The 72,089-nt window shown below is 44.2% G+C and overlaps 2 protein-coding genes across 2 annotated transcripts in view; both read left to right on the forward strand.

Annotated features, from left to right (window-relative positions):
- Positions 1 to 19,973: 19,973 nt before the first annotated feature.
- On the forward strand, positions 19,974 to 35,727 carry RCN2 (reticulocalbin 2). Its single transcript, XM_080929769.1, has 7 exons — positions 19,974 to 20,293; positions 20,660 to 20,765; positions 23,166 to 23,362; positions 29,898 to 30,011; positions 33,088 to 33,184; positions 34,190 to 34,332; positions 34,776 to 35,727. Exons 1-7 carry the CDS (start codon positions 20,042 to 20,044, stop codon positions 34,926 to 34,928), a joined length of 1,062 nt encoding a protein of 353 aa, XP_080785895.1. The 5' UTR covers positions 19,974 to 20,041; the 3' UTR covers positions 34,929 to 35,727.
- A 32,032-nt stretch (positions 35,728 to 67,759) lies between these two features.
- PSTPIP1 (proline-serine-threonine phosphatase interacting protein 1) overlaps positions 67,760 to 72,089 on the forward strand; it is a 36,436-nt gene continuing 32,106 nt past the window's right edge. The window contains exon 1 of the mRNA XM_080930006.1: positions 67,760 to 67,810. Within this exon, the coding sequence (XP_080786132.1) occupies positions 67,775 to 67,810 (36 nt within the window). The 5' untranslated portion in view covers positions 67,760 to 67,774. The remainder of the gene's footprint in view (positions 67,811 to 72,089) is intronic.

Consider the following 72,089-nt stretch of genomic DNA (forward strand, 5'->3'; position numbering starts at 1 on the left):
TAAAGACTGAGGATCAGCTCAGACCCGGGCCATGCTGAAACAGTGAGAGTGCAGCAAAGAACACTCCTTCATGATGCACCTGACTCACCAGACCAGATGAAGATACAGGGTGTAGCTCGTGGCAAAGTGCCCCACGGACCCTGCACAACTATCCACTGAACATTTGCAGGATGCTGGTGGTATGATTCAATGGTGGAATGGTTACTTGCCAAGAGCAAGGTCCCAGTAAAACCCCACACAAGTGTTTCTTTTGACCCTAGTCCCTACTGACATAAACCTAGTCAGCATACACGGTGTCAACATGTGGATATCCTTCACTGAGGCAGAAGACTGAGCATGCCAACATCAAGACCCCGATCCGGTACCACTTCTCGGGACATTGAGGGCACATTGATTGTGCTTGGTCTCTCCCATAAGTGATAGGGCAGAGGTTTTCCCAAGATGGGATCAATACTTTCTGCTCTTCATCTGAAATGATTCTGTTGCATCGCTGTGACCTAGAGGGTGTCCTGAACCTGTGTGGCACCATCAGTCAAATCATGCAATGTTCATTTCTAAGAACTGTGTTCGAAAGCGAGCCAAACAAGTCCTACCGCACACGATACTATCTGAGACAAATTACCTAGTAGATGGGTGAAATGGTGATGGGGAGCTGTAAATTACCCATCACTAGAAAGACAAGACCAAGTGCTGACATACAAGAAGGAGCTGTTTTGACCTGGTGGCCAACAGATGACAGTGTTTCCTATGCACTACAAACAACATTCAGATCCTGGAAGCTTAAAAATACCAGATCACCCATTAAGGAAAGTTACTTCTGGTTGGCATTGAAGTTTAGCAGTCTGGGGGCAGTGTCAGATGGATCTCTATGAGTTGGGCTAGCCTTGTCACTACAGAGTGAGACCAGCCAGAGATACATAGTGAGATCCTGTCTAAAACCAAATCAGAATCTTAATTTTCTCTTTCCAATATCCTTAGACTCCCCTGGTTTAGAGACCTTTGCCCCAGCTCATTCTAAATTCTTACTTGAAGAAAGAGTCTTGGGTTCAGGTTTTGTGTGGAAGGTGAGCCTGTGAGCAGGACAAGAAGAAAGGGAGTCGGAGATCGAGTAATTAACAAGGGTGTGACCATTGTGGGCAACCGGAGCACAGTCTTACTGAGAACTCTGCACAAAATGTGTAAGAAGCTTTACAACTGTCCTTTTGGAGGCTGAGAAGGCAAGTTTCTTGTCTACCAGTTCCATTTTATAGGACATTAGTGATCTGACATCTTGAATCACAAAAGGTGTGGCTCACAAGACTTAACTGCCCATTGTGACCAATATTAAATATTAAAATATTCTTTAATATTTTCCCCGTGTTTTTTCCTAACTCAAGAAACTACATTTTTCAGAATTCCTTTCCAAATGCCTTCCTGACGGGTTTGGCCAATGGTGGAATACTCCAGAGTATTTCTCTCACTCCCATTTTTCTCCCCCTCCCTCCCCCTCCCTCTGCAACAGCAAGTCTAATAGCACCTATGTTCTCTCCTTGTCTCCATTTCTCACCAACAGCTCCTTTCTTCATGGTTCAAGTTTGCAGCACCACACTAGTTTTCTAGCAAGGCCAGTTTACAACTCGGATAATGGCAGCTTCTCCCACCCACTGTCTCTCCAGTGGAGAAGAGCATCGGCTTCTCACAGGCATTAGTCTGTGCTTTGTCTCCTTGTCTGTCATTTGGCTTTTTAGATCTTCCATTATCTGATATAACCAATGCCCCAAATTTAATTTCCTTCTCTTTAGACCTACAGTGGACTATATTGATGAATATATTGATGAATAGTCTAGTTGATTCCTAACCTAATGTTAATCCCAGGCCTGTCTGGTTCTTTGGGGTGTATATATATGAAACCCCTCATGTGGCAGCCTTGGCAAACCAAGAAGGAAGTGAGCTAGCATTTATTGCTTATTGCCACTAAATATTGATAATATATTATATTATCAATAATGATAATAGCCACTAAAATAGGAGCTGTGTGTGAGTGTGATCCAATCTGCCCTGGTTTTTTTTTTTTTGGGGGGGGGGGGTTGGTTGGTTGGTTTTTTTATTTTTTTATTTTCTTACAACTTTATTTTCAAAAGCAGAGATACACGTACAGATTTTAAAAGGCATTTTGGCATAAAACTATATGAATATATTTTTGTCAGTACTGCCCTGGTTTTTATAATTTATAGTGCTGTACTGCATCACTCAAGAGAGTAGAAATGTGCTTTCTCTGAATTAACATTTTCTACCAAATGCAAACATTTCCACCGATTTCAAAGACTAGGTATAAAAAAGTAAAACATCGCGACATTTTTCATATTGATTCCATACTGAGGGCATTGATGGCATTTTGGATACATTAAATTAAATATACTCTATAAATAAAATTAATTTTACCTGTTTATATTTCTTTTTATGTGTTCACGTTGCCCGCTTACATGTGTGTGTGCATGTGTGTATGTGTGTGCATGTGTGTGTGCATGTGTGTATATGTGTGTGTGCATACTAAAGATTAACGTCAGTTATCTTCAACATGATTTTTTGAGAGAAGCTCTCTTACTGAACCTAAAGCTTGCATATTTGGCTAGACTGGCTGGCCAGCAAGGCCTACGGGTCCTCCCTCTGTCTCTGCCACTCCAGAATGGAGATTACAGGGACAGGTGACCACACCCAGTTTTTACATGTGAGTGATGCTCAGTTTTTTACTTGGGTGCTAGGGATCAAATTCAGTGTCTTACTGACTCAGCCATCTTCAAACCTTTTTAATGTGGCCATGAGAAAAATTAAGATCGCACGTGGAGTTAATATTACAGTTCCATTGTATAGGCTTGTTTTGGAGGCCAAAATGACCTTTAAAGAGGGTAGGAACTGAAAATAGCAAAGACAGAAAGAATGATAGTGGGCTGAATAATGACCTCCAAAAGTATCCAGTTCCCTAGAACTTATGGATGTTAAAATGTAAGATAGTGGAAATTTACGGTTATCCGCATAAGCCTTAACTAAATTGAGCAGAAGGCAAAGGGAGAATGATACAGAAAAGGGATTTTGTTTTTACTCCATCAATGGTGAGGACTGAAGTAAGAAACAATATTACATACATGAAATACTGAAGAATGGTTCTTAGTCACACAAGGCCTATGGGAAATTCTGGAAGGTAGAAACCACAGGGAGACAGAGTCTTCCCTAAAGCCTCCAGAGGGGACTCAGCCTTGCCAAATCGCTAATTCTCACCCAGGGAAATGGATTCAGGCTTCTCAAGTCCAGTACTATAGAAACAAAGATCTGCAAGTAGAAGAATGCAAAGCAATCCATTATTATTACCTTGTACAAAGCTCAAGTCTAAGAGGATCAAGGACCTTCACATAAAACCTGATACACTGAAACTAATAGAAGAGAAAGTGGGGAAAGCCTCAAACACATGGGCACAGGGGAAATTTTCCTGATCACAATAGCAATGGCTTATGCTCTAAGATCAAGAATTGACAAGTGGGACCTCATAAAATTACAAAGCTTCTGTAAGGAAAAGGACACTGTCAATAGAACAAAACGGCAACCAACAGATTGGGAAAAAGATCTTTACCAATCCTACACCCAATAGAGGGCTAATATTCAATATATACAAAGAACTCAAGAAGTTAGACTCCAAAGAATCAAATAACCCTATTTAAAAATGGGGGACAGAGCTAGACAAGTCTTAAGAATATCAAATGGCTGAGAAGCACCTAAAGAAATGCTCAACATCTCTCTAATCATCAGGGAAATGAAAGTCAAAACAATCCTAAGATTCCACCTCACACCAGTCAGAATGGCTAAAATCAAAAACTCAAGAACTGGAGAGATGGCTCAGTAGTTAAGAGCACTGACTGCTCTTCCAGAGGTCCTGAGTTCAAAACCCAGCAACCACATGGTGGCTCACAACTATCTGTAATGAGATCTGATGTCCTCTTCTGCTGTGTCTGAAGACAGATACAGTGTACTTATATATAATAAATAAATAAATCTTAAAAAAATTTAAAAGAAACTCAGGTGACAGCAGATGCTGGCGAGGATGTGGAGAAAGAGGAGTACTCCTCCACTGTTGGTGGGATTGCAAGCTGGTACGACCACTCTGAAAATCGGTCGGACCATTTCTCAGAAAATTGGACATAGTACTACCTGAGGACCCAGCTATACCACTCCTGGACATATACCCAAAAGATGCTCCAACATATAACAGAGACACATGCTTCACTATGTTCATAGCAGCCTTGTTTGTAATAGCCAGAAGCTGGAAAGAACCCAGATGTCCTTCAACAGAGGAATGGATAGAGAAAATGAGGTATACTTATACAATGGAGTACTACTCAGCTACTACAAGCAATGACTTTATGAAATTCTTAGGCAAATGGATGGAACTAGAAGCTATCATCCTGAGTGAGGTAACCCAGTCACAAAAGAACACACATGGTATGCACTCACTGATAAGTGGATATTAGCCCAAAAGCTCAAATTACCCAAGATACAATTCACAGACTACACAAAGCTCAAGAAGTTGGAAGACCAAAGAGGGGATGCTTCGGGCCTTCTTTAAAAGGGGAACAAAATATTCACAGAAGGAAATACAGAGACAAAATTTGGAGCATAGACTGAAGGAAGGGCCATCCAGAGACTGTGGGGATCCATCCTATATACTGTCACCAAGCCCAGACAATAATGTGAATGCAAAGAAGTGCATGCTGACAGGTCCCTGATATAGCTGTCTTCTGACAAGCTCTGCCAGAGCCTGAGAAACACAGAGTCAGATGCTCTCAACCAATCATTGGACTGAGAACAGGGTTCCCAATGGAGGAGTTAGAAAAAATACTGAAGGAGCTGAAGGGGTTTGCAACCCCACAGGAAGAACAATATCAAGCAAACAAATCCCCCCAGAGCCCCCAGAGACTAAACCACCTATCAAAGAATACACATGGAGGGACCCACGGTTCCAGCAACGTAAGAAGCAGAGGATGACCTTATCAGGCATCAATGAGAGGAGAGGCCCCTGGCCCCGTGAAAGTTCAATATTGCAGTGTAGGGAAATGCCAGGGCAGAGAGATGGGAGGGGTGGAGTGGGTGGGGGAACACTCTCCTCAAGATGGGGACCGGGAGAATGGAATAGGGAGATGATTCCAGAGAAGAAACCGGGAAAGGGGATAACATTTGAAATGTAAGTAAAGAAACTATCCAATAAAAATATATAAATAAAAACAAAGATCTGGGAGTGAGGCTTAATAGCTGGAGACTTAAGCCTAGTATGGCCGAGGCTTGGTTTAGCTACATGCTTCAACTCTCTCTCTCTCTCTCTCTCTCTCTCTCTCTCTCTCTCTCTCTCGCTCTTTATGCTGTTTAAGCTACTAACCTTTTAATTTCTTATAGCAGTCAGAGGAAACCAATAAAGGAAATGTGTATCTATATGTATATGCATGTGTTCATGTGTATAAAATATATATTTTTAACTTTGACTCTTTTGTTATAACATTGTGAAGGTTAACTTAGATAGCACAAATAAACTTCAGGCATATACAGTGTATTAGTGTACTAGATTTGAAGACTCTGGATCAATTTCTCTGGGTCAGCGAGGCTGTATTCCCTCTGAAAGCTTTAGAGAAGAATCTGTATATGTGTGTACATATGTATATATATTTGTGTATGAGTATGTATATGTATGTATATGTGTATGTGCATATTGTATTATATGTGTGTATATGTGTGTATATGTGTGTATATGTGTACATATATGTGTGTATTCATAAATACATACATGTATATATGCATATGTATACACCCACACTTTTTTGTGTTTACTTGTGCTTCAGAATGTTATAAAATAGAGTCAGGACAACATAAGATAAGTATATAAACTGGTTCTATTTGGTAGGTATTTTGGAGGTAAGGAAATCAAGATATAGAGAGTTTAAGAGACTTGATCCAAGTGTTGCTTTGAGTAAAAGGCAGAATATGGACTAAGACCTAGGACCATGTGACTACAAGCCTGTTCTGTTTTCATTAAGCTACACAAGTCTCTTCTCGACATGGCTGCAGTTTTCTTCCGTAGGCAGCATAGGTCATAAGAGCCTATATTCCCACCATCTGAACTGCCTGCTTGTATCCTAACAAAGCATCGGAAGCAGATTCCATTTTTTGACGTTGCTCAGTCTGGTTAACTTAATATTATCAGTATGATATAGTATCTACCCATCGTAATGGTCCCTGGAACGTCCACATGATTTGAGTTCCTTTGTACTGGGACAAGATTGCATTTCTCCATCCCATGTGAATAAGCTTCCCTGGCACTAACTCCCAATAAGTAGGGATGATTTCTCTAAATTAACAACTTCATACCACAAGCTAGTGGCCATTCTAATTTGCTTTAGTAAGGACGGGACATGGGACACAGGCTCTGCAATCAGGACCAGCCTTGATTAAATTTGTAGCCGTCCACTACCATCCACTATGATGCACTGACTTTTGATTGTGAGATTTAGTTTGTATACCATAGTATTCATTATTTTTATATTTATTTATCTTATCTTTGTGCAGCTGTGGAAGTCAGACGTCAACTTGTAAGAGTCAATTCTTCTACCAGATGGGTCACAGGGATCAAACCCAGGTCTTCAGACTCGGTGGCAAAGTGTATTTAATTCACTGAGCAATGTATCTTGTTTGTCTTTACTATTTCTTAAAGCGAATTACTTATCTTTAATTCACATGTATAGGTGTCTTGCCTGAATGTATGTATAAGACAAGCTTACCATATACTTGTCTGTGCCCATGGAAGCCAGAAGAGGGCACTGAATCCCCTGAAACTGGAGTTACAGACAGTTGTGAGTCTCTATATGGACACCAGGAATGGAACTCAGTTCTCTGCAAGAACAGCAAGTCCTCCTGAGCCGTCTCTCTACCCCTAGTCCTTACCTCTTTAAAATTAATTTTTAATTTAATTTTCTTATTGTGCTTAATGATGCATAACAGAATTTTAACTATCTTGTATGCACAGTTTGGTGGCACTAAACACATTCTCATTGCTGAGTGGTTCGATACTATTGTCAATTTCTAAAACCTCATTATTCTAAACAGAAACGTGCCGCCAATTAAACAATAACCACCTTTCCCTTCCCTACCCCATTTGTGGTTGTTTGAATATGCTTGGCCCAGGGAGTGGCACTATTTGGAGTTGTTGGCCTTGTTGGAGTGGGTGTGGCATTGTTGGTATGGGTGTGGCCTTGTTGGAGTGGGTGTGGCCTTGTTGGAGGAAGTGTGTCACTGTGAGGGTGGGCAATGAGAGCCTCCTCCTAACTACATGGGAGCCAGTCTTCTGTCACCCTTTAGCTGAAGATGTAGAACTCTCAGCTCCTCCAGCGCCATGCCTACCTGGACACTGCCATGCTCCTGCACTGATAATAATGGACTGAGCCTCTGAACCTGTAAGCCAGCCCCAATTAAATGTTTGTCCTTATAAGAGTTGTCTTGGTCATGGTATCTCTTCACCGTAATGGAAGCCCTAAGACACCATTTTTATTTTACTTTCTATCTCTATGAATTTAGCTTTTCTAAGTATTTCATGTAGGTGAAACCACATAATGTCTTTTTTGTGCCTGGCTTCTATCAGTTAGTATAATGTATTCATGGTTCCTCCATGCTATAGCAAATATCAAAATTTTATTTCCTTTTAAGGATAAATATTATTTTTGTGTATTATGTACCAGTTTGTTTACTCATCCATCTGTTGGTAAACACTTTAGTTGCTTCTACCTCTACCTTTTGGCTACTGTAACTTATGCCTTTATAAACATTGGCAGGAAAGTATTTGATTAGGTCCTTGCTTTCAACTTCTTTAATGTATGTGCCTAGTAGTGGAATTGCCGGGTTATATGGAACCTGTAGGGTTTGAGGAATCTCACACTGGATACACGGCTTGACATTCCCACTAGCAAACAAACAATTCCAACTTAGGTGCCCCTAAATTTTATTCTCTACCTTTTCTTTCTGAATGCAATGCCTTATATTTGTATTTGATGAGGATTAACACACCCAGCAATTCCAGTGACTTTTGCTTACCCCACTGAGAAGCAAAGGGCTTAACAGGGTCTCTGCCACTGGGTCTGGTTCTGGACAAAGGTTCCTTGTTAAACCACTTCCAGGCAACACTAGCCCTGGCTCTCCTCTGTGGACCTGATCCTGTCAGAGTGTTCTCTTTTTCAGTGTTGTTCTTCTTAAGCTAACGCTAGACAGAGCCCCAGGTGGAGCCTAAACTCAATCAAACAGAAACTGAGATGTGACCATCCAGAATCATGACAGGAAGCAGGAAGACACCCTAACCCTCTATCCTAGCACAGCTGAGAATGTCCAATGAGAGGGTAGGAAGGGAGGATGGGAGAGAACGGCTTGCTTTACACAACTTGACAGTACCGTGGGGGTCCGGATCTGTGAGGACCAGAGTTTCCCTGGGTCCAGGCCGTCCCATGAGATGCTGCTGGGCTTATTCTTAACCTGGGTGGGCGTCAGTTCGTCCACCGTCACCTCGCCGTAATCGACCCTCGGGGCGTACTGGGGTGGTTCGTCCACCTCCTGAAGGCACAGCATCCCGGCCCACACTGGCTGTCGGCAGCCATGGCGACAGGAAGATCGAAGACTCACGCGCAAGGAGTCACATGTGCTGTTAACGCAAGGCACTTGCACAGTTGGCCCTGTTCTCTCCATTTTATGAGTCATCCTATCGAGCATGTGCTGATACCTCACCGGACTTTTATTATTTGCAGTGATTTTGAGCATCCATTTGTGCCCGCCGGCCACAATTCTCTGTAATTATACCTATACCAACCCCACATAAGTCTTGATCCACTGAACTTTAGATGGAGCTAAAATTGTAAAACCAGAGTATCATTCTGATGCCCACTCTGTTGCCTTGTAACTTTGGCAGGTGACATTAATTTCTGCTCTCCTTTTGTCACTGTCCCTAAGACTTCTGTTTGCTCTAATTCACTTGATATTTTGTTCTTTGTAGAAATCTCTAATTGAGTCAACTTCTAATTGTTTTAGAACTGTTTAGAACTGTAGACGTTTCTTAATGTATACCTGGGTATTACTCTATCATCGAATGCACGATTTGTGTATTTGGGAAGGTTGTTGGTTTTGTTGTTCTTTGTTTTTTACTCTGTAGGCAAAGTTCTTTAGAACACAAAAGTTTTATATTTTGCTGAAATTCAATTCGTCTCCCACTTTTCTTCGGTTTTCTAGTTTTGATGTCATATATAAGAAATTGCTGCCCAACTCAAGGTCACAAGGGTGTTTTGTCTGTTTTTCCTTTTCAGAGTTGTATACTGTTGGCTACTGCATTTATGCCTTGGATCCACTCTGAATTGATTCGTGGGTATGGTATGAGAGAAATATCCAAGTTCACTGGGGAGTAGACTGATTCTTGTGGGTATCTAGTTTGCCTAGTGCCATCCTTTCCCATTGAATGAGCTTGGTATTGAAAAAAATAAAAAGAGCTGGAGAGATGTTTCAGTATGTGAGAGCATTTGCTGATCCTCTACAGGACCTCAGTTCACTCTCTAGAGCCCACATCAAACAATTCAGTTTTGTTCTTTATTTTTTTATTTTACAACTCTGGGATTTTGCCTGCATATAAGTCTGTACACCATTCACATGCCTGATGCCCATGGAGGCTGTACCAAGGCATCAGATCCTCTAGAACTGGGGTGACAGGCAGTGTGAGCCACCACATGGACGCTGGGAATTGAGCCCAGGTCTTTGGAAAACAGAACGTAGGAAGTAAAGAAAGCCTGAGCGAATGCAGGACTAAGCAAATGTTTGCTATCTGCATGGGCATAGTCATATCAAGAACCCAACATCCTCGTGTTCAGAGGGATGGGACAGCCTCCTTGTGACTGAGCACAGGTGTTGACGCTATGTGCAGGAAAGATCCACCCTAGCTTTCTCCCCCTGGGTGGTTATGACCTAAGAACTGTTCCCCTACAGAGTTGGTTCCTACAGAGATGAGCTAAACCTGCCTCAAAAGGAGAAGGTAGGGGGCACTGAGGAATGACATCTGAGGTTGTATTCTGTGGCCCTACATATGGGCATGTACACATACACACACACACACACACACACACACATCATGGAACACACACAGAATTCCAGTACTCAGAAAGCTGAGGCACTATTAGGAGTTTGAGGCAAACCTGGAGTATACATGCAGACCTGTTCCCACCTCACCCCCACAAAAAGCAAAGATTTGGGGACTATATTCGGCAAGACTTCAAATAAAGGGTTAAAACAAAGGACCCCCATGGGCTCTTATGTTTCAGTGCTTGGTCCTCAGTTGTTGGATGGTTTGGGAAAGACTAGGAGGTGTGGCTTTGGTGGAGGAAGGGTGCCTCTGAGGGAGGGCTTGAAGGTTTTAAAAGCCCATGCCATTCCCAATTAACTCCTTCTGCTTCATGTTTGTGGGTTAAGATGTTGAGTTCCCCATTCAAGGAGAAAGCCATGTGTGGAAAGACTCATGCTGAAACATGGAGGAGTGACATGTGGGAGCTGAGCAGAGGTATGGGGGTGGGGGATGGGAGATGGGGATGGGGGATGGGAGATGGGGGTGGGGGATGGAGATGGGAATGGGGATGGGGGATGGGAACAGCAAGTCTGACCTTTGGTAGAAAATCTTATCGTGATGAAGGCCACATAGACTATTTCATTAGCACTGATTTGTTACACAGTGCTGGATTTGTTACACCGACACTGATAGAACAAAAATGAAGCTAACACAAGCTGGTTAATTAATATCACCAACTGAAAGAGTACTTCAAATTATTTATACATAAGAAAATTTGCAATGAGTATATGCCTGAGAGCTGTAGAGCTGACTCACTTGGTAGATCTGTTCCTAGCTTTTTGAGGAACCTCCACACAGTGTTTTCCATAGTTGCTGCACCAGTCAGCACTCCCCGCAGCAGTGAATAAGTGTTCCTCTTTCCCCACATTCATTCCAGCATTTGTCATTTGTAGTTGTGATCTTAGCCCTTCTGACTGGAGCAAGATGAAATCTCATAGTAGTTTTAATTTGCATGATGGCTAAGGATTGTGGAGCATTAAAAAAAAAAGTTTCTCAACCATTTGTATTTCATTTGAGAACTCTCTGTTTAATTTCGTGCCCCATTTTAAAATTCAGTTGTTTGTTTCTTTGGTGTTGAATTTCCTGAGTTCTTTGGATACTCTAGCTACTAGCCGTCTGCCATGGGTGTAGCTCAGAAGTAGTTGTTACCGTTTTGTGCGCTGTGTTTGCCATTTTTGTATTTACTCAAATAACGGTGGCCTTCGCTATACAGAAGCTTCTTAGTTTCATGAGATCTATGGATTGTTAGTCTTCATGCCTGCCATATCAGGAGATCTAACTAACTCCATCTCCTAGCATAGAGATCCATGCCTAGCCACATTTATTGGTGCTGTGTTCTCAATAGCTGGGGAACAGAAACAACTTAGATGTCTACAAACCGATGAATAGATAATGGAAATGTGGTGTATTTACACAATCAGATGTCATCCAGCTGTTAAGACAAAATTATAAAATTTGAAATAAATAAAAAAAAGTTGAGTTTTCCCCTGTCATCTCAGTGCCAGGCCTGCCTGTCTCCTGTCATGCTCTCTGACACGGTGGTGATCCACCCCATGCTTCTGGAAATATAAACTCCAAATAAACCCACTTTTCTGTGAGTTGCCTTGGTTATGATATCTTTTCATAGCCATAGAAAAGTAACTAAAGCCAAGAGGTGGTGGGACATGACTTTGCTCTCAGTACTCCAGAGGCAGAGGCAGGTGGATCACTGGGAGTTCAAGGCCAGCCTGTTTCACATGTCTAATTCCAGGACAACCATAGCTTCATAATAGAGATACACTGTTTCAAAAGAAGAAGAAGAAGAAGAAGAAGAAGAAGAAGAAGAAGAAGAAGAAGAAGAAGAAGAAGAAGAAGAAGAAGAAAAGAAAGAAAGAAAAGAAAAGTAACTATAACAGTATCCACAATAAATATACAACTTTTACATTTTTGTGTATCAGTTTTAAAGATACAAACATACTTTATAATAAGATCTCACTAGAAGGACATAACATAATGAATCTGGAAGCCACTGATTGCAAAGCTGGGATATATAGAATAAAAGAAGTAGAGAAATAAGCAACCATAGTGGAAGATTGTGTAATACGAGTCCCAGTAACGATAATGACAAGCAAAGAAGACGTCGGTGTAGACACGAGGGAGTCACAGTTCACAATTAGCCAGTGCTTCTAATTTGCATGTGTAAATTTCAGTGAACTTCAGAATACAGATGTCCAGCAGCATGAATTTTCAAAGAAGGCACAGACTGAAGGAATTAATATTGTTAAAATACCCATACTACCCAAAGGGAGCCATGTATCCAATTCAACACCCCACCTCCACCCCCCGCCCAGAATACTGACATTTTTCAAAGATCTAGAAGACAATCCTAAGGTTCACTGGAAAGAACAAAGACTTCAGAAATGTTTTGTTCCAAAACATTCTGGAACAAAAATATCGATGTTGGAGGCAGCATAATACCTGATTTAAATGCATGCTATAGAGACTAAGAGATACCTACAGAGACAGTGTTCTCAATCCTTATCAAATGCTGGTTTCACATTTCAGGATAACAACTGACTTTGAGTCCCTTATGCTCTGGTCAACAACTCCTTCCTCATTGTCCTGTAAGTAACTCCAGTAAAGCTCATTGATTCATTAAAAAAAAAAAAAAAAAAAAAAAAAAAAAAAAAAAAAAAAAAAAACTACTTCTCTACTGCCAAATGATTTTTAACAAAAATGCTGAAAACGTTACTTTGGAGAAATGATAGCTTCTTCAGCACATTCTGGAGACAGTGACAGCATACTCACATATATAAACAACAAAAAGTAAATCTTAACAAAAAATATTGGCCAGTGACCTGAAGACACCTCTCAAAAGAAGAAATATAGATGTCTGACAAATATAAGAAAAAAGGTTCAATACCATCAGCCACTGGGGAAATGCAAATTAAAATTTTGGTGTGCAGTGAGGTTCTGGAGGGCTGGCTCAGCAGTTGGAAGCACTGGCTGCTTTTCCAGAAGACCTGGGTTCAGTTTCTAGTACCCACATGGTGGCTCATGACCATCTCTAACTCAAGTTCCAGGGGATCCAATGCTGCCTTCTGTGGGCACTAGACACATACATGCATATAGGCAAAACATTCATATATAGATAATAAAAATAAGTGAAGATTTTAACGTATTAAAAACTATAATACATGATGAGAATATCTGACCCAAGTTAGAATAGCTATTATTAAATAATTAATTAATTAACAAATAAATACTAGTGAGGATATAGACAATAAATGTAAATTAGTCCAACCACTATGAAAAACAGCATGAATGTTTCTCAAAAAGAAAAGAATCCTAAAAAAATAGAACTACCATATTGTCCAGCTGTATCACTGCTGGGCATTCACACAATGAAGTCAACATGCAAAAAAAAAAATCATCTCTGTGTCCATGTTTATGAAGGCACTATTATGGAAATTAGCCTAGTGCCTGTTAGCAGATGGATGGATAAATGAAATTATGTGTGGGGGGGTGTAGAGTATTATTCATCCATAAAGAAGAATAAAATCTTATCATTTTAGCAAAATGGATGAATTGGAGAATATTGTGCTAAGTGAAATAAGCCAGGCGCTGATAAATTTCATGAATTCTCCCTTACATGTGCAAACTATAAAACGGAAAAATATAGGAGCTGATCTAAAGGTAGAAAAGCAATTGCTCGGTCTGAGAAAGGTGTGGGGGTGGTAGTTGTTATATGAACTTTCCTGGGGAGACATGACCAGACATCTGTACACCCCAGTCAGGGCACCAATGACAGACTCCTTCTGAGTCCAGCTTGGTGATGAAGCTCATTTACTGGGGTCACGTACAGGTAATGAAAATTTCTACCCAGCATGGTGGCAACTCCCAAAAGTCGCATCCCTGGGAGCCTCAGCCCAGTTGACAGGCAGCCCTCCCAGTCTCCTCCAGCAACTGCTGTTATATAACCTCAAGGAGAGACCTTGCAAGTCTTTCAGAGCTTCCTGATCTTAGGAGTCTCCTTGATTCTTGGAAGGTGGGTGACAATTTGGAGGAGATGGTCACACAAAAGTTTTGGGGATAGAAGAACAATGGCTGGACATGATTAATTCACAGTGTGTGAGCATAAGAAGATATAATAGTCTCATTAACTTGTGCAATGAGAAATAAAAGAAGGCTTGAGCAACAGGATTCAGAGGTCCAGCCTCCTTGGTGTGACTCACTTCACTTCCAGTGTCTCCACGTCCCAGTTCTGACGCTGCTCTCCTAGTAAGTGGAGAGCAGGTGAGAGTGAGTTTAGTCAGGACAGGTGGGATAGCTCTCACTTGATGAGTAAACACTGAGTCAAGACCGGAAGTCATATTTTTGGTGCAATCTAACTTGCTCTCTGCAATTCTAAAATAAATGTCAGGTGAACCCAGACTCAAACAACCAAGACCGAAGATCTGGCTCAAGATCAGCCTGGAAAATTTAGCAAGGCCGTCCCAAAATCAAAAACAAAACAAAAAGAGGACTGGAGGTCCAAGCCACTGACAGAATGCTCCCCTGGCATGCAGAGCTGTGAAACAAAACAAAAACAACCAGAGAGTTCCAGTGGAAGCACTATTTGAGTAAGAACTGAAAAGTCACAACAGGGAAGATGGAAGGTGGGGGAGAACGCCTTAGGCAAAAGTTATTTGCTACAAAGACGCCCAAGGATGAAATGTGGATATTTCCCAGCATGAATAGGGCATGAACCCTTCCCAGCCCCCACCCCTGGGTGAGGAGCTATTGACTGATAACGACTGTTGGGGGTTGGGAGTCATTTTGCCTTGTATTGGATTGCTCAGGATTCAGTAACTAACCCTCCACACATGCACAGTCAAGCAGCCCTAATTCAGCTCAATGAGTTATTTAAAAAAAATTTTTTTTTAAAAAAGAAGACATGGAAGGAGGAGGACTAGGACTGCCCTGGGAAAAAGGAGGTCGGTAGGAAGTGGGAAGGACATAAGCTAACGGGGAATGAGTACGATCAAAATACGTAAGGTGCATGTATGAAATCCTCAAAGGATAAGTAAAAACTGTTTTTAAAAGAAATGTGGACATTTACTGAGAATCTGGAGAGTGTGTCTTAGGTCCGTCTGCTCCATGGTCGCCAGCATGAAATACTAACTTCCTGGCATCCAGGTCTCAACCTCTGTGATCTATTTTAGTACGAGGTATATCTGTCTGAAATAACTTCTATGTCCCTCCCCGTCCCAAATTCATGTTGAAACGTAATTTCCTAAGCAACACTGTGTTTAAAAAGGTGGGACCTTTAGGAGGTACTGAATCATGAGGTTTTCCCTGTGAATGCTGTTGTATACCTGTGAGGACTTGGCATGCAGGGCTCTCGGGGATCCTGCCATCTTGGAAGCAGAGTAATCCTCCCCGGATACTAATTCTGCTAGTACCTTAATCTTAGACTGATCTTGTTCCAGAACTACAAGAAATAAATGGAACACACACACACACACACACACACACACACACACACACACGAACATGCACACACAAACATGCACATGCATGCACGCACGCTATACACAGCAAACTCTGGTTAGTTACATATCAAGTGTGACTAGTGATTACTAATGAGGATGAGAGTTCTTGCTTGAGCTACATTGTATCCCTTTGTTTCCTTCGTTCTCCTATTGCCATCTTTAGCCAACCTTTACCCCCTTCTTCATCTGCTATATTTTTCTTGCTAATTTGCTTAACTGAAGCTTCAAGCACCCGTGTTTACAAGCGGTAGGTTAGGACTCTTGAGGCTCAATAAAAGCATAAGGCTTAAGGGAGGAGCCTAGGGAGGGAGCTAGACAGGGAGCTAGGCTCACAATTAAAACTACCATACAATTTATCTTCTTCCAAATACTGTGCCTTCTGAGCTATTTTTGAGTGTGTAGGGTGCATGATTAATAATATCAGGTCTGCTGGGATGTGTGGACACCCTATAGATATATATAGGAAACAAGTTGGGGAAGATACTCTGTCTAATAACTACTGACTTTAGAGCCAAAGATGGACCGGTGAGAGAGACAGAGGACCATAAATGTGAATTGCCGGAAACAGGGGAGGAAGCTATCGTTACATTTGACTATTGGGACAGATCTGTGTTTAATTTGGGGGAAATATTCTTTAGTGCAAAACAGTCGCTTTGAGTTTCTTTGAAGCATTTCTAATGGGTTATTGTGATTTTATGGGTACTTATACCCCTTTAGATACTCCTTAGAAATGAACCTAATTTCTGAGTATCATATACACCTACCACTTAAGTATTTTTCTGTCATCCTCTGTGACTCCACCAGAGCCCTGGAATTCTCACATCTCCTCTCCAAAGACTGACAAAAGACTTAACAACCAAGAAAATTCCCCTAATTGTGTGACCACTCAGTCTAAGTTGCTCGCCCATTCCCTGCACCAGCTCTGTCCCTTTGTTCTTTGTGTGTTTCATCTGTGTAGAGTTGTAAACCTACTGAGTTTGTTGGCTTTTCTGCTTAACTTGTTTATTGTGCCAAATCTCATCCATTCTGGCGGAAAGCCCCCCCCCCCCCCATAAACATAAGAAGTGTACACGCCACATGTCCGGTGCCTGTTGCTTTGTTTTAGAAACCACACTTTCTTGTAAAAGCACAGCGTATTAAACTCAAGAAGTAAGAAATCCACAAATGTATTTTTTCTGAATTGTATAGTTAACTCTAGTACCCATTTCTAAAACAATGTCAATAGATCCAGACTCACTCATTCACAAAAATGTAGAGAACTTCTCTTACTGGTAAAACTTTTTAGAGAAATCACAGTTTCTGACCTCAGGCTTCCCAGAGCTTTTCAGTCACGTTGATGGTCACAATAAACTGCTCAGTGCCATAGCAGAGAAATGTGTTAAACATAAAATAGAAGAGGCCTGAAGAGGCCAACAATTTTGCATCCCAGGAAGTGGAGGGTTTCCTTAGGAAACATGTATAGGGTCTAGAAGACAGAGCTGTTCTAGAAGAAAGAAAGACAAAGGTTGAACCTCCCGTGGTCCAGAAACCTCAGAAAAACTAGTCAATGTGTTCTTCACTAACAGTAGCACCGGCCGCGGTGGGTTGTTAAGTGGAGTTGTATGCAGCAATGCTAGAGAGTGGATGTTGGGTTTGATTCCAAAGTCATCTGTGATATTTCTCTTTTCTACCTTATTTATTTTTGAGACTATAATGTAAATTACATTTCTCCTTTCCCTTCCATCCATTCAAACCCACTCACCTACTCCTCCTGGCTCTCTCTCCATTCCACTTTCCTCTGTGAACTTTCTATGACATCATCCTGCCTGCTAGCAAGGCAAAATACTTTACATGTGTAAGATGCCCTCTGTATAACGTTCAGGAACAGGGACCATCTCTCCATGGTGAGCCAGGCCAGAACTACACATTCCCCATCCTTCTCTATTCTGCTGCTGTCAGAGGAGATGTCTCTGTGTTGCCCAGGCTGTTCTTGAACTTGAAGGTTCCTCAGCCTCAGTTAGCTGAGATTGCGGATGTGTCTCCGGGTGTAGATATTTTGGGAAGAGAGAGACTCGGTGCCGGACAGATTTCACAAGTGTACATACACCTCAAAAAAGAAAAAGAAAATTGACTTGCCAGGAACGGTGGTGAGTCATACCTGCAATCCCACCTCTTGAGAGGCTGAGACAAGAAAGAGACTTGCCATGAGTTTGAAGGCCAGATTGCCTCACCATCTTGAAGAAAAAAGAGAAAGAAATTCACTAAGCTGTATCCGTAATATTTGTGTAGTTTATAGTACATAAATACATCCTAATAAAAAAAGTAAATGAAAGGATACTGAAGACTAATTTCTGTGTTTTCGTGGTTTTTAACAGGCTGCCTACTTAACATATATTTTATCTCTAAAGAGAAGTAATTACATGCAAATGACAAGAAATTAGCTTGACATCTCTTGAACGTACATTTTTAACGTATTTTGTTTCTAAACAAATGTCAAAAACACGGATTTATGGATCTAAGAGGCATAGAGTTGCCTGGGCTTTCTGCAGGAGTCTTTAACGTTTTATTCTGCCTGGATCCTTTTGAAACCCTGATGAAAGCAAAGCCTGAGAGTTTGCACCCAGAAACACACACGCACACCACCATCGTATGGGATCTGCACCTGAATCCTGTTCCGAGCCCCAAAGATCTCAAGATGAGGTCTCCCGGGTTAACTTTAACTTAGTCTCTTTCCTACAGAGGGAGAGGGGAAAAAAAGAAAGAAAAATAGTAAATAAGAAAGAAAGTAGCTAAAAGAAAACAGAACCTAAGTTTTCTAATGTTCATTTATACTGATACCTCACAACCATTTAAAATTCCATTAGCTCCCTGCCCCCACACATCTCCAACTGCAGAGTCCCTGAGTTTAAAAGAACCTCTCCAAAACTTTGTATCCAACCCCTCCTGACTGAATTAATCAGAAATTACCTTTTCTGTAAAAACCTGTCAGAATTTACCTTTTCCTTGAGAACAATCTGTCCAAAAACCAAGTTCCATACTTTAAGTAAAAATATCTTATTTTTCAGACTACCTCAAAACCCAGAACTGAAATATAACATAATATGACCCAAAAAAATGAATGTTTTCTCCCTCCACTGAAGCTGAATCTGAAGTGTTGCTTGTATTTACACCCTGCTCTGGTATTTAAAATGCTGTTCTACACCGGTATTTATCTTTGCTCTAAAAAACCTTTGAATGATTTTCTGGGCAAACATAAGATTCCAGTCTGGCCCAAGAAATTTCTGTAATTCATACCCACACAGTTTTCAGTTTGGAACAGGATTCCCACACCCAATCCAATGGCTATGAGATGTGAAAGACAACCCCTCTTTCAAAACAAACAAATAAAATCATAAAAAGAAAACAAACAAAACCAAGCATTTCTTCTTCTGAAAAGACCTGTAAACAAAACAGTTCAAGTTACAACATACAATGTCTCTGGGCTTACTGTGCACAGGCTGAGGTGAAGAAACGACATAGACCTAAAACGGGCATGGAAAAAACAAACCACGTGTGCACTAATTCATCCATAAAACCACTTGCTGTACAACTATCCCTTGTTTTTCTTCTCCCGTGGATGAAAACATACATTTATCAAACACTTCACAGTATATACCAGTTACTATTTTAAAGGCATTACATTATTTAATTTGCGCTTTGCAACTATTTAAATGTCTCCTGTTTAAAAAAAAATATGTCTATTTTATAAAAGCACAAAGAGGTTATCCAAGGCCCAAATAATTTAACCAGGTCATATAAATTGAACATCAGATGCAAACATCTGGCTGCGATTCCCGATACTGTACTTTCTGCAGTGGGGAGAATTAACTAAGGCACACTGAAGCTTGGGAAATGGACACTGCTGGTCTGTTCCTCTGGCAAAGAATTTTTGGTTTGTTTTGTTTTGTTTTTTTTTTTTAAGATACAATTCTATATTGTTTTACACCAAAATCTCCAGGCTCTCTCATCCACTGATAGAAGCCAGGACGGACGCACGGAATGGTCAAGGAACTTCCTGTTAGGAATGAGACTGAAAGGAAAAAAGCAAAGCGCTGGTGAATTGGGGCTATCTTCCCAAAGGGATGGCGGCAAAGCCGAAGGGGCCCGCAGGGGTCTCGCGGCCCCGGCAGCTGGCATGCCTGCCGATTCTCGTAGGAGGTAACATCAGGGTCCCGCCCCCAGGGCATCACGGACCAATCAGCAACAGGTATACCACTCTGGACCCGCCCCCACCCCACAGCCATATAAAGTAGGGCCTGGCGGGCCTCGGCAACGCAGTAGTCGGTAGACTTCAGACTGGGATTGTCGTTCCCCCCGCGGCCTCCGCCACCGCTGACGCCTCCCCGCCCCCCACATGCAGCGCCGCCCCTCTGTGGCCGTCGGTGAAGCTAGGCTGCCAAGCCCGGGCTCCGCCTGCCTCCCTCCTCGCGGCTTTCCGTGTCCTCGCCGGGCGGGCGCGATGCGGCTGGGCCCAAGGCCCGCGGCGCTGGGGCTGCTGCTGCTGCTGTACGCCGCGGTGGCCGGCGCCAGCAAGGCGGAGGAGCTGCATTACCCGCAGGGCGAGCACCGGGCGGACTACGACCGCGAAGCGCTGCTAGGTGTCCAGGTGAGGATGCCAGGCTGGGTTCCGCATCGCCATGGGCTTTGTCCTGTGACAAAGCGGGACGACCAGGAGAGGCCTTAGCAGGAGCGGCCTGACAATGGGGGCCGGGCGGAGCTCCGCTTGAGCTCTAGGAGACCCTGAGGCCTGTAAAGCTGGTGATACTGTTGCAGTCCCAGAATTAGATTCCTTCTATTCCTGAAACCAGGGACAGGATCACTTAGAGTGCTAGTGGGGGCGTATCGAAGAGAAGTGTGGGTTATCCTGAAACCATCGGAGCCAATGAGGCATGTGGTAACTTATTTCCCTCCACCATTACGCCCCACTGATTGTAATGCTTGATTCTCCTGTGTGTGGTTTCCCTCCCCAAAGGAAGACGTCGATGAGTATGTTAAACTTGGCCACGAAGAGCAGCAAAGACGATTGCAGTCCATCATAAAGAAAATTGACTCGGACTCTGATGGCTTTCTCACAGAAAGTAAGGACCCTCTTGCACGACCCACAATGGAGAAAGCCCTTTGTAGGAAATTAATGTACATTTTAAAATTGTTGTCTGTTGAATTCTAGCATATGGCTAGGGTCCCAACAAGCTAAAAGTACTGTGATATGGAGAATAGGTCTGGAAGGTGGGCTGAGTACAATAAGTGCTTTCTCCAGTGGTATGTAAACATTGCTGGCCTCAAGAGGATCAGTTTGCCAGTCTTACCTTGAGACTTCCTCTTCTTCACTTTTCTCATTGTCCATAGTATGGTTCATTTTAGAGACGTTTGCCCAAACCCTTCTTAGCATGTCACACGATACAGTGCTCCTTCGGTATGTAGAAGTTAAAGAATCTGCCTTTATTAGTTTATTATAACAGTGAGCAAATGGAAGACAGCCTATCGCATGTGAATTATATTGCAACATTTTTGAAAAAATGTTGGTGCTGATGGGGCCTTAGAACCAGCTCTATAGAGATGAAGAAAGTAGTGTACAGGAGGGAAAACCTTATTTTCAAATAAATGGCAAACCCAGGAGTGGAAATTCAGCTCTTAGTCTTAATTCAGTTTTTACTGTTCTTCATTCAAAACAAACAACAGAGGAGGGCTCTTAGGTATGTTCTTAGGAAATAGAACATACAGAGTATAAAAGAATGCTCTAAATAAATCACTGACAATGTCCCCTCCCCGTTTGATTCAAGTGAGTATTGAATCTCTCCTTATTCCATCTTTACTATCAGGCGTTCCTGGTTGATCTTTTGAAGGTTCAGAAATTTGTCGTTGTGACAACAAGCTGCTTTCGGTATCCTTCCTTTAAATGCTGTTCAGCATCCAGATAATGAAGTTACGGAAGAGGGAAGAGCATACAGTGTATGCTGTCAATAAATAATCACACTGGTGCCCTCAGGGTAGTTCCTGTTAAGCCATAATGAAACTTCTAAAGGATGTAGGTCTGTCATTTTTTTACCAACAGAGTTGATCTAGAAGACCTTGGTACTTGTTGGGAACTAGATGTGCTTAAATAGTCTGATCTTCATTTGATAGGCAAAGAACTTGAAAGGTAAACTATCGTTTAGGGCCAAGCCGCAGTGTGAGCCGGCGCTGCTGGTCCCTGTTGCATTCTGTTTTCTACTGCGCTCCTGTATGTCCTGCAAGGTAGAAGAAAGACTCAAGCCACTTAAGGAAACACAAACCTCTTGAGGACCCTTCAGAGAACTTGACTGATTTGAGTTTTGAGGGCCAGGGCTGGGAGTCTAAAGCTGGGCCCAAAGGCCCTGAGGCAAACTTAAACCAAGGAGTGAAGTCCAGCTTGGGCAATAGGGAGAGACCCACAACGTTAAAAACAGTAGAAGTTCTTAAGTGGTAACAAAACAACATCGTCAAAGCTCTGAAGTCAAAAGCAGTGAGCTAGAAAACCGTGGGCCTTTCTGAGCCTCAGTTTTAGTAACTGAAGTAGTGATGACTATGAATTGGTTCAGTGGGTGGTTGCTTAGTGAATCTTAGGGTTTTGGAGTCTGTGTGTGTCTGTACCTCCCTTACAAGCCCGCAGAGAAGACGTCTTTAGCGCTAGTGAATTACCTTTAAACCAAGTGCTGTACACTCGCGCTCTTCCTGCAAATAGTTGTTGTAACTGCCTCACCCCTTTTCAATAATGCAGTGTAATAGTCGCCTGTATGAAGAAGCCATTCATCTGAAAAGGGGTGTTTGAAACTTTTAAACTCGTTCGCCATGCTTTCAGGCAGCAGGTAATGCCGGTAGTTATAGAAGAAAGGCAGAAACTATCATTGCTCTTTGTTAAAATTTCTTCCACATACTATGATGCTTAAAGAAACTATACCAGAATAGCATTTCTCTGCCATCAGGGGCTTGACTACTGTTCACAGTTTAAACCATGCCTACTAACATATCTTGATTAAGGTGGGATGGACCCAGCTGTAATCAGTCCCAACACTTGGAAGGCAGAGGCAAGAGGATTCTGAGTTTGAGGCCAGTCTGGTCTATGTAGTAAGTTCTAGGCCAATCCAGGTACATATAGCAAGACCTCGTCTCATAAATAAATGAATGAATAAATAAATAAATAAAAGCACACACCGTGTGTATAAAATATATATGCACAACTCATAAGTTAAAGAAAAACTTTAACTTTTTATAAATACTATTTTTAAAGCATAGTAAGATAAATAGCCATTCAGATACCTATGCTTCTTAAGAAACATAATTAATTCCAACATCCTTGCATTCCGCAAGCTCTCCCCACCTCCTTATTTTTATCAATACTATTACACCAGTTTCCAGGTTTTTCAAACAGTAAGATTACTTTTTTTTTAAAGCACAGTTAGAAAGCCTCACTCAGATCGGCATTCTTGTGAACATGCTTGTGTTCTTGGAAATTCTCATAGATGAACTAAGTCAGTGGATTCAGATGTCTTTTAAGCATTACGCTATGCAAGAAGCCAAACAGCAGTTTGTCGAATACGATAAGAACAGTGACGGCACCGTGACGTGGGATGAGTACAACATCCAGATGTATGACCGCGTGATTGACTTTGACGAGAACACTGCTCTGGATGACACGGAAGAGGAGTCCTTCAGACAGGTGAGCCCACACTGTTCCTTTTGCACATCCTTCTCTGTCCTGTTCCAGTGAGCACAGGAAGGCCTGTGGTCCTAGACTGTTGCTTGTCATTGGGCAGTCACTGGTTCCACTCCAGCGGGGGTTTCAGTGGCTTCCTTTTAGCCAGCCATAGGACTCTTAACTCTAGACCTAAGTTATCCCTGCATCTGTTTCCCTTTTCATTTCCAGAGTTGTTCCTTAAGTGCATTTTTAATTTAACAATCAGTTTAATATCATATGGGATAATTCCATGCTTTAAAAAATGAAATAAAAATTTAATTGTAGCAAAATAACTATAACATTTTTCATTATTTATTTTGTTGTGTGTATTCCTACTTGGGCACTTGTAGCAGTCAGAGAGCATCCTTGGGTGTCTGTCTTGCACCATCTTTGAGACGGAGTCTCTTGTTCACTGCATAGTCTATGGCTCTTTAGCTTCTCAAGTTGCACTGTGCAGTAAAAAGTGCTCTGATCACAGACGAGCATTTCCTACATGACTGGATGCTGGGGAACTGAACCCAGGTCCTCACATGTGTGAGCAAGCCCTTTACCCACTGAGCCACACCTCTTACATTTACCATTTTGCATTTTTAAAAAATGGTACTGGATATTGAATTCAGGGTTTTGTGCATGGTAGACAGGCACTCCACTATGAGCTATTTCCCAGCCCACTTCAACCATTTGAAAGAGTTTTAAATAGTGCTATGCTGTTCATCTTGTTCAACCAGTTGATCAAACTCTTTATTTGGCAAAACTGAATTCTGTACCCATTGTACCCATTAAACAATAACAATAACTCCCTGTCCCACCATTCCACCATCTATAAATTCACCTATTCCAGGTACTTGGTGTAAGGAAAATCATGTTTGTCTTCTTTATGACTACTTTACTTCACTTAACATAATGTCCTCAAAATTTATCCATATGTTAGCATAAGTCAAAATTCTCTACCCAGAAAGCATATTCTAAAAAGACCAGATACCTGCCAGGCAGTGGTGATACAGGCCTTTAATCCCAGCACTTGGGAAGCAGAAAGAGGCAGGTCTCTGAGTTTGAGGCCAGGCTAGTCTACAGAATGAGTTACACAGCCAGGGTTACTCAGAGAAAGCTTGTGTAGAAAACAACAACAACAAAAGACCAGGTACTGTGGTGGGTAGGTGGGGGGATGTGTCTACCTGCCATGTTTTGTTTGTCTTCTTGGGTTCTTTCTTTTTCATTGTTCTTTGAAATTTTCATACATTTAAACAGTGTGTTTTGACTGTCCACCTATATTTACCTTCTTCCCAACTTCATGTCCTCTTTTTTTTTTTTCTTTTTAATCCTATTATAAGTGTGGTGTACAAGTCTCTCTTTTGGATCTGGCTTTTGATTATCTTGGGTACATTCTCAGAAGTGAGATTGTTGGATCACCTGGTTTTAGTTTTGTGAAGGGACTGCAATATAGTTTTCCATAGTGCTATGTTATTTATCATGACTCACTTCTGAAGATCCAGTGTACAGTCTGTTGAGTGTTGGGTTTTAATTTGTTTAAGCGAATATGCAGTTTAAGCAGAAATAAGAAGAACTTTTGTTGCTGTTGTTTTCAAGACAGGTTTTTTCTGTGTAGTCCTGACTGTCCTAGAACTCACTCTACAGACCAGGCTGGCCTCAAACTCCAAGAACCTGCCTCTGCCTCCCAAAGTGCTGCCACTGCCAAGTGACAAGAGTTGTTTTTATTGAGCTTTCAGAAAGAACTTTTCAAGACTTCTAGTAAGTCTGTTTAACCAAAAGTATATCAATGTAAGTGACTATATGCTTGAGAAATTAATATTCCAAAAGCATTTTAAAGGATTTTTTAATGTAAAAAAGAATTAAAAAAAAAAAACTTGTTGTAAATGATATGCCCCAGAATAAGTTGAGGTGCTTGGAGATACAAGTTGAGCCTTTCTGCTTCATTTGCATATGTGCCTCTTACTTGTATAATGGTTATCATTTCTCACTATATGTGGTACTTATTTTAGAATTTCACTGGCTGAGTAAACCATATAAGCTATTACTATAGCTTATTAGTCTGCTAATGATTTGGGTTTTGTTTGGTTGTTTGAGACAGTCTTACTGTGTAGCTTTTGCTGTCCCAGGACTCCCCATGTAGACCACTCTTCCTCAAACTCACAGAGCTCCACCCCCTCTGCCTTTGAGTGCTAGGATTACAGAGTGTACCAGCACTCTAATAATTACTCTTAAGCTGTACATATGTCACCAGTGTGCAGGTTAAGGTTTCTAGCCTACAAGCCAGTCTGCCTGGCTTTACACCCAACCCTACCACTTAACAGTTGCTAAACCTCCTTGGCCTCAATTGCCTCATCTCTAAGAGTAGTATAATCCCCGCTGAGGATAACAATGATGCGGGGGAACAGTATACACTACCTGTTGGAATGCTGAGTAGTTCATCTCTAGTTGAAAGAATATTGTAAAAGAAGCAGTACTTGTGAGATGGAAGCAAGAATATCTCAGGTTTAAGGCATGACTATCCTAGGCCAGTGAGATGGCTCAGTGGGTAGTGATGCTTGCTGCCAAGACTTAGGACCTGAGTTTACTCTCCAGGACCCACATGGTGGATGAAGAGAACTGAACAGTTTTTCTCTGACCTCCCAACATGCTTTGATGCCCCCAATACATAAGTTGTGTTTAAAAAATCTAATGAAGAGTTGAGAGGTGGCTTAGTTGTTAAGACCACTGGCTGCTCTTTCAGAGTACATGGGTTCAACTCCCAGCACCATATGATGGCTTTCAGCCTTCTATAACTCCAGTCCCAGGGCTATGATGTCCTTTTCTGGCCTCTGTGGACATCAGGCATGTCTGTAGTACACTGACATACATGCAAACAAAAACCCCGTAGACATGGTTTGTTTTTAATTTAATGGGGAAAAGAAGACCCTGTCTCACAAACAGAAGAAACATGTACACTTCTCAGAAGTTTATATTTAATAAAAGTGTTTAGATACTTGTTTACTACGTCCTCTTTAGGGTAGGACTGAATCTGTAAGAAGATACACTTTTTGCTTCTCTTTTCCTAATTTGAATTTTTATTTTCCAGCAGCCTAATAGGACTGTAGGTCAGTCTTCCTCCTGGATGGTGCTCAGGAGAAGACAGTGCTCATGAGATCTGGTGAGCATTCTCCTCAGCACCATTGGAGTCTGGAGCTTTGCTAAAACCATGATATGCTACCATGACCTTCCTGCCAGGAAAGGACAGAGACATTAAATACAATATTTAAAATTACTAGTTAGGGTGTAATTGCCTGCCTGTTTCCTACCTTCATTCCTCTCTAACTTCCTTCTACCACTCCAAAGAATTATTTTTACACTTAAAAAAGTATATGTCCATGCTCACAAGCACCTGCATACTGAACACACACAGAAGGTATATGTGTTTCTGTATTCTGGAGAAGGAATTTTATATAAGAGTGATGTCATTGACATTAAAGTCTTCATTTTGAAGAGATATATTACACATTAATAGAAAATACAAACAGTCCTTTTTAAAGATGTCTTGTTCAAATGCTGTTTTCCTCATCGAGTGCTCAGTACATGTTGCTCTAAGACTGTCTTTTAAGAATGAGTTAGAGGGCTGGAGAAATGACTCAGAAGTTAAGAACATCTACTGCTTTTTCAGAGGACCTGGCGTGGGTTCCCAGCATCCACAAAGCTCTGTAACTCCAGTTCCAAGTTCTCTTGTGGCCTCTGAGGGCTCCAGCCCTAATGTAGTACACATACATTCATGTAAGCCCACACATAAGAATAAATATGTTAATAAATACAAGTTCTTTTAAAAAGCTCATTAAATGAGTCTGAGTATCTAAATGGAAATGCTATAGCCCCAAAGCAAAATTTACCAATAGAAACCCAATTGGCTATTACTTTACTAGGAATATCACTGTCTTTTAGCTGTTCTAGTCAAAGTTTTTAAAGAATTTGATGACTTATAACTTGTATTCGATGACTTATAACAAACTTTGGCATATAATGTAAAGACAAACCCAGAGAAAATGTTCATTATTCCCCAAAATATAAAGCGTCCAGGCGAGATGGTGTATGACTTTAATCCCAGCATTCAGGAAGTAGAGGCAGGCAGATCCCTGGGAGTTCCAGGCAGTCAAGACTACACAGTGAGAACCTGCCTCAACAAATAAACTATAAAGATGTGGAATGAGTTACAAACTGAAAATCAGAGGAGAGTAAATTAGCCATAAAAAGCAGATACTGTGCAAAGTAAAGTTCTCTATATTGAAATCTAGTAGGAAACTAAAATCAGATTGTGCCTCCCTTTTTATTTTTGATGAGTTGCCACATAAAGAATATCAACTTAGGGTGACCACGTCTTTACCTGCGAGATATCGGAAAGGTTTTCCTGAGTAGTATGGAGGCCACAAGCTAGGAGTTTAAGCAGGGTAACTGAAGATTGGGCAGCCACCTGGCAGAGTTCAGAATTCTAACTTTAAGACCTAGAGTTTTATCCTAGAATCACAAATTATATATTTCCTCATGTAACCTGACACTTGTTTACCCCAAAAATTGCAGTTTTGTTCTTTATAAATTTCTGTATAAAAAGAAAGTATTGATATGGCTTTCTTTTATTTTGTCTTAGTACAGTGGTTCTCAACCTTTCTAATGCTGCAACCCTCTAATACAGTTCCTCATGTTATAGTGACCCCTAACCGTAAAATTATTTTGTTGCTACTCTTACGAATTATAGTGTAAATATCTGATATGAGACCCCTGTGAAAGGGTCATTCAGACCCAAAGGGCTCTCTACCACAGGCTGAGAATCACTGCTCTAGTAGACTATAAGAAATTTATAAAAAGAAAATAAGAAGGTCAAAATTGTGAAATTTTCATTATTGTTGTTTATTTAATTTACAATTCAAAAAATCTATATTGACTCATTTAATATGAGACAATTTTTTGATAGACTTAAAGATGTTTTAGTATTTTATTTGTGGGTATGGGTGTTTTGCTCTCATGTATGTCTGTGTACCATGTGCATGCTTGGTGTCCTCAGAGGTCAGAAGAGGGCATCGGACTCCCTGGAACTGGAGTTGAAGAAGGCTGTGAGCTGGCCTTCCAGTGCTGGAAACCAAACTCTGGCTCTCTGGAAGAGCACCCAGTGCTTTTAACCGATGAGCCACCTCTCCAGCCTCAAGAGACATAATCTTAAACTGTAGTCCTGGCTGTCCTCAAACATGTGATCCTCCTGCCTCAGCCTCCCAAATGCTGGGATTGCAAGTATGTGACCATATACCCAGCAGTGTGCACTGTTACTTAATTACAACCAAATGGAAATGGCCATGAACTATGACCCTCCCCCAAGTGTTGGCCTTTTTCTCCTTCCCCTGCTTTCTCCTTCTATGTCTTTCAGCTTTTCTTTCCATAGTAGATTTGGTTGAAGTTAGCTCACTCTGCTAAAACTTTTTTTTTCTCCAAATCGAGGGGTTCTATCATAAGGAAATCTAAGCAGATGGTGTTTTAAACAGTGATTTATCCAAAAAGACTTAGTTGATTCTACACAGGACCTCAAATTCATGTTTATCTAATTCTCCCCATGTTAAACCTGACCATTAAATGTAAATTACTTGATCTAAAATACTTAAAGTTATGAAACATAAATGCAGCCATGAGAATCGGCTTTTTAAACTGTTGTAATTGAGAGACTATGGCTGACTTGTGGAATCTAGATGTTTGAAAACCAAACTCTTTAGGGGAGGAACAGGCCTCTCCACTGGGTGTCAGTAAAATCCCACCTGCTGCAGTTGATGACTGCTGACTAGGCTTTTTTGAGAAAAATTAACAATGGTGGAACATATACAATTAAAAATTGCTAAAACTTATAATGATATTATAAAAGATTTACTCTATGCAAATTCTTTAGAGCAGAAGGCTATTCCCAGAAATATTAAAAATTGAAAGTGTGTGTGTAATCTCAGTTCTGTTAACAGTCTAGTACTTTATTGTTTTAGGGTTGGTTGGTTGGTTGGTTGATTGGTTAGTTTTGAGACAGGATCTGACTTTTTAGCACAGACTGGCCTCAGAGTCCTGATCCTCCTGCTTCAGTACCTGGAGTGCTAGGATTCTTGGTGTGTGCCACCACCCTGGATAACGCTTACAATCTGTTCAGTACACCTCAGGGGTACTATTAGGGTTACATGGTAACAGCTGTCATACAGGCCTCTTAGAGACTTTTGTCCCAATTTCTAAAAGAAAGCAGAGATCAAGCACTTATTCTGCATGCACCCCGAGTAAGTGTCTTGTTAGAACCAAGTCAGGATCTGTCTGACTGGTGCTTCTGCCTCTATGTTGCCTTGAATGGATGTTTGTGATTAGCTCCTCCTACTTTCAGAAGGCTGTTGTAAAGATAAATGAGATAATGTATAAAAATGTATGTTAAACCCTGTGCCATGGGTATTTATCAAAGTGGTTTTTAATGCTGACCTGGTACTGAGATCCTTAAATTTGTTCTTTTATTTTTATTTTTTCAAAGCTTCATCTAAAGGATAAGAAGCGATTTGAAAAAGCTAACCAGGATTCTGGTCCTGGCCTGAGTCTCGAGGAGTTTATTGCGTTTGAGCACCCTGAAGAAGTTGATTATATGACGGTAAGGAACAAGCTTAACACAATTATTGGGTGACTAAAGCCTATGTGTCAAGGGTACAAATGAGTTGTAAAACAACAGAATGTGGAGCTTAACAGATTCAGAATGTTCCAATACTCTCCCCACATAAGACAGAGTCAGAGAGGCTTCTGGTGATGGCCAGATGGTGGGAGGGAGGAAGAAAGGGTGCCGCTTCTCATCTGTACGCACGTGCAGCAGTCTTTCCGTGGCTGCCTCCTCTGGCAGAACCATTAAGGCCTTTCACCCCTTGTAGTTATCAGACAGACCTTGTTCTAGGTTTCGATGCCGTGCCATCCACTCTAGTGTGCTTTACAGCCTCACTTACGAGAAAGAGTAGATTGCATTTTGATTGGTTTTTATAGGGTGGGAGTGGTGTTGAGATACTTTTGCAACGTTACACATAGTAAGTTGTCTCGTCCCCTGAGAACCTAAAGAACTAGTCTGGGAATGCTCTTCAGTAGCCTGCCCCAGGCTGCAGGCCCCAGCACCACAAACAAGTGATGGATCAGTTCTTTGACCTTGATTTGTTGGGTTCTAGTTTAATTATCCTAACACGGTTGAGCCCTGAGTTTTAGCAAGCTTCTTGAGAAGCCTTACTTCCCCTCACATAATAGGAAAACGTTACTGACAGTACATGTGTACCAAGGTCTGCTGTATGGCACAAGCCTCCAGCTGTGTGGTTTATTTCCAGGGTTTTTTATGGAGAGGTGTAGCTTTTTGTTGAGTAGGGAATGACCAGAATCTGCTGTCTTGAATAACAAGCAGGCACATCTTTCTCCACAGCTCAGCACAAGGCTGTGTGCCATTAGTACCACTTTGCTTGTCATTGTGAAGTTTCTAATTTCTCACTTGGCACAAAGGACATGACCTAGTTTAAGACCAGTGCTAGGTGTGATTTAAATGCCAAAGCTAAGCTGGACCAAGCTAATTGAGTTCTAGAAAAGCAGGCAGAGGATACTGGACCTTGACTTTTTAGAGAACAAGGAACAGTTGACTGGAGTTGGGAGAGCAATTAAATAGCAGGCATTATGTAATTGGAGCCTGGCAGGGGGTGGAATACACTTCATCAACACTCTGAAGACCTTGTGATAGCAAGGTCAGGAATGTTGGTTTCTGAGTTTTAAGAGACAGGACCCTGAAGTTTTCCACTTGTGTAGAAGTGACACAGTGGGGTGCAGCAGATGGAGCCCCCTTGGTTGTGCTGTCAGTGCTGTGGTGGAGCTGATGTGTGATTGCAGTATGGAGTCTCAGTAAGAGCAGCTTCACTGACTCCTGCCTTCTTACCTTGCTTGATTTTGTTTAACCCCACATGCTACCTAAGGGTGTGCTGGATATGGGAAAAGGCAGGGATATAGGATCAGTTAAGTGGCTTTTATCATGGATTCAAGTTAGAATTTACTCTAACAGATTTGTTCTGTTATATTTTTGTGGTACTGGGAATTGAACATAGGCTTTTGCATATGCTACTCACCTGGTCCTTATGAACTGTGTCAGCTGGCCTTGAACTCATTTTATAGTGTGGACAGGCCTTGAACTTTCAATGCCCCTGCTTCAGATTCCTAAGCTGCTGTGACTGCAGCCCTGTTCTACTAGGCCTAGCTTTAAAATATTTTCATTCATGTAGTTCTAAAACTTCTTTTAAAGTATGGCAATATTATTAAAAATAAATCTGCTGTTCCCCAAGATATTGCTTGACTTCAAGAATTATCATTTTGATCAGTCATTCTTAACTTTTGTTGGATTAAAAACTCCCTTCTCTTTTAAAAGTATGATTTATAATTTTAAAAAGAATATTGTCTATAAATAAATAAACTGTACCAGTATCCCAGAAGAAATGTGTGTGGACCTACCACCCAAAATATTAGTTTTATGAGATTCTCATATGCTTTCTCTAAAACTAGTCCTTGGATCCCTGAGCTCTTCTATATGCAAAGTTTGTAGAACTGGATTTTTAAAAGAACAATAATATGTGTTTTGACGTTGCTTCATACAATCATAGGTGAAGCCCTTGGATTTGTCTAGACTGGAGATTTGAGTCTATGTTTATTTTCATTACAGTTCAAATTCTAAAGTTTGGAGTGAGAGGCTTAGAGACTAGACAGGGCAGTAACTAAAGTAAAGCAAAGCTCTGGGGGTGAGCCCATCACAGAAGGTACAGGAGACGGACCCAAGGATTTGGACAAGGAGGAGCTGAGACGTGAGATCTGAAGGAAGGATGGAGATTGGTTGCTTGGTGAGAGCTTGATGTGGTGAGGAACAGATGAGACTGGAGAATACTGTAGGTTTGGAAGCAGCAGGGACTGAGTCTGGAAATCAAGAGCAGCTGTTTCCACCCTGCGTGCCAAGAAGTCTAAGGTCATGTTCTTTGGGCGGGGGTGGGATAGTCAGAAGCAGCATTCTTTTTCCTATATACATCTTTAATAAAATTACTTTTCCTCTTCCCTTTTCTCCCTCCCAACAACCCTCCCTCCAGCTCCTTCCATACGCTCCCATCACTCAAATGGAAAGCGTCTTTCTTTGATGAGTTATTGTTATAGATGTATATGTATGCATGAGTGCATTTTTGCTCTGTGTGTGTGTGTGTGTGTGTGTGTGTGTGTGTGTGTGTGTGTGTGTGTGTACGTGCGCGCGCGCGCGCGTGTGTGGTGTCTCAGGGATGACCACTTTGTATTGGATAGCTGGTTAGGGTGCTTATCCCTGAAAAGCAGTCATTAGTTTCCTGTAGTTCTTTGTGTAGCAGGAGACCCCATGAGACTCAGACGGCATTTTTGAGAGGGAAGAGAATGTGCAGAAAGCAGGAGGGAATGCTTAGTGCTGAGGGTGTTTATGGGAGTGAAATAGAATTCTTACAACACAAGAATAAAGATGTGACATTTAAAATCATCAATACTTGGGGTTTATTCTTACTTCTGAGTTGTGGGATTTAAAAATTGTTTCCTGTAAGTATGAGCAACCAGAGTAATTGTTTATAAAAAAAAAAAATTCTGCAATGGGATTGGTCAAGGTGGGATTACAGTGTTTGTGACAAGTATCTTTTCTTTGAATGAACCTGTAATAGGAGTTCGTCATCCAAGAAGCTTTGGAGGAACATGACAAAAATGGTGATGGGTTTGTTAGTTTGGAAGAATTTCTTGGCGATTACAGGCGGGATCCAAGTAAGTTGCCCGAGGGTGATGGAGGAAGAGTGGGTTGGGGTTGAGGCAAGAGCCGATCTTACTCAGAACTGTATGACAAGAGGGGCCAGCTCAGCGACACGGCTTATCTGGCACGAGCTACCTTGCTTGTTCTTATTCCATGGATCGTTTCAAACTTTTCCTTTTCTAGCAAATAGAAATGCCATTGTCAATTCAAAGAGGAAGGAAGATTGTTTTTTAAACAGACTCCTATGCCGTTGTGTGTAGGTCTTGAGAAGGGACATAAAATACTATGTCTACTATGTGTGTGTGTGTTTGTATTTTAATAATAGAGACTGGATGAAGTAAGTTTGACTGTAAAGAGAATCCCTTTCTCTAAGCTGTTGTCCTTTACCACAGTTGTTGCTTACAAATTTTTAAAACTGCAGTTTTAAAGTTGTTTTCCTGGTTTGTTATTACAAATGAAACTTCAGTAAGACATGGCTGTACTGGAGTGAAAACAGTCACATGGTATTGCCCTGGACTGGGCATGTATGTTTTCAAAGCATACTGGAGCCCCCTGGCTTTTAGCCTTAGTACTGCACAAACCAGACCTGGTGGCACATACTGTAATCCTAGCACCTAGTTTGCGGAGGCAGGAGAATCAGAACTTCAAAGTTATCTTCAGCTACATAAGGAGTTTGAGACTAGTCTGAACTCAGACTCTGTGTCAACAAAATTTTAATTAAAAATAGATATTACTACTTAAAATTTGGAAAACTTGATATGTGGTAGCACTTAAAAATTACTAATTAAATATGCAACATTTTAAAAACTGAGTTCTTTTAGCTAAGATTTCACTTTTGGAAATTTTTACCTATCTGTCCTTATTTCAGGACTTTTCTGTTAAGTAGTTCTGTTTCTTGGGATTCCTTTTATAGTAAACTTTAAATTCACTTCCTTTATTTTAGAGATATATGAAACTTGTTAACTAGTTTCATGTGATATTCTTATATATTTGTATTTTGTTTTTGTTTTTTTCTTAAGCTGCAAATGAAGACCCAGAATGGATACTTGTTGAAAAGGACAGATTTGTGAATGATTATGACAAAGATAATGATGGCCGCCTTGATCCCCAAGAGCTGTTGTCGTGGGTAGTACCCAATAACCAGGGCATCGCACAAGAGGAAGTAAGTATCAGCATTCCAACGCATACTGTGTGTAATAGATAGGAAAGGAAGCTGGAACCTGGATCCAAAGAAAGGAGAAATGGAATGATCTAAGATGGATACAGTATTTTATTTTCAGTTAAATGATGAAACACTCTCATATTATCCCTTGGGAAGACACAGTCCATAGGGTGACAGCTGTGTCATACCTTTGGAGGTTCAAATGGATTATACCCTGTGCTACCCTGTATTGACCCTGTGTAGAGATGCAGACCGCAGTACAGATTAAGTAAGAGAACAATGAGAGAAGCAGTAGACAGACTCAGTGGCATGTGTAATCGTTTTAAAAGTTGGGAATTAATGGGCTTTTCGTATACCTAACTGGTTCTGACAAATACACTAATGTGAACAGTTTGCTTACAAAGACTTACTCTGCACACCTTTTGGTTTGGTTTGTTTTAAAGGCTCTACATCTGATTGATGAGATGGATTTGAATAGTGACAAAAAGCTCTCTGAAGAAGAGATTCTGGAAAACCAAGACTTGTTTCTTACCAGCGAAGCCACGGATTATGGCAGACAGCTCCATGATGACTATTTCTATCATGATGAGCTCTAGCTCCTGCGCACCGAGTAGGATGGGCCTTTGTAGTTTGCTACCAGCTTTACTTTTATGATAGAATATGGGTGTTGTATTTTACACTCGTAAGTCTTACCACATCAGATGATCTAAATGTAGATTATAACTTTTTGACCTTTTAGAAGAAAAATAAAACAAGAACTTGTCATTTATTTCAAGACATATTGAAGGAGTAAACATTAATATTGTGCCATATGACCACACAGTCTTTCCTAAGTACTCCATCTATGTAGTGCTGTGCTGTGGAATGTCTGAGCTGTTCCCATACTTGAAGACATGGAGGACTTTAGACATGTCTAGACAATAGTATTTAAGTAGCACGTGATGAAGCTGTCAGTTTCTGTTCCTGTACTTAGTAGGCTTACTTTTGAACTGACAAAGGACAGTGTGTTTAGGTTTAGTGTTTATCTTAAAACCTTTAAAGGAACCTTCAGGACTTAAACCTCACATAGATGTTGAGAAGTTCTACTTAATTTTAAAATGGTTTCTAAAAAGGGTTTTGTTGTATGAAATAGAACTTTATATTTTTGCATATGTATAGATAGTAATTCTATTTAATGTATAACAATAGCATTATGGTGAGTGGAAATTGATATTGTCCAGAACTCTTCACTTTTGGTTGATTAAAAATAAACTGTCCTATCTTTTTATATGTTTGGTTTTTTTTATCTTTTCCAGATAAATCTTAAATTCAGCATGGGTTTTGTTATATTAAACATTATTCATTCCTTTATTAGGTAGTGAATGTTCTCGAGATTGTTAATTATTCTTGCTACATAAGTCTTATTTGCCTTTTTTTAAAATAAAAAAAATGTTATAATTGAATATGCACCTGAGACATTTTCAATTGCTTTTATGTTGAGTGTGATTTTACATTTTGGTGCTAAAAATAATGTTCTGTTTTGTTTGAGATGCTAGGAATCAACCCCGGAGAATCTGACATTCTAGAGAAGTGTTCTGCTACTGAGTTGCAAACCCTCTAGCCCCAGAGATAATCTTAAGCATTATGGAAGTAGAGAGCTGGCCTCACTGAACACTATCCACACCCAGATAATTGGATTTAATCACATTCAGGGGTCAGCATGCCTTTGTTAGAGTAGAGGAAAGTAGGTGAGAAATTAACCTCTTGGGATTTGTAACTACAGATAGTTTTTTCTTTACCTCCCCCACCCCCTGCCCAAGTCTTCTGACAGAGTTGTCTACCTGCTACTGCCCTGCCTTTGCTGATGTCAGATGAGGTGCAAACTGTAAAGTCGGCATTAACGACGGCTGTCTTACCCCAGTTTAAGTATAGCTGTTGTCCTAGTTAGGGTTTTACTGCTGTGAACAGACACCATGACCAAGGTAGATCTTACAAGAACAACATTTAATGGGGGCTGGCTTACAGGTTCAGAGGTTCAGTCCATTATCATCCATGTGGTAGCATCCAGGCAGTCATGGTGCAGGCAGAGCTGAGAGTTCTACATCTTCATCTGAAGGCTACTAGTGGAAGACTGACTTCCAGGCAGTTAGGGTGAAGTTCTTAAGCCCACACCCACAGTGATACACCTCCCAACAGTGCCACTCCCTGGGCTAAGCATATACAAACCATAACAGCTGTCTTACCCTAGTTAGCTAAGGTTTTCACTTTAGCCCACAGCATCACATAGCTCATCCTAAGTACAGATTAGCATGGTGGCGTTTAAGCAAAGGGATCTACTGCTGCAACAAAATAGGATTTTTGTTTGTTTCTAGTTTTAGAGAGAGAACTTATAGGTGGGCCCTGAACTTGTCCTCTTCTTTCCTACACAGTTGCACCGCTCTCTGTCCATGTCTTACCCTGCAGTAGTTATGACAATCCACACTAACTTCTTATCATCCAAATCCCCAGTGTACAGTAAGATGCATTGTCGCTGTTCTAAGTAACACAGCTGTGTGGTGTGTGTACTAGGAATAGCTTCAGTGTCTTAAAGATGGTGCTGCAGTGGGGATAGCTGCACAGGCCTGAAACCCTGTGCTGAGGAGGCTGGGGGTGTAGCTCCATTGGTGGCATGTTTGCCTAGCATACACAAAGCTTTGGGTTTGGTTGCTAGCACTACAAAAGATTGGGGGAGTAGAGGCAAAAGGATCAAAAATTCTGTTTTTATACTCACTACATAGACAGTTTCAGGCCAGACTGGGCTACATGAGACCTATCTTAAAAACAACAAAAAAAGAAGAGGTAGAAGCCGCAACTGGGATTTATAGAACCATAGTTGAGAAAATTTTAAGTCTTACATGTAGCCCTGGCTGGAATTTGCTACATAGACATGCTGTCCTTGAATCGGGTGGTCCTTTGCTGCTGTTTCCTGTTGACATTACAGGTGCAGCTTCATATCCAGCTTCTCACAGCCTTTAGTTTTACTTTTGTGGGTCTTTAAAAAATAATCTGCTTTTGTTCTGTGTTCTACAGAGAGTTTTCTGAGACCAGATTCTAAATGAAGAGAAGGCATCAAAATTTTGTTGGGTGCTAGTTTTTGCTTACTAACACCAGTAGAGAGATGGTCCTGTTCCAAGGAAACACCGAAAGCACGAAGCCCACTCTTGCGCAAACTGCTAGTCTACCTGAACTCCATTTGTTTCATCTACAACAAATGATATCATGCAAATGCTGTATTTTGTGAACATACCAGTAATATAAAACACGATTAAAGTTAATCAGGGATCATCACCTTGATGGTGGTCAGGAGGAAGGCAAAGGAGACTGAGCTGTTACTAACATTTTACTTGATAGTCTCTGGTCTCTGGTCCTTCAGCCATTCTAGTCTATAAACCCAGCAGAACTAAACTACCAAACCTGACAAAGCAAAACAGCAGTCACTGGGCTCTTGAAGGAGGAAGGAAATGGGAATGGATGTGTTCATGTTGCTGTCCTGCTAACTTAAGAACCTGACAGGTGTATGACTTTAAAAAATGTCATGTGCCAAAAAGAAATAGCTTAGAAGCTGAGCTAGAAGTCAGCGTAGGTCATCCATGGTAACAAGGAAGAAACACAAATTCAACGGAGGTTCTGCTGTCCTCGCTGATGCATCTTCCAGGCCCAGTGATTAGCACATAGTAGACAGTTACTGAATCTGTGTACTAACAAAATGTGATAACTGACTTCAGTCTGTCACACTACTTCTTAACTTTTTATTCTTTGTGAACTTCGTGTCATACACCCCAATCCCACAATCATATATAACCTCCGCCCTTTATCTCTCAAAGAAATACAAAATATAAGAATAAAAAAAAAGACTCTTGTTGTGGAGGCTGTACTGTGACCCACAGTGCACCCTTTTGTCCACACTTCTTTGCAAATGCAGTTGCATGGAGTCGTTGGTCTGTTTCAAGGCCTCTGGCTTCTGTTCCGCTATCTGTACTATGGGAACTCAACTTGGATATCCTGTTGTTGCCCTGTGCCATGGAGATCCTGCAGCTTTGGTTCTGCAGAATGGCCCTTTCAGGTGCTTCAGCAGCTCGGAAAAGTAAATGCTGGGGTGGACTCGAAAGGTAGCTGAGTGAGTCAGCCGGCCAGCTTTCCTGTACCAATGCTGGCGCTCTCCAGCACCACCCTGGCTAGCTCACCAAATTCTGCAGCCAACAAAGAGTGGGTCAGCTCCCCTGCACCCCTAGTGAGAGCTCTACACTGCTGCCTAGGCAAGGTGCAGGGCCTGCTCTCCAGGGCGCTGCAGCTGGTGAGGGGACAGAGCCAGCTCTTACTCTCCTGCCTGCTTCAGGCAGCAAGGGTTAAAGGATGCAGGAAGGCATCTCTCCCTGGCCCAAGCCACCCCACAGGACTAGGACTCACACCTCAAGAGCCAGCTTACCCTGTCAGAGTTAAGCTCTACCATACTTCCCAGGTAAAGGGCAGGGTCAGCTCAGCACAGTTCCTCAGTCAGCAGTCCAGATCAGCAATATCTGCATAGCCTTTGGTGGTGTACTGGCTGGTTTTGTGTCAACCTGACACAAGCTGGAGTTATCCCAGAGAAAGGAGCCTCCCTTGAGGAAATATCTCCATGAGATCCAGCTATAAAGCATTTTCTCAACTAGTGATCCAGGGTGGGAGGGCCCAGCCCATTGTGGGTGGTGCCATCCCTGGGCTGGTAGACCTGGGTTCTATAAGAAAGCAAGCTGAGCAAGCCAGGGGAAGCAAGCCAGTAAACAGCATCCCTCCATGGCCTCTGCATCAGCTCCTGCCTCAAGTTCCTGCCCTGTGTGAGTTCCAGTCCTGACTTCCTTTGGTGATGAACAGCAATGTGGAAGTGTAAGCTGAATAGACCCTTTCCTTTCCAACTTGCTTCTTGGTTATGATTGATTGGTTGGTTGATTGATTGATTTTGTGGAGGAATAGAAACCCTAAGACAGGTGGTTGCACAAGCCTGGGACATCAACACAGACCCTAGCTGACATAAGACTACAGACTCAGACATAGCTCCAGCTGCAGCATGGGCCCTGGTGTTCCCATGGCTTCAGGTGGCATCACAGACCTAGGCAAGACATGTCCCTCCTAGGCAGGACAGCCCTCAGATATCCACATGATCTCCAGTGGCAACCAAGACCACAGACATCAATACAGGCACCAGCTGGAGCAGAATCATGGGCCTAGACATGACCCTTGGTGGCAGCCCTGGCCAGGACCTCACTATGGGTTCCTCATATCCACCTGTTTCTCATTGCCGCTGAGTCTACAGTTCCAAACCCCTCAGCTTTGCTCTTCCTTCCATCTCCACCCCATCCTTCCCATCTCTTCATCACACATCCGGTCATCATGGTACCTGCAGCAGGTGCCTGGTGTCTTTCTTCCAGCCTCCCCAGGCCAGCATGGCCAGGGTGAATGCTTAGATGTCTTTCTTTTAGCCACTGAGGGCCAGCCAACCTGGGCCTATTTTTCTAATGTCTGTGTGAAATGTGTAGAAACAGAAAGTAGATTGGCGTTTGTCAAGGGACAGAGAAGGTGTGAAGAGGGTTGCCTAATGAACTTTGCTTTTCTGTTGGGGTTGATGAAAATAAAATTATGTAGTGACTATGGTGCTCAAATCTCTGAAAGTGCCAGCGTGTAAAGAGTGCAGTGAGGAATCCCAGTCACTACTTCTGGACAGCCTTGCACAGAACATATTCTTTAACCTGTATGACACTCCTCGTGGGCAGACATTCATATAGGTGAAAGACCTGCTTATAAACAGCCAAGCCTACTTTAAATGAATGCTTTTTTTTTAGATTTATTTAATATATATATATATATATATATATATATATATATATATATATATATATATATATATATATATGAATATACTGTCGCTGTCTTCAGACACACCAGAAGAGGGCATCAGATCCCATTACAGATGGTTGTGAGCCACCATGTAGCTGTTGAGAATTGAACTCAGAAACTCTGCAAGAGCAGCTAGTGCTCTTAACCACAGAGCCATCTCTCTAGCCCTAAATGAATTCTTTTTATATAGCTCTGATATATGCCACGTTTCCAGCATCTGCCTGCTTTGTAAATCAGAAGAAAGTGATGTTTTATTCAGCCTTTCCCAGCGTTCCTCAGGAAACCAGGTCATAGAAGTCAATGCTGCCCTAAAGTTATACTGAAAAAAAAAAAAAAATGATCCTTCAGTCCTTCATTTGTTTCTCCTTATTACAGTTGGAGCATCACAATGTTGGGACAGGTCCCCCATGGACTTCTGGGTAACAAATGCTACACTATTCACAGAGGCAGGGCTCAGTCACGCATCCTCATTAGGTCAGTTAAACACGTGATAGTAAAAAGGGGAGAAAAAAAATAAGATCTGTTCAACGTGGCCAATTGGGAAGAGGAGCAAAGAGGTCCAGGGATTCCCAAATCCCCCTTGAGGATCTGCAGTGAGGTTAAGAATTAAGCAGAAAGCAAGAAGTATATATAAGTTAGCATCCCTGATCAAGGTGTGGACAACTGACCCCATCATTTCTGCTCCAGTCTTTCCTTCACGGTAGGCCAAGTTGTGGAACTATGTGGAATCTTTCCCAGAGACAAGTTTCTTCGGTTGGCACCAGGCCTCGGGCTGTTTTCTTTTCTCAGCATGAGATTGAGTCCTAGGAAAATTCCCATTACTTGCAGCCTATTATCTCAACAGTCTGCTAGCCAAAGAAAGGGCACAAGCATCTCCAGGATGTCCTCACTTGCCAGCACCATTACAGAAAGACCAAGTCTTGGTTATTTAACAAGTTCCAGGCTGGGCTGCAGAGGGTGATCCTGTGTTGAAAAGGGAAAAGTAACATTTTAGAAAACGCAAAGTGGAAGGCTTGGGAGACCGTTTAACAGGGAAAGTGCTTGCTGTCCATCCCAGAGACTTGAGTTCAGGTCTCCAGCACCTGTATAAAAGCTGGGTGTGGTGGATGTAAACCCCATGCCGCACTGGGGGCAGAAGGTGGGTCCTGGGGACCTGCTGGGCAATGAGCCCAGATGGAACAGCAAGAGAGAACTCTAGAATAAATGAGAACAATAATTAACCTTCAGCCTAAATATAGGCATGCCTGCACTCATGGGTATACATAAATACCACACACACCGTGAGAAATGAAGGGAAGTCATGGGCAAGCTTAGCTGCGGCGGGCTCAAGGAGCCCTTGCTTCCTATTGCTGTCTCCCGTCATCCTCTTTGCTATACCACTTCAGCCCCTTGCTCTGTTCTTACAACAAATCAACCTATGGAACCGAGTTGAGTGGTTCCCCTAGACTGCAAGCTCCCTGAGGTGGGGACTGTATTCATTTCGGTGTGTTCTGATTTCCAGTTTCTCTCGGATGTGTGGATGAAGCTAAACCTTGAGTCCAGTCTCTTGCTGGCGTCTTTCCAGTTTGTGGGGTTAAAGAGTGATTCTCAAACATGGAGCACATGAAAGCAATAAAGTTGTTTTCAAACCACCAGTCAGCCAGCATCATTCCTAGAGATTCTGAGTCAGCTGGTCCAGGGCAGCTCAGCTGCATCCACCATGCAGCCAGGTTGGGAGAGCCTGATATGGATTTCTTAGCCCTGTCACTCACTGTAAAGCGTTTGAACTGAGTACATTTTTGACGGAGCAGGCAGAAAGCGCTATCCTGCGCTCAGTTAGAATGCTTAGCCTCTCAGTGAATGTCAGTGGTCTTCAGCTGTGTATCAGACAAAAAAAGTAACCAGGTGTTCACATGGGTCAAAATCACACTCACGTTTTTGTGTTGATGAGTCAGCCCAGGACCTTGATCCTGCTAGTCTAGGGCCGTGGTCACTGGATTTGTCCCAGCCCTGCGGTATTTGGACCTCTGGCCTCTGAGTTGCTGTAAGTTACTCTGTTGGTTTGGAAAGCCGATGGTTTTGTTTAACACATCTGCTCTCAGAGGAAGCTCCTGGCCAGCCTGGGGAAAGCACTAAGGTTCCCTTCTTCCCTTCCATCCTACCCCCACCCCCACCCCATTCCTGGCCGCCCTTTCCTGAGTCTGTTTTCTTAGCAGAGGGCTGCAGAAGGAATCTTAACTAGTGCATCCTTAAATTTCCTTCTGACTCTAGAATTCTGTCTTCATTGGTTGCCATCAGTAACTGGCTGCAATAAGATTAGGTTTTGTACTTGGCACGATTATTGAAAAAAAATTCTATTTTCCAGTTAATTAAGAAAAAAAAAGTTAATTAAAGTGCTTTGTGGCTGTAACTACTCACTGTATGCCCCACCCCACACCCAGCCCGGAGTTTCCTGGGCACTCTTCCCCATGCCCCAGCCTCCCAGAGGACACACTAGAAGGACGGTTAACATTGTTTTCATTCCTAAATTACATAACCACTCTCAGCACAGAATATGATTTAAACAGACAGGAAGAACCACTTCTTTTGAAAAGTCTTAAAAGTGATGATAATGGACTTAACTATTTAGCTTTGGGAAGAAAATGGCCTGGAGGAGTTGTACAATGTAGCTTGTTAAAAATATGTTAGCATTAGATGGACATAAATGAATTGTTTCAACTTTGTGTGTGGGTGGGGGGGTGATTTTAGTGAAACCATGACAATCCAAAAAACCTATTCCCTCCCTCCCCCCTTCCTTTTGTTTTCCTTCTTTGCTTCCTGCCCTTTCTTTACTGAACTCTTCAAGAATGAAACATTGGCACAGCCCATGGCCCACACTGTGAATTGAGTGCCCTGGAACTGGGTGAACAGCAGCCCTGCCTAACTCCTTGTGGTGGTTTGAATATGCTTGAGCCAGAGAATGGCACTATTAGGAGGTTTGGCCTTGTTGGAGTAGGTGTGTCACTGAGGGCATGGGCTTTAATACCCTAGTCCTAGCTGCCTGGAAGTCAGTCTTCTCTTAGAGGCCTGCAGATGAAGATGTAGCTCTCTCAGCTCCTCCTGCACCATGCCTGCCTGGATTAGGCCATGATGATGCTGGACTGAACCTCTGAACCCGTAAGCCAGCCCCAATTAAATTCTGTCCTTATGAGAGTTGCCTTGGTCATGGTGTCCCCTCATAACAGTAAACCACTGACTAAGACACTCCTGTAAGACTCTCCTAAGGGAGAGTCAGAGAGGCAGTCTCTGTGAACCAAGCATTTGAAGTCCTTGTGCTATGGTTTAGATGTGTGTTCCAGAAATGTCCTCTATTGAAGGACAGGTTCCCCAGCCCATGGCACTAATTGCAAGCTCCTGGGACCTTTTGGAGGTCGGGCCTAGTGGATATAATCTAGTCCTAGAAAGGCTTCTCTTTGAAGAACATGTTGGGACTGGGTATCTCCTTGTTCTCATTTCAAGTCATCCTCCTCTACCTCATGTTTCTGCCATGATGTATTATATGCCATCAGACCCAAAACAACTGGGTCAGTTGATCATGGACTGAAGCTTTCAAAACTGTAAGCCAAAATGGATTTTTTTTAAAAAGTAGATTTGCCTCAGATACTTGTTGAAATGACAGAAACCTTAACTCCCTCTTCCTGTCCATTTTCAATCCAGCCCCTGTTTACTCTGTCCATAGCTAGCCCCTCAAGCACATCTTGACCTCACTCAGGCAGCTGCCTCGCCCCTGCCCTCTACTCTCTACCCACTCTTCACGGCAGGGCTCCTTCTCCATCGCTGGACTTGACATAAAGCCAAATTCCTTGCGTTAGATACAAGACTAGCTCTGATTTCCTTCTTCCCTCCACACAGAACACCATTATGTAGTTCCTTCAAACACAACAGGACATTTCTTTGCACTAGCGGTTCCAACAGCCAGGAGCTCTCTTCCCCAGGGATCCACAGGGAAACTTTTCCTTCCTTCCAAGTAAAGGGCTTCTGTAGCGGCTGGCTTGTATTATGAATGCTAATTATGTTCCGGAAAAACTGCAGGAATGTAGCTTCTGGGAAGTTCTGATTAGTTCTGATTGGTAAATAAAGTTTGCGGCAGCCAATGGCTGGGCATGGGGCTGGGCAGGGCAGACAGAGGTGGAACTTTTAGGATTTTTGGGCTAGAGATAGAGGAGGAGAGGAGAGACTGGGCCTGAGAAGGTGCCTAACAATGAGACATGGCCACCATGTAGAAGCTGGGAGAGTGCGGCCCAAGAAGGCTGCCCAACTGGGTCAGGGCAGCCAAGGTAGAATACAAAATTTAGTAAACTCGGGATTATCAGCGGGTTAGGAAGTGGCTCAGCCATTGAGCTGTTTTAGACATATCAAAAAATGATGGCTGTGTGTCTTTCAGGAATGCAGAACAGTGGGGTGGTAAAGGGAATGCGCCGCTGGGATTTACTTAAAAATTAATACTGTAGTCTCCTGTGTTCAACCTGCTTTCTAATAGAACGCAGGACCACCAGCCCAGGCATCGCTCCACCCACAATGGGCTGGGCCCTCCCCCATTGACCACTAGTTGAGAAAATGCCTTACAGCTGGATCTCACGGAGGCATTTCCTCAACTGAGGCTGCTTCCCCTCTGATGACTCCAGCTTGTGTCAACTTGACACAAACATGCCTCTGCTTCAGCTCCTGCCTCCTGCTCCTGTTAGAGTTCCTGCAGTAACTTCCTTCAGCAGTGGGCTAATGTGGAAGTGTAAGTCAGATAAACCCTTCCCTGCCCTTGCTTTTAGCTATGATGTTTCTTTGCTGCAATAGGACCCTCTACTTTTATCCTAGGAGATGAGTTCAGTACTAACAAAAAGAACTCCTATCTCAGCCAGGTACTGTTCTCAACAGACATTCATTTAATCTATACCTGGGGTAGATATAGTCCCCCATCTAGTCCCTCACTCACTACATGTGGAGTCCCAGCCCCCTCCAGATATGTTCTTACACATCAGAGAATCAAGAGGAGAAGAGATCAAATCCATGATTGTCTAGTTAAAGCGAGCTGTATGTTGGGAGGCACTTGAGATTGGCTAGCTCACTGTCTTAAGTTGGGATTTAAAAGAGCAGCCTCTGCTGGCCTCTTGAAGTCCCTTTCGTAGGAGAGACAAGGTATTCACAGGAGCCAAAGAGTTGGCTGTTATGGGTAGGGATATACATCATGTGAATGGGGTTGCGAGCAGTTTACATCAGATCTAAGAAACAGGAACTTCTTAATTACAAATAGAAACCTTAACTTGCATGGACTTAACAGGAACTTACCTTTAACTGTCTGAACTACAGACAGAATGTACTCTTAACCTGCACAGTATATTGTTCCTGATTCGCTCTCGCGGTACTTACATTATGTGTCCTGCCTTCCACTTTCCTTCAATGGGATGTAAGATGAATACCCAGGAGGCTATGGCTCTCAAGCACCTATGACTGAAACACAGTACGTGTCCCCAAAACAATTTGGAAGAAAGGGTTGCAGCCTGTAAGTCATTCCAATAATCCCCCTCTATCTACGTCCATGTATAGAGAGATTCATTCTATAAATTCTGTTACTCCAGAGAAAAATGACTACTGTATACCCTGGCTCTGTAAGGAAGCTCAATAAACTCATTAGTTCACCAAACTAGACTTGGCTGGAACTGTGCTTTGGTCTGTCCTTGGTGACCTATCTGAGGTGTGTAGACATTTGCTAACCTCTCCACAGGGAAAGTTCATGAAATACTTGGTATGGTACTCTGAATAGGTTTGGACTCATGTGTGTGAATGCCTGGCCCACAGGAAATGACACTATTTGGAGGTGTGGCCTTGCTAGAGGGGTTATTCCCTGTGAGGGTCGACTTTGAGGTCTCCTAGGCTTAAGCTCCACCCATTGTGGAATCCAAGTCTCCTGGCTGCCTGCAGAAGACAGTCTCCTTCTGGTGGTCCTGGATACTGTAAGAAAGAGACTGATCAAGCCGTAAGGAGAGAGCCAGTAAGCAGCACTCCTCCATGGCCTCTGCATCAACTCCTGCCTCAAGGTACTGCCTGAATTCCCACAGTGGTGGCATCTGACCCAAGGGTTTTAAACTAAAAGAGGTCCTTTCTTCCTGTGGTGGTTTGAATATGCTTGGTTCAGGGAGTGGCACTATTTAGAGGTGTGTCCTTGTGGGAGTGGGTGTGGCCTTGTTGAAGGAAGTGTATCACTGTGAGGGTGGGCTTTGAGACCCTCCTAGCTGCCTGAGAGATTCAGTCTTCTGTTTGCCTTTGGTCAAGATGTAGGACTCTCAGTTCTGTCTCCAGCATCATGGCAGTGTGTATGCTTCCCACCAAGATGATAGTGGGCTAAACTTCTGAAACTATAAGCCAGCCCCCAATCAAATGTTTTCTTTTATAAGAGTTGCCTTGGTCATGGTGTCTCTTTACAGCAATAAAACCCTAACTAAGACACTTGAGAAGAATAAGTGCAGTAGAAACAGAGGGTAAGGACATTTGAGTTGCAGAATCATCAGTAAGACTGTTGGGATTCTGTAAACCCCACCCCTCAGTTACCTGGCAATAGCCAGGTATGCTCCACCCCAGTGACCTGACACTATAAAAGGGGCTGCTTGCCCCCTCCTCTCTCTCTTGTCCTCTCATTCTCTTGCTCTTGCTCTCTGGCCCTCTTGCTCTCCCACCCTTACCCCTCCTCTTCCCCTTCCCTTCCCCCTTCTCTCCACGTGCTCACAGCCTCTACTCTATTCCTCTCCTCTCTCTCTCTGCCTCTACTGCCCTCTTAACTCCCCCATGACCTGAATAAACTCTATTCTGTACCATACCATACGTAGTCATGTGGCTGATCCCTCAGGGGAAGGGGTTCTCAATATGCCTTCACCCCCACTCTCTTCATCCTTTTTCTAACATTGGTGCTGAAACCCAGGACGTCATTTTTTAACAACAAAGATGAATAAGACTTTAGTCATTGAGGAAACTTGGTGCTAACTTCTCCAAAGCAGGAGTCGGAAGGTGTTCTCTTCATTATCCAGCACCAGCGAAGCTTTAGGCCATTCGAATCAGACAGAATCATATCCTCACCATTAATTTTTAAATATACTTTAATTTTTATTAACAGGCTCTTTGGCCTTGTTGCTCCATAGAAGAGTGGACTGTTTTTCTCATGAGAGAATATTTAGAATAGAAATTACCTTGCTGGCTAATAAAAAAGATGAAGCACGGAGAGCCAAAATACAACATGAAGGCAAGCTCTGTATGAAGGCAAGCTCTGGAACCCGCTCACCATACCTATTGTCAAACCTCAGTAGTCACGACAGTTAAGCTGCTTCTCTTAAAGGTTATAACATTAAAACATGCAGTTCTCATTAAAGCCCTTCTAAGTTCTGATAGGAGCCCATGATGGTTTGAAGACATTGGCATTTCCAGATTCAGCAAAACCACTTTCTACAACAAAAGGGCAAGCCTTTGATAGGGCTGCAGGGTGAAATATAGTGGATCTAAGAAATGAAGCTGCCTTTTCTACATGCACTGGTTACCAACTGAGGGCTCCGGTTCTTTATGCTAAATTGCTTTTCCCCTGGGTCCAGGAAATTTCACAGTTACTTGTCGGTCTTTGATACTTAGGTGGTGTTAACTGTTTTAAAGCCCTACAGATTCTAACACCCCTTTGCTCTGAGAGCAGTCCAGCTCTCTCCTCTGGTTCCCAACTGGTTTCTCCCCCTTATGAGCCTGTTTCAGGATTGTCAAAACAAGTAGTGGCTGTTGGCTATTGTCTGTTTCAAAGTAATCCAAATTCTGCAGCTCCAGGGAATCAAGTGTCTTAGAATCTCACAGGACCAGAGAGGGGTCGATAGCAGAACACTTGCCTAGCATACAGGGATCTGGGTTCAATCTTAAGCACTAAGTAAAAGAGAAAGAGATGTAATTTACATTTCTAAGTACTAAGGTCTGTGAAGCACATATAGGTATTGTATTTTATTTTTATTATATTGAGGGGTTTTGTTGTTGTTTGAGACAAAGTCTTACTACTTAGACCAGGATGACCTCAAATTCTCAGAGAATCACCTGCCTTCATCTCTGTCTCCTGACTATAAAGAAATGTACCATCATGCCCACAAATTCTCAGAGAATCACCTGCCTTCATCTCTGTCTCCGACTGTAAAGAAATGTACCATCATGCCCAGCCTTATTGATGATGATGATATTGTTGATTCAAGATCTGGCATATGTATGTATATGTAAGTGTGTGTTGTTCTAGTCTCTGATTACTGCCACGTCTGGAAGAATTATCTGTTTTCCTGTTCATTTCTTTAGTGGCCAGAATCAGTTCCAGAGGAAAGGTTTTCTTTGCGCTTTAAAATAAAATGGCATGCCCAATACTCCCCTTCCATATTGGAGACCACCATGGGGGATGCTGTCAGCGGGGCAGTGGGCACTTGTGGGCCTAAGTCCGCCCAGGCAGCAGACCATTCTCCTGGGTACTTGAAACCCTTGTGTTTTTTGACATCTTGCTTTGCTTTGAGACTACAGCCTTTTAGTCCAGTGGTTCTCAGAGTTTAATCAGTCCTAAAATCATTAGCGTCAGGAACACAAGGGAAGGGGTAGACCTGTAGACACTCAAGCCAGCCCCTGGCCTCTTGAACACACCCCTGCCCCCATCCCCCACCTCCTGTCTTGGGCAATCAGGTTGACTGCTGTAAAAGGTCAGAAAACCAGTGTTGTTCATTTGATGGGCCCCACATAGAGTTCTGTCTCTAGCTTTTCTTGGCCAATGCTTTACCTGTGAAGTCTCCTGGTCAGGCGACTGTGGCCCTGTCTGACAGCTCTGATACTCAGAAAGCTACAGAGACCTAGGGAAGAAATCTCATACTTTCTTGGGCCTCTTTGAATCTTCACACCTTTAAAAGTGGGGAGATCTCACAAATGGGGGGAGCACAGAGCTGTAGCAATCCCAACACCCTTAAAAGGAAAAAAATGCTATTTTCAAGGGCAGCACAACAAATTGAGGTGAAGATCATAAAACATTTTTACTTCTGAAGAAAGGAATCTCTTTAGGGAAGGTAATGGCATGTTAAATAACAAAGGAGCAGAGGCAGAACCCCAGGACAGTAATGTGGAGACAGATGAGGTGCAGGGAGGGAAGAAGCTGGTTCTGCCTTTAGTGAGCCACAGCACATGGGAAGAGAATCAGGAATGAAACAAGGCAGAGAAAGAGCAGATCCTTGTTGACTAGAGATGCCCAGCTCTGGGTGGTATCTGAGGGGCCTAACCATGTAACAGAGATAGCCCAGTAAAAGCAATTTCTTTTAAAAACTCTGAAATCACATTGATCATCTATCTATCAACTATTATCTATCAATCACCTGTAGATTGTCCTAAAGCTGTTCCTATTTTAACACTAATTCCACTTCCCCAAGAAGTGCTGCCTAGTCACATATTCAGGACTTCATCAAAACCTTCCCATTTTAGTTAGTAAAATAGAGAGAGCTGGTGATTGGGCAAGGTAAAAGAGGTAGAAAGGTAGAGGGTCAGAGGACGGAGGAGGACCAAGGGGGGTTGGTTCCAATGTGGACCTCGAGAAGGATGAGTTAGATCCAAGTGGACTTAATTGGCATTAAATAGCTATGAACATTTAAGGATTTTATAAGTCTAATTAATATCTCATATAGAAGGGCAGTTTGTATCTTTGTCTATTTCATGTAATCTTATTGTGCAAAGGGTTTGCGAGTTGAGAGTTTGATATATAAACTTTTATGAAAAGTTATCGGACATTAGAGTTGTGTTTGTGTTGAGATTTGGGTAAAGAAACACCCCGGGAAGGGCAGCCAGAGTGAACCACCAAGGAAAGGGAGTCATGCAGACAGAGTGAGACCTAGGTAGTGGCTCAGACCTAGCGACAGAGTCTGTGCACTGGATCCATACTAGAAGCAGGCCCAAGGAGTGAGACCTCAGGGCAGATATAGAGATAAGCATTTTAATTTTTTAATATTTACTGTAACAATCATCTATTGTGTCTGCAAATGTACATGTGAAAGAAGTAAAAAATTCTCTACCCCCACCTGTACTGAACCAATGCCCAGCCACCCACCCTGCCTTGGCCTTAGGGACTTCCTTGAGTAAACAATTCTCAGGAGAATTGTAAATTGTGCTGACTGATAGCCATCTGACCCTCTAGAGAGTTTCAGTTAGGGTCCTGACACACATGCTCACTAACCAATATGTTTAAAGGTCAGTATGCTTAGCCAATGAATTTAAATTATAACCTTGCTGGTTACCCCTAAAAAGTATAAAAACTGTCACAGTCTTTCGGGGTCGCCTCTCCTCTGGATGTAGGCCACCCCAGTGCACTGAATGAATAAACCTCTTGCTTTTGCATCGATCCCCAATCTCTCATCTTATTCATGGGAGCCTCAAATAGATAAAGCTCAATTTGGGTCTTACATATGCACATGTATATAGACCACATATATGCCGTAACATGCATGTGGAAGTCAGAGGACAATTTGCAGGAGCTAATTCTCTTTCATACCAGGTGGGTCTCAGGTATTGAACTTAGTTTATCGGGCTTGGCAGCAAGCCATTTAACATACTGAACCATCTTGCTGGCTCAGGCAATTTTTGCATTAGGCAAGGAACTGTACTAAGGTCAACATTTTTCAGATCTGGAACAATTTCAAAGCAGAACAACTCTTCAAGTGAGATAGTATGCCATGGTATCTCAACTTCAGAAACTGCAGATCCAAGGAGAGGGATCATGGCTCATCCACACGACCTTATCCCCGGGACACTTCTTTAGAATCTCTGAGGTGGCAACCATGGTCCTTTCTAATGCTAGCCCCTCTGACTCTTCATTTCCCTGATGGCTTTTCAAAATTAGGCTCTATTGTCCCCCCTTTTCAGCCTTCCTCGGGTATGGTATCACTAAGATGTTGATGCCTAAGGACATCAGGACATCGTGTGTTCCCTGCTGCAACCCTATGCCTTCCAGGGCCCTGTCCAGGGATGGCATCCAGCCAATGATCAACAGCAAGAGATGGCAAGGGATAAAGTTAAAGCTTTGATGTGCCCAGCTTTGGAGCAGATGGAAGGAAAGGTAAAAAAGTGGGCATACCCAAGGCCTTGCCAACAGGTGGAGTTGGTTTGGCCGTGCCATAAAAAACCCACTTTAAGGTCGTTCTGTGAGCTTCAGAGTCTCAGAACATGAGACATGCCCCAACTCTGAAGAAGGCAACTTTGAGAAGGCTGTGGCCTGTCATTACAGCCGTCCAACCAGGGCCCTCCCTTCCCTGCTCAGAACTTGCAGACTCCCAGCTTTTTAAATCCCCAACAGAAGTAGAGTTTTGGTCATAGAATTCTTAAACTACTTGAGCCTATGGATTTTACAGTATTTCTCTGCCTCATGTTTCTTTCTCCTTTGAGAGGGAAACAAAAAGAAGGAAGCTGTGAAGATCTGATAATTCCCATTTAAAAAGGTCCTGCAATTCATTGCATATTGTATCTCGGTCTGAAACTATTTGGATGTAAATCTTAAGCAACTGCGTCTTTCCACAGAGGAGACTTCATCAGGCCCAAACAGAACACATCCTTGGCTCCGGATCATTCTAAGGATAAAGTCCAATAGCATCCTCCAAGGCCCAGCTTATCTGTCTGCCAAAACGTCAATGGATGGGTTAATCGAACAAACAAAAAGGCAAGCTCATGCAGAAAAAGTACTAAACAGCAAAAAAAAAAAAAAAAGTCTGTCTTTATATATGACAGATTCTTACAAAAGGAAAAGTGTGTCTGAATATTTTTAAAAGGCAGACTTGCAACTGTTTGTATTGAAAACAGACAAGAATAGAAAGATAAACCAGCAAGATGCCACCGAAGTAGAAAGAAGGGGAGGGAGAGAAGGGGTAGAGATGAAAAAGAAGCTGAGGGATGGAGAGATGTTAACGTCTAGGCTCATAACCAAAAATATAAGACAAATTTAGCTGGACTAAGTTTGAATATGTGTAGTTTTGTACATTTGACATTGGAACCAAGTAAATATTTCATATAAATAAAATTTTAAATTTAAGTTAGAAAGTGTTGCTAACACTAGGCTGAAGAGAAGGCTCCGTTAAGAACACTGACTGCTCTTCCAGAGGCTGGAAGTTCAAATCCCAGCACCACATGGTGGCTCACAACTGTCTGTTAGCCCACTTCCAGGGGTCTGGAACCCTCTTCTTGGCTACTCGGGCACTGCACATAGATACATATAGGCAAAACACTCCTAGATATAAAAGTATATCTTTTAATACCACTAAAATACCCTAAATGTATATGAGTCTTTAAAGCTTGTTAATCAAAAATCACATGATGTAGGTGAGACACGTACGTTGGTCTATGAAGTTCATGTCCAGATCGCAGGTAAAAATATGTTATAGATGAACGAAGTACGTTGAGTCTAACCTTAGGTGTGAGGAAGCCACCTATCAATTAACACCAGAGATAATAAATGTCAAATATAAGCTTGTCTCTATGCATGTATTTTTAGCGTACGTCAGTGATTCGTCTCACAGATGCGTATCAGAGAATCGCATCTAGTCTCGTCCCTTCTGCTTCCATGTCTCGTGAGAGCCTCATGTTCTCACTCCCAGGTTGGCGGACTCAGTTGCTTCTCAATCTCCAGCACAGGAACCAGGGCAGGACACCTGAGTCATGAGCCTCATTTAAAAAGGCTGTAGTCTGGAAACGTGTTAGCACAGCAAATGCCAAAACCCCTTCTCTGTGCCTGGAAGAGTCATCATTCTGGAAGTTTGAAGAGCCACGAGGCTTCCCCATCTTCCTGCACTTCTAGCCTGAACTCGATGGGATTTGAGTAGGAAAGTCGGTGTTGATGGACAGCCATTTCCTCTGCTGCTCCGGAAGTCACCCCGGAGTCCAGTTGAGAGCCCTGAGCTCTCCAGAGGATTTGCTTGAAAGTACCACATACTGAGCTTGCCCCCGGGGTGGGTGAGGTGGAGGAGTGAGGGTGGGGCATAGCTTAGGATCCGGGCGCTGAGGGCTGAAAAGGGGCAGGCGGAAGACGTGGACCGGGGCATACTGGCATCATATGGCACCTCTGTGATCTTCTCATCTGTTCGTGCCATTTAAGTGTCTGAACAGGGGCGGCTTCACTAGTGAGCAGAAGCCACCACAGGAAGCTCTAGTGTCTTAAACCAAGCAGAATTGCTACAGAGCCCTGCTTTCTAGGTGCTTGTGCCGATTTCCACCGCTGCATCCTGTTGACCTCAAGGGGTCGCTGTTCTTTTAACTCAAGGCCAGCACTTGAACCAAGGACGGTTCCCCGAAGAACATACAGAGTAAGAGCAGAGAAAAAAAAGAAAGAAAAAAGAAAGAAAACAAACAAAACACACCCACACACTGTCAGGATGTTGGTTCTGCCTTACTCTAACCCTGGACAGACAGTCCCTCCGGTGTTATATTGTAGTCAGTTCCAGTCCTACATAGTACCCATCTTTCTCCTAGACATGGGAATCTGCTCTATTGATGCAGGCCTTACCCAGCGTGGCCTCGAAGAGACGAAACGAAACGCTCTGACACCCTGCCTGACGTTGAGGGCCCATCTCCTTTATGCCTGCTTTCCTAAGAGCAGAGGGACAGGGTGGCCTTAGCCACAGGTAGACACAACCACACAACTGGTGACGAGGGAGAGGGGATTGTTTTGCTTTGTTTTTTGTTTTCGGAGACAGGGTTTCCTGGCTGTCCTGGAACTCACTCTGTAGATCAGGCTGGCGTTGAAAGCAGAGATCCACCTGCCTCTGCCTCCCAAGTGCTGGGGTTAAAAGTATGGGCCACCACCCTGCTTGAAAGAGGCTTTTCTTTACCCTCTGGACCCCTGTCTCCAGGCCTGGCTCTTCCAATCATGCCCGTCCTCTCCTGGTTCCTAAACAACTTCCTCTTTCAGTTGGTCAGCCAGCCTTTCATTCAGCAGCAGATGCTGCGGCCGCTCTCTGATGCTCTGCTTTCTGAAGGGACAGCCTTCTAACTCTCTGTTCCTAAGCCCTGTGTGGGACCTCATTCTTCTCCTCTGCCCCACTGAAGTCTAAACTCACCAAAAGCAAAGGCTGTGTGTGTCTTGCTCCTTTTACAGACCCACGGTGGCCTGCCTCAGGCCAGTGAACATATGTAACAAGCAGACAAACACAGTCTGGAGGGGCAGACTAAGTACAGGCCTGGGAAGGCCGTCCAGCCTAGCCACTTAACTGCCGGGTAGTTGTAGAAAGACTGTGAGTTCCAGGGCCCCAGACTACTTCCTGGGATTAGTTGGGAGGCTGTGCTCAGCAAGCGTGTCATTATGGTGGATTCTTTAGGCGGAGTGTGTCCTGGGGCTGCGGTGGGGAGGGCATAGCCATTGTATTTCTCAGCTCTTCTTGGTTATAATTGCTGATCAAAGCCACTGTGAGGCCTGCCTGTGATCCTCAGATCTCAGACCAATGGTTAAGACAGCATAAGGGGCGGGGATACCATTGGCTACCCATACACTTGAGTCTATGTAATTCTGCATGAGAAAGCCCCAGGCTCTCTGCAGTGTTGAGGGGTGGCAAGTTTTCCCCAGCCCATAGCCATTAACTGAATGTGGCCTCATGTTGGTGCCTTGCAGTCCTTTATCCCCAAGATTTCACACTGCCTTCAGTGGGGACGGGGCTATGAATAACAACATTGCCATGTAATTATTGTCATGGACTCTCTGGGGAAGGGAACAGCTGGGTGCACTGGGCACCGGCAGCCTCGCTTCCCAGAGGGGAGATGAAACATGACCAGGAGAAGGGACTTGTCCAGTGCCATACCTGCTGTCCTCCTCAAAGACAAACGTGTTTTGGAAACTGGTTTGAATTTTAGCTCTGAACCTTGTCTGGCTATAAGAGCTGGAGCAAATCCCAAGCCCGGAGCCTGTGCAGCTGTTGGTACAAGGTCACAGCTGATGCTCTTTGCTGTGAGGGTCAGAGGAAGGGATGTCCAGCAAGGGTCCCTGGCTGAGTCCGCACCATCCAGGCACAGAGTGATGGTACCGCCTCTCACAGACAGCCTGACTGCTCAGAGGCAGGGCACAGCTTTGGCCCGGGAGACAAGGCTGCTAAGGGCTTTAGGAGAAGAAGGACGGTGGGTTGTGAGGAGAACAGGTTAAAACAAAACAAAAAACTGGAAGTGGTAAGTTCCAGCAATCTTCCCGGTGAAGTCCGTTCTGAGCATGTAACTCATCAGGTACTGCTATGCTTACACAAAGCCGTGGTCCAGCCTGTTGCAGAATAAACATGAGTGGTAGTGAGTGCCTATATTCTTAGAACTTGGGAGGCTGAGGCAGGAGGATTGTTGATTCTAATGCTAGCCTGGATGGGGAACACCCTGTCTTTTTATTAAAAAAAAAAAAAAATGCTGGGGCTGGAGAGGTGGCTCAGCAGTTAAGAGCACTGACTGCTCTTCTAGAGGTTCTGAGTTCAAATCCCAGCAACCACATGGTGGCTCACAACCATCTGTAACGGGATCTGACGCCCTCTTCTGGTGTGTCTGAGGACAGCTACAGTGTTCTAGTATGCATAAAAATAAGTAAATAAAAATTTTAAGTCATACAGTAAATTCTAGGACAGCCTGGAGGGGCCATTCCCTGGCCTTTTTCATTTATTCTGCAGGAAAGGATTGAGCATCCACACATCTGGATGTTGCTCAGAAAGGACTGAGTCCCAGTTGTTCTGGTGAACGGGGAGGCAGCACAAAAAGACACCATTGGGGTGAAAATGGCTTTGAATGTTGGCTGTTCTCACCGTTCCAGGGAAGCCCCAGGGGAGCAGACCTACTGAAGACATACTTTCCTTTTATTTTTAATTACAGACTGTGTTTTTATGGCTGAGACCAGTCCACATAGATCACTTTATATGCTAGTGTTTTTATTTGGTGGGATGTCATAAACATCACACTGTCATTATAAAACCCTGTAAATCTTGTCCCCTGGCTGTGATGTATTTCCAGTAAAGTGATGTTATATTTAATTAGGTTTGGACGTTTAGGTTATTCTCAGCTTTTCCCTCTGTGATGAATGTTATGGATAATGTTGTACTTGTTTCTGATCTTCCTTGTTGCTTCCTTCATATAGATTGCTAGTCACAGGGCTCGGGACATAGTATAATATTTTTAAAGCCTTCTCAATGATTCAGCAATATTTGATGCTCTAGGTGGCTTTCTGAGATGACTTTTGGAATGCTTATAATAGATGTGGCATGTGAGTCCTTAAATCTGGGTGGTATCTGGAGAACCAAGGCAAGGGTAGAAGGCATTCAATCAGAAGCCTCAGGGCACCAGACTCAGTCCCTTCACCTTAAAAAAAAAAGATTTATTTATGTGTGTGTGCGCATGTGTGTGTGTGTGTGTGTGTGTGTGTGTGTGTGTGTTCAGACACACCAGAAGAGGGCATCAGATCCCATTACAGATGGTTGTGAGCCACCATGTGGTTGCTGGGAGTTATCCCTTTTGAAACCCACCTCTCCGCTGTGGTAGGTTCCTCCCTGACCACTTTTGTGAGGATCCAAGGCAGTGAGTATAAAGCACACAAGTCAAGCTAGAATACTGTAGGAGCCTAATAATTGCATGCTGTTGCAGAATGATAGCTTCTTGGTTGGCACTAGCACAGATTCTTGTCCTCTGGAAGCTGATGCTTCAGGATGAAACCTTAGCCTATCTGACCCAACACTGGAAGATCCCAAAGAGCTTTGTAAATAGCGGGGCACATGGCCAAGATCAAAGGCAGAGAAGACAGCAAATGGTTCTAGGCGCAGAAGGGTACAGGAGTGATTGTCAAGCTGTCTGGGATTTAGAGGAAGAAGGAAAATGGGGAGGTAAAGGAAGAGGGGTTAGGGAGCTGGAGGTGAGCCAGCAGAGAGGACTGCCTCTGTCAGTGTCAGGAGGGAAGGTGGATGCTGTCAGCACAGGCCAGTTCAAGGGTCTTCTGGTAGTCGGCCCAGCACTAGGCCTGTGATTAACTCACTGTGTGGTACTGGACAAGAATCTCACCCTGGCTGGACACTAGTATACCCATGTAGAAGAGCCTAAAGTACCTACCCATCTAGGCACCCTCTGGCGAGCTACGCCCTGAAGAAATTAAATGGCTCCTAGACTGTTCCCCAGAGAACTACTCAAATTGTTCTCTTCTGGAGATAGAAAACAAGATCTGCCCTGGGGCTTTTTAAATAATCGGAAACCATCTCCAGGACTTAGTAGAACAATTCATTCGGAATGAAGGGACTTGCCTTAAGGAGAGACCATGGCAATGCAGGGGACAGGGGAGCACAGAAGTACCAAGTCAGGCTGGGACTTCCCAGTCAGGGGCTGCCACTCATACTGGACCTTGGCAAAGACCACAAAGAGGTACCCAAGTTACTGATCCAAGTTCCTCTCACATGACTTAAGGATTTCAGTCCCTGCTCATCCCCATGGCTAGATGTCCTGATGTTGCAGGCTGGGTTCTGTGAAAACACTGACAATGTTGGGAGCACTTGATGGCTGTGAAGGGAGGAGGGTGTTGGGAGCCCAGGATGCCTGTGAAGGGAGCCCACCTTTGTAGCAAAGGAAACCCAGTGAGGAATGTAGGCTCCTCAGCAGTTCCTGGTTTCTGGCCTGAGGGTTTGCAATGCCTGGCAGCCGTCCATCACCACTTCCCTCTCCTCCTGCTTTAGCTGTGCTTCTGGTAATATGCTCTCTACTGGGTTACAGTGATGGCACAACTTAGTTCTATTTCAGGAAAGGAACACAGTTTCCCTTCTTCCACTATTTCTGTGTGATTTGGCCAAAAGGCCTTGAAGTCAGAAAGTAGGGAGGCAGGCCTGAAAAGGAGACAGGGGCTGAGTCCTTGTTAGGACCCTCAAACCAGATAGTGCACACCTTTAATCCCAGCACTGGGAGGCAGAGGTAGGCATATCTCTATGAGTTCAAGGCCAGCCTGGGGTACAGATTAAGTTTCATGACAGCTAGGACTACACGGAAAAACTCTGTTTTGACAAACAAAAGACTTTGAAACAAATATGTAATTTCACTGCTCACCACAGCTTCTCCTGCACAAGACGCTGCCCTGCCAGCTGCACCATTTCTCTGTGATAGGCATTTACCTGTATCAGTGAGGACGCAGGAATTTCCATTCCACTCGGTGGGTTCTCTCTCCTCTGTCTGTCTGTCTGTCTGTCTCTGTCTCTGTCTCTGTCTCTCTCTCTCTCTCTCTCTCTCTCTCTCTCTCTCTCTCTCTGTGTGTGTGTGTGTGTGTGTGTGTGTGTGCGCACACGGGTATGGAGTCCAGAGATCAACACTGGGCATCTTCCTCAAAAACTCTTCACCTTCTTTTTTGAGACAGGGTCTCACTGAATGGAATCTCACCAACTGAGGTTGGACAGCTGCTGTCTCTGCACTGACCTGCCCTTGCACATCCAGCTTCTGTGGGGAAGGGGATGAGGCACTGAGAATCTGAACACACGTTCCAATGTTTGCACGGGAGGAGCTTTCTACTGACGAAGGCATCTCCCCATTCCCCACTCACTGAGTTTTAATGTTGTCCGTGATGCACAGATTTTTCCAGATTTTGGCCATTGTGAGCCCAACAAGGCACAGCCTAGCTCTTTCTGCTCTACTCCCATTCTTTACTTTCTGACCCAAGATGTTTCTGAGATGGATTGTAAATTACTCCACCGCTATACCACATCTCTAGCTGTAAAAATCAGCTTTCTCTGAGCATGAAGCCTTGGTTCCTTTCAGTGGAAAGTTCAGAATTCTGCTCTTAAGTTACCGGCTGTCACCTTTTGTCTTAGAAATGGTTTGGAGTATACTTTGAGGAGAGTGTCGAGGGTTTGTGTGACAAGATGAACTGAGAACTGTTAAGCTCTAAATCAAAATAAGCCCCTGTAGGATCCATGGTTTGGAGACTCTGGCCAGACCTGAGTCCTATTGCTATTCCCCCATTGGAAATGACACACTGACATCTTTTCACTGACATGGGGGGAGGACAGGTCATGTGACTTTCATGTCAGGCTACATCCAGACCTCAAGGGAAAGAAGGGCACTGACAAGGGATTGGAGACCTGGAGGCTAGAGGGTCCTTCTATTCATTCATTCATCTATTCACTCATTCATTCACTTACGGTTTTCCAAGACAGGGTTTCCTCTGTGTAGCCCTGGCTGTCTTGGAATTTACTCTGTAGACCAGGCTGGCCTTGAACTCATAGAGATCTGCCTGCCTCTGCTGCCCAAGTGCTGGGGTTAAAGGCTCATGACACTACCACCCATAGCTTCAAAGACTCATCCTCCAAGACACTCTTTAACCACAAAGGCTAGAGTAGAACTTTGTGATAAAGAAACTAATAGACGTCACCCTTATCGGTTGATCAACGTTAGCACCCCCAAGCCGGGATGAATTGACACCATGTGACTCCTAAGTGATGCACAGAGAAGCGCAGCTTCCTGGATGTGGCGTGGCACCCCACACCCACCAGCAGAACCTAATCAGAAGGAAGAGACTACACATAAAGTCAAACTGAGAGCTTATGAAATAACTGACCTTCCACAGTGTCACAGTCACGAACATCAAAGAAGTTCAGGAGAGCCAACACACACTGAGGGAGACCAGAAGAAAAAGTAGCTTTCAAGACCATCATGCTGGTGGGAGGGAATATGGCTGCCGGTTAGACATACTATTATGTCGATCAATGTTAGATTTCTTGTTTCCTTCCTCCTTCTTTTGTTCCCTGCTCCTCCCTCTCTGGTTTTTATTTCTTTTTCTCCCTTTTTTTTTCTGTACTAGGAATTAAACCTTTACATGCTAGGCAACTGTTGTGACAACGAGGTCTGATCCCAGCTTGATGGTAAATTTCCTGATTTTTAATGTGGCTGTATTAGAAAATTCTCTTCTCTTTATGAAAACACACAATTTGAAGGATTAAATGTTGAAGAGGCACTGTGTGTCTAACGTATGGAAAAATAACAATCCAATATGAAAGATTAAAAGTAAAGAAACAATGATAAAGCAATTGGAGAAAAAACACATAATTGGGGCTGGAGAGATGGCTCAATGGTTAAGAGCACTGACTGCTCTTCCAGAGGTCCTGAGTTCAAGTCCCAGCAGCCACATAGTGGCTCACAACCATGAGATCTGATGCCCTCTTCTGGTGTGTCTGAAGACAGCTACAGTGTACTTACATATAATAAATAAATACATCTTACAAAAAACACTTAATTGTCTTAGTCTGCTATGAACAAACACCACATCCAAGGCAACTCTTATAAGGACAACATTTAATTGGGGCAGGTTTACAGGTTCAGTCCATTATCATCAAGGTGGATGAATGGCAGCATCCAGGCAGGCACGGTACTGCTCCATCTAAGTTCCTACCCCCTCAACACCACCCTTGGCCTCCTCACTGGCCTCTCAGCTGAGACTCCCTTATTCCTCATCCTGCCCCTGCCTAGGCCCTGGCTCCTTGACACCAGCTCACAATGAGGATGAAAGCCCACATTTGACAAAGTGACTCCCACAAGCTGACTGACCTACCTAAGCCTGTTTTCTTCTCTGTGGAGTAGGATGAAGGAAGCCTCACAGAATATGTGACATGCTGAACTCCAGGTCTGTTGCAGGAGAGCTTGGTGGGCCATCCTGTTACTGCTGAACTTCCGTCTCCCCTGGTCTCGTTAACCAGGTCCCTGTTCTCAGGCTGTAGGCGTCTGGCTTACTCCTCAACAGTTGCTCTGTCCTTGTGTTTTCTGGGGTCTGTCAATAAGCCTTGGGTCACCAAGAATACCATATGCATCTCCCCTGGGAACGGTGGACTGGCCACCTTGGTTAGATACTGGAGTATCCTAGAGCAGCCACAGGCAGCATACCTGTAATGGCTGGTTTTGTGTCAACTTAACACAAGCTGGAGTTATCACAGAGAAAGGAGCCCCAGTTGAGAAAATGCCTTCACGAGATTCAGCTGTAAGGCATTTTCTCAACTAGTGATCAAGGTGGGGTAGGCCTCCTTCCTGACCTGCTTGAGTTCCAGTCCTGACTTCCTTTGGTGATGAACAGCAATGTGGAATTGTAAGCTGAATAAACCCTTTCCTCCCCAACTTGCTTCTTGGTCATGATGCTTGTGCAGGAATAGAAACCCCGACTAAGACAATACCCATCCCAGGATCAAACAGCCTATCAGGAATTTGTACCAGCATAGTGAGGTATTCCTGTGACAACCTGACCATGTTTTGGGAAGGACCATGGAAAGACTTTGGAACTTTGAGCTAGAAGAGTCACTGGGATATTAAGAGCTCTGTGGGATGTTCTGTAGAACCTTGGAAAATAATGTTAAGATTAGTGCAGAAGATGGAGGCCTGGCTTATGAAATTTCAGAGGGAATATTAAAGACTTGTCAGGGCTGTTGCTCTTTTGATTGTGAAGATTCTGTAGTTTTGGTTAGCTAGGGCTGAGGAATCAGCTGTGATTAACAAGATACCAGAACTACTGAAACAAAACCTTTGCATTACTGGGACTATTGATGCTGGTCAGCTGGAGCTAAGAAATTAATGGTAATTAAGAAGAGACCAGCATCACTGAGGTGAAATCTTCTGGAAAATGTTTTCTGAGGGCACAAAGAGGCTGTGTTCCAGAGGTAGCCAAGGTTGTACCTCATGCTGTGGCTGGACTTGGTAATGTGTAAGAGTCACCCAGGTGGTAATGGTTTTGAAGGATTGAAGGGGTCATGGAGAGCAGCTGAGTCAGCACTGTGAGAGGCCATGGAAGGCCATTGGTGAAGATGCAGCCTCAGTTGCAATTAATGTCCCAGGACTGACAGTACTGTTTTGGAGGTGCCAGTACCATGAGATGACCACCAAGAACAGCAGCAGCAGTGGAGAACAGGCAGCTGGAGCCTAGAAGACAAGGTGTGTGCTACACAGGGCAGAGCTGGAGAAGTGACCCAAGCCCTTGGAGGAGCCCAGAAGTTCCTAAGTGGATTTCCAGACATTGATGGTTAGAGATTGATTTTGCTTTTGATTGTGACTGTGCCCTGATATTTTTCCCTCTTGAAGGAAGAAGTGGAGCCCACAGTTAAGACTATAAATTATAAAAAGACTTTGATTTTTAAAAGAGACTGAATATTTTAAAGGTATTGCAATTTTAATATGTAAGAATTTGTAAAGACTGTGGGATTCAAGGTAATTTAGATTTTGGGGATGAATAAGAAAGTAAGAGTTAAAGCTTAATAGTGATGTGATTGTGAGTCAAGTTGACAAGGGGTCAATTGTACTGGCTGGTTTTGTGTCAACTTGGCACAAGCTGGAGTTATCACAGAGAAAGGAGCTTCAGTTGGGAAAATGCTGCCATGTGATCCAGCTGTAAGGCATTTTCTCAACTAGTGATCAAGGGGGGAGGGCCCAGCCCATTGTGGGTGGAGCCATCCCTGGGCTGGTAGACCTGGGTTCTATAAGAAAGCAGGCTGAGCAAGCCAGGGGAAGCAAGCCAGTAAGTAACATCCCTCCATGGCCCCTGCATCAGCTCCTGCTTCCTGACCTGCTTGAGTTCTAGTCCTGACTTCCTTTGGTGATAAACAGCAATGTGGAAGTGTAAGCTGAATAAACCCTTTCCTCCCCAACCTGCTTCCTGGTCATGATGCTTGTGCAGGAATAGATACCCTGATTAAGACAACACCCATTCCAGGATGAAACAGCCTATCGGGAATGTCTGGCCACAGCCTATTGGCATTTGAGGGATACTCCACCAGGACAGAGGCTACCCTCCCCCCACCCCAGGAGGTGTGTTTTCAAGGCAACATAAACACCACAAGGGAGAAAATGAATGTCATTACCAAATTAAATTAGGGCAGGGAGTTTTCAGAGCCTCCTTCTCTCCAGTCCCCTGCCCTCTTCAAGGCTCCAAGCTCTTGCCTCAGACTTTCCCTCTAGCCTGGTGTCAGCTTCGCTAAGAGGACTGCCTCCATGACAGTACCCCTCCTCCAGCCTCTGAGTCCCTTCACACTGACACCATCAACGTCAGTCCTGCCTGCATCCTGTCTATCCATTTCATCTCTTGGCTTTCCTGAGGAGGTGATAATTGAAGAGAAGTAGGGATCTGTGCCAAGGTTGAGGCTAGGGTGGGGCAGGAAGAATCTACCAAGCGAGGGAGAGAGGTTGGAAAGAGGGGCCTGAAATTTGAGAGAATGAGGCAAGAGGACAAAATTGAAGTTCAGCGGAAGTCAAGGACTGAGAGTCTGCTGCATTAGGCCACACAGTGTCTGTAGGCTGTGTAATGACAATGGCCATTGACCAAGAACAAGATCCATCACTCAGAAAAGCAATAGCCAGAAGGTGGCTAGATCAGAGTCTGGAGGCATTGCTTTGCTATATGGAGAACAGTCCCCAGTGAGCAGGGATAGCTTCTTGAATGCACACACACAGCTGCACGGAGCCCTGATGCTCAGAGCTGAGCTTGTCCAGGCTCCCATGCTCCACTATTGCTGTCTTGAAATTTCAAGTAACATAATATTGTTGGGCATGGTAATATATACCTTTAATCCCACACGTGGGAGGCAGAGGCAGGTGGATCTCTGTGAGTTCAAGGCTAGCCTGCTCAACAAATCGAGTTCCAGAACAGCTAAGATTAATATATAGAGAAGCCCTGTCTGGAATATATGTTTGCATATATGTTTTTAGATGAATTAGTTTATCGTGTGTGTGTGTGTGTGTGTGTGTGTGTGTGTGTGTGTGTATGTGTGTTATATGAGAATGCAGGCACATGCCATAGAACTCATGAACACATGTGGAAGTCAGAGGACAGTTTATGATAGGTTCTCTCTCATTCTACAGTTGGGTCCTGGGAATTGAACTCAGGTTATCTGGCTTGGTGGCACACATCAGCTGAACTATCTTGCTGATCTTTGTGTGATTCAAGAGCAATCTCGTATGACAGCGACACATACTTCATGTGTGGTAGCCTCCAACTGCTTCCCTTCCTCGGCTCTACTCCTACCTAGGCCCCTCTGTCTGCAGCAGGGATCCAGATGCAGGTTTCTGGTGAGTCAGGGTTGGGGCCCTGCCCAATAGCTTCTTAGGATGGATCATGGCAGCTGTCTCTGGCTCAGACTGACAACAAATAACATATTTGGCAGATAGAGTTCTGTTCCATGTACCTAGTACATCCTGGCCTGTTTGCAACAGCCTTGGGGATTGCCTGCCTCTCATGGGCTGGAGAGTCAGGTCTTGACAAATGGAGATGTCTGGTTCAATTTCCATGTCCAAAGCAGGACACAGGCCAGTCTGGTACCTGGCAGAAAAACCCAGAAATTGATAGATTTCGGCACTTGTCCCACAAACATTCATGCCCAAGGGGCACAACTGTAAGTAGTAAGTAACAACTCATAGGCATAAGAATCCCCAAATGTCTACCATTGGCAATGTTTCTGTTGCTTACATGGCTTAAAGGCACAGCCAAAATGGCTTTAAGACCGGAGTCCTTCCAGGTGGCTGGCTGTGCCAACCAAGGCTGTGCCAACTGATTTTGCAATTTATTTTTAGTCACTGGAACTATGACCTCTTGAATGCTTCAAACATATATATGGAAATACTGTGTCAAACAAAACTGTCTGCCTGGACAGCAAGGCAGATTATGTTCTGAGGCGGCAGAAATGGTGATGGAAGAGCTGTTGATTTTTCAGGCATAGGTCCTCTCCCTAAGAACACATAGTTCCATCTTCTGAGGCCTCTTGAGCATCTCTACCCAACCCTTTCTTCTCTCCATCTCCTCTACACTCCACAGCTTCCCTCAGCCTCCTCGGTAGCACCAACCAGGCCTCTAAGCGTTCTTGCAAAACCCTCTCCCTCTTTATTTCCCACCTTCTCATCATGACCCTGTCTTCTGGTTCCACCTGACAAAAAGAGATCTTTCTGGAACTTTCCTGTCATTCCATTGGGGTAGAAACTAGATCAGCAGAGTCTGACAGGAGACGGTTGCTAGCATTCTTTGTGGCTCTAAGCTGAAGAGAGGGTCTCATGGTCACTGTAACTTTTTCCAGCATCTATGACAGTGCCAAGGGGTCTGCTGTCATGGTGATGACACTGAAGTATTCTTAGTCAATGACACACCAGGGGAGATCTCCCAGGAGGCTGAGGAACAGGACTTTGGAGAAGACAGCCTGGGTTTTCCCTTTCTTTCTTTGATGCGGCTGCATCTGGAGGTGGAGGTGCCACAGCTCACAAGGAGGAAGACCATTGGTGGAAGAGGAATTCCGTCGGATACGCTGGAGCCTCGGTTTACCATGGCTTGAAGACCCCCTGCTTCCAGACCTCTGAGTAACTGACAATAATGGCTTCCCCATCACACCCTCTCATTAACACTCTGCATGAAGAGCCTTCCCAGCTGACTTGTCAAGCAGTGAACACACTCAGCCCAACGGCCTCTTTTACTCATCAGCAGGGCTAGAGGGTCTAGAGGCAGAACTGTCATCTTAGTGGCAATGTCTGGAAGCGCTGAGGGCATTTGCATTGGTCTCATATTAACCTGGGACCACACCAGCCTTCTGCTTCTTTGCCCTTAGAATGTAAGGATCATTATTGGGTTTCTCATCTTTAAGCATGTGTGAGAGACGGTTAAGTTCTGACAGACTAGATGATGCACCTGGTACTTAGTAGGTGCCTCAGAGCCAAACTGGCTGTTCTGGCCTAGGACCTGAAAAATGTAAATATGGAAAGTTTAAAGGGGTGGGAGGATTTGCCCCCAAACTGAGGACCTAGGGAAGCAGTCCAGAAAGAGGGGCTGGGACACCAGACATGTTGGCACACACTATCTGCCGTTCCTGTACTCAGCAGGTAAGGGCAGAAGGACCAGGAGTTCAAGGCCAGCTAGGGACACATGGGACCCTGTCTCAGAAAAACAAGAGAAATGGGGTACAAAACAGCAAGGTGTGGATCTGAAGGTGCAATGTGCCTCTAGAGACAGGGGCTGGACTGACCCCGCAGACTGGAGGGAAGAGATACTCAGGATAGCAGGGAGCCCAGTTCTGGCTTTTCCTGCCAGTTAAAATAAGGCTGGTAAAGAGGACTCTGGTCTGCTTTTTGGTTCCAAGGTCTCTCCACATTTTACAGAATGAGATGCTGAGCTGGCCAATCTGAGACAGTAAAAGTAGCTTCAGCACAGGGCCGGTGGGGTCAAGGTGACTACACCAAGCACTGTCTGCACCTTGCAAGTAACAGAAAAACCCGGGTGTCTAGATGCTAAAACTGCTTATACAGGGCTGGAGAGAGATGGCTCAGTAGTTGAGAATGATTGGTGTTCTGAAGGATCAGAGTTCAATTCCTAGCATCTACATCAGGCAGCTCCAGAGGATCTGATGGCCTCTGCTAGCCTCTACGGGCCTCTGTACACACCTGGCACACACACACACACACACACACACAAATGAGTCTCTTTTTAAAAGAAGCTCATTAGCTCAAGCCCTGGGATTCTAGAGAGAAGGGCTTTCCAGCACCAGGCTTGCTGTGTTTTTTCTTAGGGGTTGTTTAAGGAAGTCTGGGCGTGCCTCTTCTAACCCACACTTGAGAGCTCAGCTATCTGATCCACCCAGTTGGTCCTAAGGTGAGCCTCGGTGAGGGTGGTGATTTGTGGACAATCCCGACTCATTCTTTTCACCAGCCCACCCCAGGCTCAGGACTCCCAGAAGCCTCTTTTGCTGAGTGGGCAAATCCTGTCTCTGGATAGTGTTCCCGAGGACCTGCCTGCTAGCTCTACAAAGAGAAATTCTAGGGACATTCTTGATATGAAAGACTTTCCCTAAGTCTGGAGGTGGCAGATGAGGAGGCTGAGCTCTGAGTTAGGTCAATCGAGGTCCTTCCACTACCGAAGGGCAGAGTCCAAATTAATGTGGGCCCTAGTCTAGGGCATGAACTGCTAAGGTTGGAATGAATGGTGGATGTCCTTGATGGTGGGGTGGGGTGTGGGTGTGGGGCTTCGAGGGTAACAGCCGTGGGATTCCTAACTTGACGGTTCCAAATCTAAACTGGGCCAGGACATGAGCAGGCAGCGGGGTGGCAGGTGGCAGGCGGGGCTGTGCAGGAAAAATGCAGCAGCTCAACTTCCTGTGGGTTAGAGTCCTGCGCCTGCCCTGGGGGAGGTTGCACAAACCTTCCCGTGCAGGCCTCAGGCTCTCTGCCTGGCCTGCGCACATCCTGCCTCTCTCCCAGTCTCTCTGCCTGCCACCTGGGCTGCCTGCCCTGGGCTTCAGCCTGCGTCCCCTCGTCACCGGGGCTGGGGAGAGCCTAGGCTGGAAATCGTGGCCCACCCTTCCATCACTGGGCAGGGCTCCTTCCTCATTTCGCTACTGATTCTAGCCCCAAACAAAACAGGTTGAGCCTCTTTCCTCTCTCCGGCAGTTGCCTCTGGCTTGTGGCTGCCTTCTGAGCGTTTCAGACGGCGCCGGCTGGAAGTGGGAGGGAGGGCCTGGGCTAGCCGGCGCTAGGACTGGGACGTGCTCCTGGCCCATGCTCAGCCCTGCTCGAAGCAGGAGTGCTAGTATTTGACACAACAGACGCGAGGATGATGGCCCAGCTGCAGTTCCGAGATGCCTTCTGGGTGAGTGGAGTCGACTGGGGGCGGTGAGCTTGCAGAACAGGTCCAGCCAGGCAGGAATCACCGTGGAGACTGACATCGGGGTACAGTGTTCCCATAAAAATTGGGCCTTGACTTTGGTCCTAATTATCGTGGAGGTGGCCTGGGCCACAGTTTCTACTCACATGAAAGGCGAAAGCAGGGGCCCTGGCTGAGATAATGAATTTCTCTCACAGACATCACCCCCACAGACAGCAGAGGGCCAGCCTCGGTACTCACAGGCTGATTCTCCGCTGGGACACGCTGCCCTAGTGGTAGAGATCTGGACAGCCTAATGGAGGACTTGAAGAGGATATATAGGGAGAAGTTAGCAGCCCCGGCACCAGGCCAGCTTTGGTGTTGGTTTGGGTTTCAGCTTTGTAAGGGCTGGGTCGGCTGCCGTTTCTCTCTGGGCCTCAGTTTCTACATCTGTATAATGGAGATAAGTACAGATATTTGAACCGAAGATGACCGAACGCCCCGGTGCCTTGTCAGCGTTCACTCTCTTCTTCTCACCCAGCCTCTGATCTCTGCATACCTCAGGTTCTTGCATTCAGCAGCTGGGCTAGGCAGCTTCCTGCTTGCCTTTTCAAATTCAGTGCAGGTGTAGGTCAAATGGTTTTGCCCAGGAAATAAGGGAACCAGGCTGGCCAGGGCAATAGAGACACAGTGTTTGCCCAGCTCTCTCGTTTTTCCACTTCTCCCTACCCCCCCCCCGCCCCCACTCCTCTACCCCTGACTGTTAATGTGTTTCTCCTGAGGATAATGCTTCAACGCCCCACGGAACTCTCAGGACATCTCACGCAGGTGGTTCTGTCCCAGCCTCACCAAGGCCCCGCTCCTAGGGCCAACGCTGGGAGGATGAGGGTTAGTAAGCCACCCTCTTTCTGGCCAGTTTTGCTTGCGGGGGTCATGCTAAAGTATGGGGAGCCCTTCTGTCCTGGAAACTGATTTCCCAGAGTACAGAGGGCCTTGCCTGGAGAGGGTGCCTTGTGCCTGTCTGGACCTCAATTTCCCCATTTTTTTACAAAGAAGAGTGTAGGATCAGTCCAGAGCTGTAGATGAAGGCAGCTGTCTTGGCCATCTTGTTCACCTGGGCACTTGCTCGCGTTGCTCAAGGTGACAGCCAGAATCCAATTGCTGCTCTGACTTAGAACCCTGCAACCCAGGAAGGCCAGAGACCCTGACCCATTTTATCCCTAGTATTTCTAGCCCGGTGGCAGGGGCTGGGCAGAAGGACGAATAAAACATCAGGGTGTGGCAGCAGCAGGACCCAGCCCCTCCCTGCCCTGGGACTGCTTCCTGGGTGGTGTCACGCCATGCCCTGTACTTACTGTGCCTCTGAGCAGGTGACATGGGCTTCAGGCACCTTCTCATCACAGATGGCCTCGGTTAGGAGACCCTTCCCAGAGCAAGGGACAAGTTAGAAAGGAGACAGTGGGAACCTTCCACACTGCCCTTGAATCCTGCAGCCTGGCAGTGAACTCACTGAAAATAGTCTTAGACCTAGAGTGGTGGCAAGTGCCTGCAACCTCAGCTCAGGCAGAGAGAAGAGGGCCAAAGTCAGTTTAAATAAAGCAGGTCATGTATACGTGGTAAGAGCTTGTCTCGAATGACAGGGAGAGACCGAGGCAGTGGGTATAGTTAGGGAGAAAGAAGGAAAAGGAAAGGATATCCGGTCTTTTTTTAATGAAATTTTATTTATTTTTATTTTATTGTTTGGGTATTTTGCCAGCATGTTCACCATGTGCATGCAATGCCTGTGGAGACCAAAAGAGGGCGTCATATCCTCCAGAACTATAGGGACAGATGGTGTTGAGGAATTAAACCCGGGTCCTCTGGAAGAGCAGCTAATGTTCTTAACTGCTAAACCATCTCTCTAGCCCCAGCATCTAGTTTTTAAGTAGTAGAAGGAAACCTCCGAGCTGGAAGGAGCCAGTGCAGTCTCAGAACACATCTGGTAACTTTGTCCATCCTGAACACACGTGGGAACCAGCCGTATTTCTAACATCAGTTCATAAGAAGGAGGGAAGATGTCATTACTAAGAGCTGTCACCAGAGCTCATATACTTATAGGAGATACTCTAAAGCCGTGTGTGCCTGTGTGTGTGTGTAAGAACTTGTGTAAGTATGGATGGACACATGTGTGTGTAGATCAGAGGATGGCCTCTGGTATTAGACTCCCTGTTGGGATTCTGTAAACGGTTACCTGGCAACAGCCAGATGTGCTCCGCCCCACCGTTACCTGGTACTATAAAAATGGGCTGCTTGCCCCCTCCTCTCTCTCTTGCTCTCTCCCCCTTACCTTCCCCTCTCCTCTCTCCACGTGCTCTGGTCGGCCTCTACTTCTCTCTACTCCTCCTCTTCTCTCTCTCAGCCCCTACTACCCTCTTAACTCTCCTCCCCTTGACCTCTTGTGGCTGGTCCCTCAGGGGGAAGGGATGCCTCAGCATGGGTCCGCCAGAGGCATTTCCCTTGCCCCCAAGCCTCAGGACACCTCCACGGAGCATATCCCCTCCCCTCCCCCACTCTATCGTTTTTGTTTTTTGTTTTTTGTTTTTTTTTCTTAACACTTCCTTTCGCCTGTTTAGAGACAGGGTCTCCTGATGGCTGCTGTGTACTTGGCTAGCTTTCTGGCACTTGAGCTTTGGTTTTGCTTTAGGCACTCTGGGATTATAGTCACGAGCTGCACCTGACTATGTGGGTTCTCAGTCAGACTTCAGTCTTTGCACTCACGGGCAAAGTGCTCTACCTACTAGCTATCTCCCCAGCCCTACCCCAAAATTTTAACAGGCCCCACAGAGGTATTGACCCACAAATTTGAACAAGTAGCATAGAACACTAACTACCCTCCCAAAGTGCTGCCAGGCCGTCTACAACGCCTACTTGCTCAGCTGGGGTTGTTTGACAAGATCTGTCTCTGCTGGGCTCGCTGCTATTGGCTCTCTCTTGAAGGAAGGAGCAATGATGCCCTCACCTGATCCAGCTGCCCTCCTTCCCAGTTGTGGGCAATTTTGCCCTAATTGCAGGAGGCCATGCCTCAGGTTCTAGGGGAAGGGCTAGGGGAGAGGTTCCTTGGTGAAGCTCTGGGGGACATTAGCATTCCGGCAGAGTACAGACCTTCTTTGGGCTGCATTAAGGTCATCCATGCTCCTTCCCATAACTCCTCACTGCTCAGTAAGTAGACTCCCTGGTTCCCCACCGGGGACCTGAGTGGAGCTGTACATCTGTTTGTCATTGGAATCATGGGAGGACAGGGTAGATGCTTATGCCTCCATCTAGGGGAGGCATTTTAACAAGTGTGTCCATGGGGTCCCGTAGATACAGCCATTAGTAGGGGCCTGTCTGGGGCTGTAGCTGGTGACAGATAAATGTCGGTGGACCTGAGCTAGCAGAGGCATTCTCATCTGGTGGCAAAGGAGACACAGAAGTGATAGAAACGGCTTATGATAGGCTTGACACGGTGGTACACACCTTTAATCCAGTATTTGAGAGGCGGAGGCAGGAGAAGAGTAAGTTTAGGACAGCCTGGGCTACAAAGGAAGCTGTAGAATAGCCAGAGATAGACAGCAACAGAGATATACAGTCTCGAGCCCTCCCTCCCAGCAAAAGCAGATAAAATGACTTAGAAGTCATGGGGCCTTTAGCTTGGGACTAGCCATAGTCCTGTTCCTCGCAGTTAGCTTTGCATTACAACCTGTCCGAACCGCCCCCCGGGGTGGGTGGCCTGACGCTGGCTGTGCAGAGCATCCCCAAGGCTGGCTGCCATGGGAGTGACTTTGGGTGGCGGACCACAGGGGGAAGGAAGGGAGAGATTGTTTCTGTTACACATACACACGGCAAGGAGCACTGTAGATTTGCTGGTAATTTTGTGGCTACGCCTTGGGGCGGGGCCTGTCAGGTGAGACCAGTCTGAGGCTGAGAATAGCAGGCTTCACCCACTGAGAGGGCTAGAGAGGCTGCTCAGCACTGGGGCACCACAGCCCCAAAAGCCAGTAGCCACGAATTTCCAATGGTCCATTTGTCTTCCTGACCTTCCTGACCTCATTTTCTCTTGGTTTCATTTTGTATGTTGTGTGTGTGTGTGTGTGTGTGTGTGTGTAAATACATTTTAATTTGTAGGAGGGCATACTTGCCTTGGAATGCCAGTGTAGGTCAAAAGACATCTTGCAGGATCATTTCTCTTCCACCGTGGGGATCCTGGGGATCAAACTTAGGTCACTAGGTTTGGCAGCAGGCACCCTCGCCCACTGAACCATCTTAC

Source organism: Micromys minutus (assembly GCF_963924665.1).
Source record: "Micromys minutus genome assembly, chromosome: 16".
In the NCBI taxonomy this organism is placed as follows: domain Eukaryota; kingdom Metazoa; phylum Chordata; class Mammalia; order Rodentia; family Muridae; genus Micromys; species Micromys minutus.

Coding starts and splice junctions, on each gene's coding strand:
- RCN2 (XM_080929769.1), top strand. CDS start 20,042: ATGCAGCGCCGCCCCTCTGTGGCCGTCGGTGAAGCTAGGCTGCCAAGC. Junction 33,185..34,189: donor CGATTACAGGCGGGATCCAA/GTAAGTTGCCCG, acceptor TTTTTTCTTAAG/CTGCAAATGAAGACCCAGAA. Junction 34,333..34,775: donor AGGGCATCGCACAAGAGGAA/GTAAGTATCAGC, acceptor TTTGTTTTAAAG/GCTCTACATCTGATTGATGA.